Here is a 72,089-nt window from a genome sequence, read left to right as displayed (position 1 = left end):
GTGGCTCTAATGAAGAACAAATGGCATATTTCTACCCTTGTTTACATTTTACTGCAACCATAGGGATCATTGCATAAGAAATTATTGAAAAAACTGTTCTTACTATAGTGAAAATGGTTCCAATATCCAGCACGGTGCATTAGAACTATGATAACTCCAATAACCTGCGCAGTGGTTGCAAGGAAACTATACTAAATTGTAAATGTCTACATTTTCCTTAGCTTAGAACTAAAATGGCTCCAAGAACATGTGTCATGGTTCAGAAATTGTTGCACAAGGAGTAATACAACTAAAATTTCTCTAAAATAGCACTATTTTCCTTGGTTTAGAACTAAAATAGCTCCAACATCTAGCGCGGTGGTTGTGGATATGGACCTTGAGGGGTCCCATTAGAGATTGACATGCCATGGTGGTCTTCATGCCAATGTGGTGGTCTCTCCATGCCAACATCATTGTTTGAACCAGCACGGTGGTCAGCGCAGCACAGCAATAGACGGCTTCATGCCAATGTGGTGGTCTCTCCATGCCAACATCATTGTTTGAACCAACACGGTGGTCAGCGCAGCAAAAGATTATGTTGCTCAGCGATAGACAGCGAAGCTACGTAATGACAGGTGGCAAGGCAAAAGTTTTGTGCTATTGTCAGGCCAATGTGGTTGTGCTCGAACCAACATGGTGGTCAGCACAACAAAAGATTGTGTTGCACAGTGACAAATGGCGAAGCTGCGCAAGCAAACATGGCAAGGCAAAGGCTGTGTGATGTAGTTAGGTTAGAGGCAGAGCAACAGTCTCTATGCTCATGAGTAAATGCATATAGTGCCATGTGTCGAGCTCTGCGCTATTGACCATGATAAGATTGTGTCTCATTATTACGCCAGTCTGCATTCATGATGTCGTGAAAATTTCTAGCGAGAGCATGGATCCACACAAAATTCAAATATTCACCCAAAAGCGCATCGCGTCGTGGCCCCAAAAATAGTTCCGCGATTGGCTACACCCAAGCAAACGTTGACCCTATACCAATGTTTGCAGAGCCAAGTGGTTGCATTCCTGTACATATTTTTTTTTCAATAAGGCTCTTGCAACAAGTGCTACCTCTTTCAGTAGTACATGCTTTCATTGTAAATAAAACTCATGCTCCTTTGGATTATCTTTTAGTAGTACATGATTTCATTGTAAAGAAAACTCATGCTCCGTTAAGTTATCAAAAACATTACTCTTTCTAAAAGAACAATGGTGGATTTTCACGCATTTAATTTAGAACTAAATGTTGAGTTCATTGAAAAATATCCTAACAATACTGGCATCCTCATTCGCTTGTCGACAATATACCCAATGTACGAGTGCACCACCTTGCTAGACATGCTACAAGATCACATGAGCACCACTATCACCAACAATTTGTGTGAGGCAAACATTCAAAACTCCACATTAACAATAAGCGAAATTGAGAAAAAAAGAGAAGCCATTGCAACGCTTTTACAAAACTCTACAAGTTCGCAACAACTTATCTATGATTGCTTGCAAATATTCCATGCCAAGTTTGGTGATTTTTTTCAACTATTTGAGTCTAGAAATGGCAAAATCATGAAAGGCTTGAAAATTGGAAACCCAAAAAAAAACAATAAAACCCCTCTTCCTAGATCAATCAGTGCTCCCAAATACAATTGTTCCGCTCATCCCAACATGGAAAAAAGGGCTTACAAAAAATGGACTGTGGAAGACGAGATGAGTTTATTACAAACAATTTAAGAAAACATTGACAACTGCAGCAGCTGCCAATGCGCTTATCTTTGAGAACAAACAACAGCAAAAAAGCTACAGTGTTGCAAAAATTTAAAACTAAATCTATAGATTGTGGGCAATCAATTCTTCCAGACAACATTTGGAACTACTAGAACCTATTGTTGCTGAAGAACAAGCGAACACGTCCAATCTAAATGCACCCGTAGGAAATTCCATCCAACCAAGAAGCAAAAGAAAAGTAGCAAAAGCAAAAGCAATGTTAGGTGTGAACAAAGCACAAAAGAGGTACTACGATAAAATCAAAGACACACCAAGCTTAGAATGTCACTACTGTGGGTGTCTTACAACAATCAAGGCAAAAATGAAACCTGCAGCAAAATCACACGAAGAATTCATGCAAGCTAAAGCATTTATGGCTAGAAAACATGCCACTTGAGAAATTTCCTTTATGCTCCCTTTGTCATGGACACCTTGACAAGGCAACAATCCCTAAATTTTTAACTCACAAGATATGTTTTGTGGTGAAAACAAAACACACATCAACCTTAAACAAGTCGAGGAACGGTTAGTTTCCATAATAATACCATTTGCACAAATCCAAGAGATAACGTACGAAGGCCAACTAGGTTCGTGGAATGTGGAGTAAGCGAGATGTAGCACGAACATGACCTGCCATGTGGGGTTGAGTAATAGCAGCCACAGTAGCATGACAAGTTGCCAAGGCATCTGCAGTGTTTCTCTTCTAGATAGACACATAAGAATGACGAACACTACTAAGGACTGTTAAATTACACAGCACAGCGGAACAAAAACTGAACAAAGAATAGAGAGTACACAACAAACTGGAGATGAAAAAAATTTTCCTTCAATACTGATGTAGTACAGATAATGGCTCCATCTACCCGTGCGCTCCTACAGTGGAGCTTAGATGGCGATCTAGACAGATACTAGGTGAAGAGCTACTAGCTGGAAGATCTCTACTGGAAGATCTGATCTAGTGCAATGGACTGGGGAGGTCGCCTCTTTATAGCTATGAGGGTGGTAGTCGGATCAACGTAGTCGGTGGAACCGACCTAGTCGGTGAAGCTGACCAGTCAACCTAGTCAGTGGAACTGACTAGTCATCCATGGAATATTCAGGGAATATTTCCTATACCGTTGCCTCAGGGGCTCTCGCCCCCGAACCCCCACTAGGGAGGCCGCTGGCCCCCAGGCCCCAGCAAGAATAAGGGGCTCCCACACAATCACCTTTCTACCATCAACGATCTACCATCAGCAAGAATAAGGGGCTCCCACACAATCACCTTTCTACCATCAATAATATTTTTAGTTTCAAATCAATGCACTTCATGGATAATAGGTGATCACTCACACAAACACACAACTATTGATGATTGATGATAGGCATTGCAATATCTTAAACTGTGTATATCTCTAGAAACAATAGCAAATCGACCCAAGTGTAATTCTATTACTATGGAAACTGTGTTTTCCTCTGTGTGTGGTGATTATAATTTATAATGTCTTGTTTTCACTACAGCTTCCAAATGGACCTAAGGTCAATTTGCAATCTTGTGTGGCTGTGTTAATGTGTATATGTCCAAGAATATGTGATTGTGTGAATCTATGTATGTCTAGAAACAATATCAAATCGAACCAAGCTTGATTTGATACTATAGAATTTATCTTTTGTGTTTGTATGTGTGTGTGTTGTTATGTGTGTGGGTGTGGGTGTGGGTGTGTGTGTGTCACATCATAATGCTATAATGTCTGACGTTCACTGCAGCTTTTAAATCAACTAAAGGTTGATTTGCAATCTTGTGTGTGTGTGTGTGTGTGTGTGTGTTCATCCTACATTTCTACTTTCCTTTTACATAATTCAATAAAATTCCATTGAAAAATTCAAAATCGCATTACTTCATTAATTCCAGGAACCCTCGACCATTTCTTTAGTCAAACTATTTAATCACCTCAAATGATCCCTTCATAACTCCAATAATCACACTCATCTCATATGAAATATTCCTAAGTCACATAACTCCTAAGTCTTCTCAATTCCACACAAAGGAACTAAAGTGTATTATAAATATGTCTATTAGCATTGCAGAATATGAAGTTTTGATGGTATAAGCAATCATATATAAGCTGGAAAGGGGGTATAAGCTGTTCCAAATATGTCATCATCATTCCTCTTGTTCCAAATCCCTCATGTAGTCAATTGGGGTGAAAAAGTGAACAAGTGTATATATATGATCTTCCCAAAAAACTAGTTACTAACGGTTATAACCACGGATCATTAAGTTTTCTCAAAATATTCATGTGTATGGTATATCCACACATAGGAAGGTCTTCTCTCAAAATTCTCAGCTCTATCCAAAGGTTGTATGCAGAAGAACAACTAATATTATAAGTTATGTAGATGTATCTATCTATTCAGTAAATGGTCATAAACCTCTTCATTAAGTGGCAGTAAACATTCCTGATAACAAATACAAAAAAATAAGAGTGGTTCCTACATATTCTTTTTAACAAATCCCTCGATACGTGATCAAGGATAGAAACATTCATCTCCCAAGCTTCTTTTTTACTGTTACTCAATGAGAGGACAGCTATATGTCTAACTCGTATTTTCAGTATTATAATGCAACATACAAAAAGTTAACTTCAGTCTACATGGTCCATACAACCTTACTATGTCCTCAACACTTTTGTACTTCCATTACTGCAAAGCATTACTTCTCAAATAAAAAATAAGAAGACAAACTAGTTCTAGTCCTCCCCTGGTTACTTCTTAGGTAGTTTAAGGAAGTAGTCTACTCCACTTTGGCAAGTACTGGAGCTGCATATGCATGTCGATGATGGCTAATATATTCATCGTCATGCCAGTAGAATTATCGGGTCGATCTCCTTGCTAGAGTGAAAGGTGTTGTCATATACAAACCATATCCCATAGAAAAACTAAGCTATGTTGCGGGAGAAAGGCCGAGTCTCTTATTTACAACCAACGTATCATCTAATGGGATCTACAGACAGTACACCATTGTCATATATACCGCGGTATATCTTCTTGTAGATCAAATGTAATCTACCTCTTCTTTCATTTATGCATTTATACACTGCTCATAGTGTTGGCTCACTCATCCTCACAGGTCCGGGTGTCTCAGACCGCTTATGAAGTGGGTAGTACATAGAAACAATGTAGTTTCAACCACTGGGCTGGTCAACAACTAATGTTTGTTTAACCACACTAGTTCAAGACAATCACATAACTTGTGTTTGAGCTAAACCAACCATAGTTGCATGATGTTCCAACCACCATGATGGTTTAGTAAAATAATAATATATTATTTTTATGTTGTGAAATAGATTGTTGTTAATTTTTATTCAATCTTGTTGGTTCAAGACAATTACATAACTAGCGTTTAAGCTAAACAAGCCATGGTTGCATGATGTCCCAACCACCAGGCTGATTTAGGACAATAACAATATATTGCCGTTCTATTGTGAAATATATTATTGCTCATTTTTATTCAACCACGTTAGTTTAAGACAATCAGATAACTTGTGTTTGAGCTAAACCAACCATGGTTGCATGATGTCCTAACCACCGGGATGGTTTAGGACAATAATAATATATTACTATTCTAATGCAAAATATATTTCTCTTCATTTTTGTTCAACCACACTGGTTCAAGACAATCACATAACTGGTGCTTGAGCTGAACCAGCCACACTGTTGCATGATGTTCCAACCACTGGGCTAGAATAGGACAATCACATTAAGTCCAAGCAACCAATAGGCTGTTTTAGGCAACCACTGACTTGCATTGTATCAAGCATATATATGATGTCCTCGTCAAACACCTTGTGCCCCATCCTCTTTTTACAGATGGCCTTCTTATTTAGAGAAACTCTCATTTTTTCATGCCAAAACATCGTCATTCTAGCAATGACCCACACTTCAGTTGTCTCTCCTTTTCTTACGTTTTATTAAAGCCCATAGATGTCTCGGATCAAGATGATCGTGCATTGCTTTTGCTTTGTGTTCAACCATTGGAACCAATTTTGTCCTTTTGATTGACAACATCTTTGACATTGTGCGCCCAAGCCATTTCTCCTTTGTTTTAGGGGACACCAACATAGCTAATGTTGCCCTCTTTGTAGGTAGTTGATCTAAGCTATGCACCCCTTTCACTTTCTATAGGCCATTTCTCAAGTTAGAGAGCATTGCCTCTTGGGCATGCATCTCCCGAGGTTTTCGTAGGTTGTCACTCTACGAACTTTAGGAGGCAGGTTAAAGCTTATGAAGACTCCAGACTAGTATTCACCTGAATGGCCTAATGTTGCTACCTCAAATGCTCCCACCAACCCTGACACCATAGCTCGTGTTCTTTGCTCCAATGGTAATGATCAAATGCATGCATCTGCAAATGGTTCCTACTGTGCTGATCTACGATGAGTCTTCTTTCTTCTCATTGTTTCTCCCTTTGCAAACTTTGCAAAAATGTCTTCCATTGCCGTTTCGATACCATACCATTGCTTTCCTCAACCCGCAATCTAATCCTTGTGCCTTGACCAAGCTATCGGGTTTGATGCTGTGTATTAAGAAATGCAATGACCTTTGGCATGCTTATGATCCTATAGCAAGCAAGTGCATGGAAAAAGAAACAATTCAAAATTGTAAATAGAGTTGGATTTATTAAAAGATCTTTGCAGATGCACAAATTGCACATTTTCAACTTTTTCCATTCTAGGGTGAATCTAGAATAATACTATTATGGCAAAAACTATCTTTGGATGTAATTTGATTTATTGAACTTTTTCTCAATGAGGCTTTCAGCAATTGTTGAGTTGTTATCCTCACCCGATGTAATCTCGTTTCAACTTTAATGTAATGCTATTATCACAAAAACTATCTTTATATGTAATCTCTTTTGTTGAACTTTTTATATAATACTATTATCGCAAAAATGTTACCACATGAAAATGCTTCTAAAGAAGCATAAATGGCATACATTTGCCCTCGTTTAGGATTTACTACAGACATTGTGGTCATTACTGGTTCTAGTCATTGCACAAGGAAATACATTTTCCTTGGTTTAGGATTACAAGAAGAAGTAAAATAGCTCCAAGGACCAATGTGATGGTTGTAAGGAAATGCATTCTCCTTGGTTTAGGATTAACTACAACTAGCACTAAAATAGCTCCAAGAACCAACATGGTGGTTGCACAAGGATATACATTTTACTTGGTTTATGATTAACAATTAACCATTTGTTTAGGATTAACTGCTGTTAACTACTTGTTTTGAACTATTCATTGCACTCTCATTACAATATAACAACATGTTGTTCCAACTATCGGGTTGGTTTTAAACCTATGTCAGATGGCACACTAAGAACATAAATTAAGATATTCAAAAATGCAATTGCTGATATGCCCCTTGAGGGGTCCTCTTTAGGGGAAAGGGCCATATTAACATGCCATTGGAAATATATGGCATGTCGAGCAAATGATGCAAAATATATGAACAAAAAAACTACATAAATTAAGATATTCAAAAATGCAATTGCTGATATGCCCCTTGAGGGGTCCCCTTTAGGGGAAAGGGACATATTAACATGCCATTGGAAATATATGGCACGTCGAGCAAATGATGCAAAATATATGAACAAAAAAACTCTATTATTGTGGGACTCCAACACAGCTCTCATGTGGCAAATTCAATTAAGGTCTAGGTGGTTGCAAAAGGAAATACATTTTCCTTGGTTTAGGAGTAGCTACAACCAACACTAAAATAACTGCAAGAACCAACACAGTGGTCACTCCAAACCAATTACACCACCTTGTTAGTATAATGGTCATGAATTAGATCTGCATGGGCTTTCACAAGTCTAGATCAGTATGCTTGGATTTTCATGTGGAAAAGCTGCTTGTGGATGGCAAGTGGCAAGCTATGTCAAAAGTCTTGCGGATAGATAACAGGCAGTGACCTATGGCAGCGGGTAAATGATAGATGGTGAGTTGTGGGTGACAGGTGGCAGAGAGCTATTCTAGGTCAACCCGTCGACTATGCAATGAGGAAAAACTGTGAATAGTCTTACGCACAAAGATGCATCATAGAGACTACATAAAGGAGGTATAACTGCTCATGTAGTGATGTGTGTTGAGCTCTGCAGTGTTCATAACAACAAAGTCTGATAGATTGTGTCTCATTATTAAGCTAGTGCAGTAATCATTATGTCTAGAAAAAATTTGACAAGAGCACGAGTCACTCGCCCCAAATTCAAAATATCACCCACCAACGTGTGACATCGTAGCCCTTAAACTGACCCTAACATAGTTTTGTGGTTGGTTACACCCAATCTTGCATTGACCCTCTACCTTTCCCCTTCTTCTCATGAGGATTCACATTGCATTGCTCCCATAAGGAGTGGCATGGAGTAGGAGGCTCCATCAGCATTCCTCCAAGATCCCCATGACAGGTCAGTCATGTTAGAGACTACACAACAAGTGGATTCACATGGACTAGCTCTTAGTAATGGTAATGGTAAATACCTTCTCAAGGTTGCGAAGAAACTTTACAAAATAGTATGGCAAGTTTTCCTTGTCAAACTTAGGTAAATCCACGATCTTGGAATAAATGTCTTGTCATAGAGCCTTAATAGCCTTAACTAGCTCCTACGATATCTAATAGCAGGCCTATAATCGCCTTCTAACAAATGTTGATTGCTTGGGTTTTTTGGCATCTAGGTGTTTGAAGGTGTGAACATGGATCTGATTAACTTGTTTCCCAAAAGACAATAAGCTAAAGGTAAGGGATTGGAGATTGATTTCCATGTTGAATACATCTTATAAAATCATTGCAAAGGCCCTCTCTTGCAGAATCAAATTAATTTGTATGAAAGGCTAGTTAGTAAATAAGACTAGAGACACTTTTTAGAACATATTGAATGCTTTCTCAACATTGCATTATGCTACATCTATTGGCTAAATATTCATTTTGCTAGGCTTTGATTTTGTTGATATGGTGAGGCAAGATTTTATGCTAGCTACATTGGACACATTGGGACTTGGTGGGGTCTTTTATAGGATTATGGGTGCACCATTTAGTGCTCAAGTATGTCCTCAATTATTTGCAAATGACATGGTAGCTCCCTCTCTAGAGTCACAAGAGAGTTGTAGATTATTTGTGTAGTGCTATAGAAATTGTGTGTGGCATCAAGTTCTAAATGCAATTGGGCAAAGATATCGTGTCTCAAAACTAACAAAAATATTGGGGCTCAAATCTAACTCACAGGTTTGGCCTAGCTTGCTGGATGCCCTGCTAGTGAAATGGGTTGATAGGGGTATAGTGGTACATTAATTGGGTGCCCCTTTGGGTGTAGTTATTTCCTTTAGGCAACATTTAAATTGTTTAAGAAGAAGGTTGGGCAAAAGATAAGAGTATGGCATGGGACTATTTTGGGATGCAATGCTAGGGTCCTGATTGTTAAACATATATTGTTGGCCACCACAACATATCTTGCCATTACTTGTTGGCAGTTTAAGAAAGAATCATTAGTTGGAAATTATGAAAAATGGGGGGGCATTAATTTGGGCTAAGGACAGAGACAAACATAAGTGGCATTATATTCCTTAGGATGCTATGATAGTTTGGAAGTCCAAAGGTGGTTTGGGCATCTTGGATATTGACTTAAAAATATTGCCTTGATTGGTAAGTGGATTCCTCCATTATTGAAAGCCAAGTGTCATGGGTTGAGTCTTGTAAATGGTTTGCCTTCATGGTGATGCAAGCTTGTATGAAGGAATTTGCTAGAGTTGGGTGGTTACTTTATAGGGGAAGGCTTTGGGCTAGATTGATTTTGTTATCTCCTAGATCTAGGTTTATGAGGGATTCAAGGTTCGCCATCAGTTGTGGGAAGGTAAGAGGGATTGCTAGAGGTCTATCTTATCTTTGAGGAACTGGTATGCTTTGTTTGACAAAAAGGTGACTCTGATTTAAATGGTTTATTGAATAATATTTTCAAGGGATGGCCTACTTATTGTCTCTCTTCTAAATGTTGGAGGGTCAATCCATGTAGTTTAGGGTCAATCCATGTTGGAGGGTCAATCCATGTTGGAGGGTCAATCCATGTAGTTTAGGGGCTTCTAGACTTAGGAAGATTACTGCTAGAGAATTCTGTAGGAATTTGATGGAAGATCAATCTCTGATTGCCAAATTGAATGAAAAGTGGAAGTTTAGAAGGTCTTCTATATGGTAGAAGTGGTATTTAAAAGGGATGCCAAATGGGTAAGACCAATTTCTTTCTATAGAAGGTAATGCACAAATGGTTGCCATTAGGACTAAGAATGTTGAATTGGTCTAAAGTTGATCCATTTTGCCCACTATGTGGGAGTGTGTAGAGAATATTATTCAGTTGGTCTAGTTGTGTTGTGTCATGGAGAGTTTGGTGTCAAGTTCTAGGGGCTATCACGAAGATAGGTCTAATGAGACGGTTTTCTATCCATACTAATTAGAAGCTAATAGTTTTGGGAGATATTGGTGGGTTACCGTCAACCTTAGCGGCATGCTACCAATAATTCAAGCTACTATGTTGCTATCTCTATGGAGTATGTTCACTCTTTTTCCTCATGTTTACAAGAACTAGAATATTAAAGAATATATTTTTAAATTGAGTAATTGTGGTTGAACTCTCTTTTGTTGATAAGCCCTTTTCATTTGTATGTTTTGTAGTCCGAGTTGAACTAATAGAACTTTGAGGTAGCTTTTTCTTTGACATCATGGTATCTCACAAGAAGTGCCAAAATGGAGTAGGCATATATTTATACTTCTCATTGTTGCTAGTATGCCTACTCTATGCCTCTTCTTGTCATTGCTACTAATTCTCCTACTTTATTTACATGATATTGTACTACAGGTGCAATATAGGAGAAGGGAAATGTAGAGGTTCAGATTAAGAGTAGTAGAGGTTTAAATCGTGAGCAAAAAAGGATTAGGATAAAAGTAGGAGAGGTCTATACAAGAATTAGCAAAGGTTTAGAGAAAGAGTTGTAGACATTAAGAGGATGAGTAGCAGGCATTTAGAGTAGCATTACATAGGTTCAGAGCTAGAGTAGCAAAGATTCAAATCAAGATAGATGGATATCAGTTTGCAGAGTAGAAGCAATAGATGTGTACAGGTTAAAAGTAGAACAATAGGACAACAATGGAGAGAAAAGGAAATGGAAGTCTAGATTCTTAAAATTTGAGATCCTTGAGACCCTCTAAGGTTCAAGTTCTAGCATTGAAAATGTGTTTCACAATTGGTCCTCCCTAAAATTAATCCAATGTGCCACTCACTTTTGGCAATAGGTAGTGAGCCAAATCTTGGGTTTAGACCACTTACCAGGGGGTCTCGGGGGGGTTACTCATAAATATGTAAGCATAGGACATGGGTTCAAATAGAAGGAGTTGTTTAAATCCCCTTTTTGCATATTTTTCACATACATAAGGGTGTCATATAAAAGGGTTTTCCATAGATTGAATGGAAAAGGGTATGTTTTATTCATGATAAATTTACAGGGATTGTATAAATAAGCCTTGAATATATATGGTTTATACATAGAGACCCTCCCAAGTAGGGGGGTTAGGATTTCCTTGGACCCCACCATGACTCACCTAATATCCCTAATTAGATTACCTAGTGCTTTCTTACTAGACCCTCTGAAGACCCCAAATCTTTCCAAATGACTGGGATGGATGATCTTAAGGTGGGCAAACTTGAACTGAACTTGCTTCTTTTTGGATGCCCCTGGAGAAATGGGATCTCAAATGTCCTCGTAAGGAATGGATTAGGGGAAGATTATAAGACTTAATTTAAGCCTATGTTGAGGAGCCATAATGGAGGCTCCTGTGGGTTTGGTAAGCTCGAGGTGGTTTTGCAAGCAATAAAGAGCGAGGAGCCAAAAAAACGTCTAACAAAATGTGGATATATTCAAATTGTCAACTCAAAGATGGTGGGTTTGGTGGGCATCCAAGGTGATGGTTAGTGCAAGTGGGAGAGTTGCCGCTCCACGTGGCAAGCTTGCACAAGACAAGATGTAACCTTCTCTAGTCACATATACATGTACACAATCATGGGGACAGTGCCACTTGTTGCCCCCCATTTTTACGTTTTAAGTATGCCTTAAATGCACCCCCACATTTTGAATTTTACAGTGCTCCCTTCCTACTTCTGGTGGTTTTCTTTCCCAAATTTACGGTATTCCTTCCAAATTGAACCCACCATTTTCAAATTAAAACCACCTATGCCCTAAGCATAGTAAATGCCACATGTCACCTCAACATGGCATTGCCCCACACAAAAGAGCCCTCTCATTGGTACACCTTAAATCCCTCTCTAATCCCTTGAAATTAAGAAACACTAATTGGAAGCTCTCTTGAGACTTCATTTCTCCCCTAATGCAAGTCCACCTAAAATCCTTAAAGTCCTTGAACCCAAACGTAGGAATCTAGATGAAGCAAAACCAAAACTATCAATCTCAAAGCTCTAAGTTTGGATTAAATGAATTTGAGACTCCACAAAATTGTAACCCGAAACTCTGTAATGATAGAGCAAGTGAATATCAAATGAATCTAGAATCTAGGAGAATTGCTCTTAGATTCCAAATCCGATGCATCCAAAACCAATGCATCCAAGATTGGTCATACTGGCAAGGTTTTTGAAGCTTATTCAAACCTTAGTGAAACCATATTCAGACCAGAGTGAAACCAATCATCTAACCCTAGAATCTAGAATGTGGACTCCACAATTCTAAGACTAGAAGTGAAATTGGGAGGTACTATTCAAATGATAAAATGTGTAAATCTAGAACCCAAGACAAAAAACCTATAAGTGTAGAACTTGGAACCTGAGACCAGTGATCTTGAAGCCCGAAGCTCACCCGGAGTAAGTGCATCATGCAACCCTAGAATGTGGAACCTAAATTATGCAAACCTAGAACCAAAAGTGAAGTTGGACTATCTAGATTCAAAAAGTAGGACGTGGAAGCCATGGATTTGGATGCAGGGATCAAAAACCCAATGCTCCTGAAAGCTAGGATAAGTACACTCAAGACCAAGAACTAGTGAACCTAGATCTCAACACACCAAAAAAAAGAAAATCTGGAACCCTAGGTTAATAAGTAAGAAAGAGCAAATCAAATTTTATACCAACCTAAGTTAGCTTGTGTGTGTGTGTGTGTGCACGCACGCGTGCACATGCCTACGTAAATGCACGCGTGCCACGTGCGCATGTTAAAACTAACCTAGACAAACCTAACCATTAATAAATTGATCCCCATTTGTGACCTAAGACCAGTGATCTTGAAGCACGAAGCTCACTCGAAGTAAGTGCATCATGCAACCCGAGAATGTGGAACCTAAATTAGGAACCTAAATTACGCAAACCTAGAACCAAAAGTGAAGTTGGACTATGTAGATTCAAAAAGTAGGACGTGGAACCCATGGATTTGGATGCAGGGATCAAAAACCCAATGATCCTGAAAGCCTCTACCAAGAACTAGTGAGCCTAGATCTCGACACACCTAAAAAAAGAAAATCTGGAACCCTAGGTTAATAAGTAAGAAAGAACAAATCAAATTTTATACCAGCCTAAGTTAGCTTTTGAGTGTGTGTGTGTGTGTGTGTATGTGTGCACGCACGTGCGCACGCTTGCATGCGTGCACGCGTGCCACATGCACGTGTTAAAACTAACCTAGACAAACCTAACCATTAATAAATTGATCCCCATTTGTGACAACATACGAATCCTTGCATCGCAAAATATTTCTTGGTAGGAAACCTTGCACTTGAAAAAAATCATTTTTTCGAAGCATGACAAATCTTCAACATAAGGCATAAAATATTATATTATTTTCATCATAGTAGAAAGTGTCTCTGAATTCCTTGGAGATGGACTAAATCTATGTAAAAATATATGTATGTTATGTCAATGCTTTCCTATTTTCAATCAAGGATTTTGGGATTCAAATTTAGGGAATCTAAAGTTCAAATCCAAGGGTTTTGAGATCTTGAATCAAGGTACTAAGATTTGGATTCAAGGGTTTTAGGATTGAAGCTCAAAATTTTGAGACCCATGTTCAAGGGTTCTCAGACCGGGGTTCTAGAGGGTTTCGAATACATGATATTGAAATCGTAGCATTGCAAAGTTTTACCTTATGCACACAATTTGGCCTTTACTTGAGCAATCGTTCCTCCATTCTCACAGGGTGCCAAGTTTGTATTTGCAGCAATCTAACCATGCATTGCAAGACTGTTGTAGGTGAACCAACTCACCTACCACCATCCCAACAAGTTAGTACTTTTCATATTTGTTTGTAAAAGATAGAGTTCAAGTTTGTTAGGAATCCGATTTCTGGGTTCCAAAACACTGGTTTTCCCGGTTTCCAAGATCAGTGGTTTTGGGTTCCAAGGGTAGAGGTCCTAGGTATATCGGGAGTACAAGGATGTGATCCAAGACCTTGAATTTATATAACTAGGACATGAACCTGAAACTAGTACAAAATGTATCTGAGACTTGAAATGAGAAAGGGACCTGGTATCTAAAATTCACCCATCCAGTTGTGTGCACCTATGTGTACCTATGCACATGCATGCATGCCCACAATACCTCAAAAACCCAAATACATACACAAGGATGAGATAGTATGTCACGTGATTATCACACAAATGACTTATTAATGGAGGCCTTTTTCCGAACCCAGCTCAGTAAAGGGTTTTGCATTTCTGAATTTAATGTGTTTTTTTAAGGTTCTTTTCTTATGATAAAGCACTAAGACAAAACATTTATGAATTTGATGCATTTTTTAGCTTAATCGTTTTTTTAAGCACTAAGACAAAACATTTATGAATTTGATGCATTTTTTAGATTCTTTTCTTGCGATAAAGCACTAAGGCAAAACGTGCTTAAGTATGTTTTGTGCTCCAAAAATTGCTAAGGAGGTAATTACATGACTACATGTAATTGACCAAATATGACATTCATCCTTTGTAAGTAAGGCACCCGAGCGGATTGGTGATTGTATTAAGAGAATTATTGAGTTCTAGAACGTTACAGAACGTCTGCGAGTAGATCAGAAATAGGATAATTAAGTACAACAATTTTGAATTGTAGAGCATTTAGAACTAGCTTGAAGATTGATTCATTCTTGGAGACCATTAGGCTATCCTGGCAGTCTCTGAGAGCACATCAGGCTTGTTCTGCTGCTATCCCATATTGGGTCCTCTGAGATAACCACCAGCACAAGTACTGCAGTTTACAAAACTCCACGCGTATCTTCCTGAGCACAGCTTCAAAGCTGCTGATACTTGCTTTTGTATAATAACAAAACACCCTAACGATTTTGATGATAAGACAACCAAAACACTCACCAGTTATATCATTCGGATATAAAATTTTCATTTTTACTTTACTTGGCTTTATTGACAAGGCATCACTGTCGCTCCTACAGAAAAGTTGTTCACAATACTGCAGCAAGCATATGCCTTTCAAAGCTGGAAAAATTGAAACTGGGGAGCTGTCATCACAATCATAATTCATAATAATCATGTATGAATGCCTTGTTCCTGTATAAACATTATTCACATTGGTGTTCAATACCACATACAGTTTCTGAGTCTCCCTTTTCCTTATGAATGTAAAGGAAATCAATGAAATAATCAGCAATGATGAGCACACAAAAATGCCCTAACACCTATTTTGAGGTTGTTCTCGCACGAGTCCTAAATTTCGACCCAAACCCAGTATTTGAAGCCATTTCACAGACATTTACAGACAAAATGTACACAGTAAATATTACATCATCAGAGCCCATGGTAATCTCCATTGGCATTTCACATTATTTCACAAACTATGGAAACTCTCAAGGACCTTACTGGGATCTAGTTGGCCACTGTAATAGCTAGATGAAACAGCTGATATCTCATGGCGACCTTTCCACTCCTCTCCAGGCTTTAATGTGATGGGCTTCTCTATTGCTGCAGCTTCCACACAGATCATGTGCTTATAATCCTCGTCACCAAAATCTGCTATAGCTTTTGATTTCTTCTCCCAAGGATTCCAAACAACTGCATAAGAAGCATAAGGTTTGGAAAATTGGCCAGTCGTCATACAATTCAATTGCATTCGCAAATCAATGAGATATCAATATTAACAGCATTAATTTCAACCTTCAGAAATATCACAAATCCTGCAGCAAACTTGACTTTTCACCCCTTTCAAAAAGAGGAAAGCAAAGCCCACCTCCCTTATCCAGTGTGGTCTCTCCACACTGGAAGCCATAGGCGAATAAGATGAGATCATGTCCATGAGATTGTGTTATTTGATGTTTCCTTAGATTAAGGCATATGACACTCTGGAGTGAAGACAGATGAGAGGAGAGTGTCACCTGCATCAGGGAGCCCTTGTTTCTTCATTACAAATGTCCTTTTCTTTTCATGATCAATTATAGCAATCTTTGTAGGCGTGCTCAGGTACACTCTATCCACCTGCTCAAACAGGACCATTAAGACCCTGCTAGCTGTTTCTATGAAATGAATGGGGCAGAATTAAAAGGTATCGTACCTCAGTTTCAAAAGTTAAAGCATCGCCTTGCTCTGTGTAGCGTGTCCTATTCTGTAGATTGTCAAGGTAGTTCAAGGTTTCTAGTCCTTCTATCCGAACTTCACTGCAAAATTTCTAAAATTATTTCTGTATGGAGAAAAGAATACTCTTGCACTACCTATTCTGTGGAATGTTGAGAAAATGCAAGCTTTCCAAAGCATCATTCATGCGCCCGCTATTAGCATACCTGGTGTGAGCAAGAGACATTATCTACGTGCTGCGCGTGCTCTGAATACAGGGTGCAAACAAGGGTGAAGGAGGGAGAGACACCCACACCACAACAAGAAGCTGTCTTTTTACAATCTGTACAACATCATCCTTTTTTTTCCAGGCACACATCACACGTACATGTATGGAAATCCAAAATCTCCAACTCTCCAGACACTTCCCCAAGCCCCCTCTTCACACCTGGTCCTGAACTTAATTAACCACTCTATATCCCCCCCCCCCTATGGGAACACATGCCCGCACACTTGCATTTAATTACATATCTTGGCAACCAGTAACCTGATTGACGCGGGAACAGTCAAACCTTGAAGCTCACCCAACACTACACCTCCCTCTGGACTCCATAGCGCAGGTGGACTTACAAAACAACCCAACACATCTTCCTACACAATGTCAATAAAACCCACTAACCACCCCTAGAAGCAACAAAAATAAATTTTCACATAACATTTCTCCCCCAGCTGCAGAGTACGCAAAGGCACAAAGGCAAGACAAATCCGCAAATAAGCATGCCTCAAAGACACCAGCAAATTGCACATCCAACTCACAATCCTCAAGCAAGAAACACCTATCAACATCAACCTCATGAACTCCAGCTTGCGCATTTATCAGCATATCCTCATCACATAAAGGCATATCCAAATGCATTCCAAAATTTACTGCTAACTGATACAATTCATGGCTTGTAACTACAGTGGAACTACTCAACACCGCATCATGGTTATCCAATTCAAAGGGCATCCCTACCTGCAGGTATCCACAAGGCTCCTCTAGCCTCTCATCTGCAGTGCATCTCTGACTCATGGACTCAACAATGCAAGCATCATCCTCACCATCAAACAAGCCATTCAATTCACCATCATAAACATCCTCATACTGAATACATGCATCTGAATATTTGCTCCCAGAAATGTCCTCTATTTCCTGGATATCCCTAGGTATTGGGTAAGTGGAGGATCTTTTGCTATCCTCCTTGGTTTTTTATGATATCTTGATCATTCTTCTTCGCATCCTCAGCAGTTTCTCTTGTTCCAACCAACCTTCACCACTGCCAACTGTCACATGTGACATTTCCTCATGTTCCTCATGCTGCTTAACACTCCCAGTCTACCACAAAATAGTTGAAGAAGACTCTTGTACCTTGAACTGCTCAACCAAAGCATTTGAGAAGGCAACCCAACTGCTCGTGACTCTCCTACGCAAGGACCTGTACCACATAAGTGCACTACCCTCAAGAAAATCACCCAAGATATCGGCCCATTTTTCCTTGGGCCAGTTGTACGAATCCCATGAATGTCAAAAAACCCATAAATACACCTCAGGGTCCTCCCCCCTGGCTCCACAATACACTGGCAAATCCATCAAAGGTAAAACACGAATTGTCTCCCAGCAAACACCAACCAGACCTCCAACCTATCCCAAAAGCATGTCCACTCTATAGTATCTCACCACCTTACACGTGCATCAGTTCACCATGTGCATCTACCCCTGCAAACAATCAGGTATACTGACCATATAATGCACCTCATGCTATCACTTGGATGCCTACATCAGCTTAGCCAAATCTCTAATACCAGCCTTAGTGGCTGGTCTAACTCTTGCAGCAGCGTACAGCTTCTTGTCTTCAACCCCAGCACACGTATGCGCTAAGCCACCCACATCGTGCTTAAGGAAGGTTCGAGAGCCACCCACACAACAGCTTGTTATTCCAGATGCTCTCTCAGCATAGCTCTATGTTCCAGCCAAAGCTTTCCAACCCAGCATCCTCAACATATCGATGTGATGCCCCATTTCTTCGTCCAAAGACCCACAGCGTGCTCACGATCCCGTCTGCTCGTCGACCAGCTAGCCTCCAGATCTGTCAGCTGCTATGCTCTAGCCGAGATAGCATGACCTCGGAAAGATCGCGGGCATTTTCTCTTAGATGACCGACTTTTGTAATATTTTATGTGCGTAAATAAAATGGTCAAGGGAAGTAACTGCCAAGGTCCTAGGTGAGGGTGTATTGGCATCGACTAGGTGGTTCTGAGTGCTAAGGCCTAGGTGCACCTAAATGTGTAATAATGCCAAGGGGCAAATGTTTTAATTGTGCCCCAAGAGAGGGGTAAATGGTGTACCAAGCTAAAGGTCTAAAATGATGACATGTGGCAGAGGGAACCATCTAGGGAGTTGTGGGCTTGTGGATATGCATGAGGAAAGAAAATTACGTATCTTTGGTGTACATGCAATCCACAAGGAGGCTGGGAGGATGTTCGAGATGCCAGCGCCTGTGATTTTGGATAAGCTAGTGAATCAACGAGAAGAATGAAGGATTAGAAAGTGTTTGTTTCATTTGGTATCAGAGTGGGTGAGCGTTCATGTTGGACGAGGAGTGCGTATGAAGGGAGCGCAAACGCGGGATATGTGACGACGACACAGCCAAGCTCTAGGCTTATCAGCTGTCGCAGGAGCGGAGGGTTCTCGTAAGGCAGGTGACGGAGGATTACTTTGTGGAGAGAGGCTGGCGACGGGCTCTGACGGACTCTTAGCGACAACTGGATAGAAAGAGAGCGTTTCATTTGCTATCGCCTCATCCTATCGCGCTCTTTCAATTTGTCACCTTTGCCCTCTGCTGCATCAGTTTTCTCTGGACGCATCCCGGTTGTTAGGCCTGTCAGATTTCCTTCGGAAGAGATCAGGTTGTTAGGCCTTTCAGAGGTGTTGGCGGTGTCAAGCGTATCAGTGGCCTCATCGACGAAGGAATATAGCCTATCATTTCGTTGTGATTGACTCTGATACGAATGAAGGAATAGATAGTAGAATTAGCCCGTGAATTGACGAGAGAACCAGACAGCCAGCAAAAGTCAGGCTTGACGAAAGGAACTGAAAGCGAAATAGGAGCGTGTCATTTGGTATCACCCTGATAGTGATACCGGCACGAGCGGCTGATCAATCCGAAACAGAGAGCGGGCTTCGGGATATCTACGTTATGTGGAGCTTCCAGGGAGCATCATTTATTTCTTCTATATAAATTTTAATTTTCAATTTCTGAAAAGGGGAATCTGAACTGAAAAAAAAAAAAACTATTTTCCCTTTTGAAAGAATGGAGATAGAGGGACAAGATTCCAAGGTAAATCCTGGTGAATCTAGAGCGCAGTCTACATAAGAAATGTCCCATCACACAACACCTACTCTAGTGGGTAGAATTTCTGTATTAGAAGATGCTTTACAACAGATCATGAACCAGCTGCTTCAAGTGAACGCTGGTCAAAATGAAATTAGAGAAATGGTGCAAGCCTTGTCGGCTAAACCATCTAGAAATGAAAAGGGCAAAGCTCTAGCAGAGCCAGAGCCCAGTATACACTCATCAGAACGTGCGAAGGTCAAAGTACCTATTATTACCAACTATAGACCGAAAAAGTACGCTGGTCGGATGACCGAGCGCAGCTCTGATGTAATCGAGGTTTGGTTACACAAGTGGGAAGAAGCCTTCGCCATTTGTGAAATCAGATCTGATCTAAAGAAAATCCGCGAGACCACTCACCTGTTTATTGAGGCAACGGATAGGTGGTGGATTAAGCAACAGAAAGATCAAGTTGCCCCTACCACCTGAAAAGGGTTTAAGGATGAATTTAAGAAACACTTTCTTCCACTTGACGAAGAGTCCCCAGCTTGGGATGCTTACAGAAACCTTCGCCAGAGGAATTTGTCAGTGGCAGAGTACACTGACAAATTCAGAGAATGTGTTATGAAGATAACAGACTCTCTTCCTATGTCGCTTCAGTTGAAAGACTATATCTATGGACTGAACGACAAGATTAAAATGGAAGTTCGGGCTAAATATGTGACTACATTAGATGAATCTATTGCAATAGCCCTGAACTATGAGGATGCTTGAGGCAAGGCTAGTGGGTTTGTGCAGGCAGGGACTCAGCATGAGTACCCGAGAAAAGGGGGATTTCAAAGGAAATGTACTTCAAAGACAAGTGTCTCGCAGCCAAGTGGCCAAACCAAGCAGGTGAAGCCGGTTGAGGGACCAGCAAAGACAAGTACCACCGTTGGGGTGAAAAGGAAAGTAACTCCAATGGCAGCTCGAGCTTGCTCAAAGTCCTCGTTGACCCCTGAGCAAAAAGAGAAAGCTAGAAAAGAAGGATTGTGCTTCAGCTGCCTTCAGCGACATCAGTGGAAAGATTGTCTACTAAACAAAGACCGTCGCACGGCCAATATGATAATATCTGAATGCGACACGGAAATGCAGGAGAGTCCCAATGTGGAACATATGCAGATGCAATTGGCGGGACCTTCTCAGAGATTAGTACCTGTGTTGTTAAGTGTGTCTGTTACTAAGTTAGTAAGAGGTGCACCTAATAACATCCTTTCAAAGCCCGCAGCAACGGGGTATACGTTTTTCGATGAGCCCAAGTTGATTACAATGAAAGGGCAAGTAGCCAATCATGATGTGATTGTGTTGTTTGACTCAGCGTCAACGCACAATGTAATTAACTCGAAGCTTATTGAGAGGCTCAAGTTGAAAACTAGTCCGTCTGACTATGCTTATACGGTCAGGATGGCGGACGAAAGTTCAACTGAAGTATGGGACTAGAGGGTTACCCAGTTGGAACTTCGAATACAAGACTATGTTGAGAAGCTGGACTTTGAGTTGACCAGGCTTGCTCACGCAGATATAGCCCTAGGTATGGCTTGGCATTTTTGAAAAAATCCAGCCATTGATTGGAAAAAGCATATTTACCAGTTCAAGATGAACGGGGTAGAATATGTTTTGCGAGGTGAAAAGGATTTACCTCGAGGACCATTGATTTCAGCCATGGAAATTCGGAAGACTCCGAAAGAATTTCTATGTTTGTGTATAGCATCGGTAGAGTTGGATTGATGATGCGTCGACTAGCACTGAGGCTACCCAAGATGGGAAAATGGCCGAGTTGGCTAAAGAGATATCGGAGAAGTTCTCTGATTGTTTTAGGGATAAGTTACCTTATGGGTTACCTCCAGAGCGGAATGTTCAACATAAAATTGAGCTTATCCCGGGGGCAGAACCTGTAAATAGACCTCCCTATAGATTAAGTTTTACAGAAGAAACGTATAGGTCATCTCTGTCAGAGGTAGACTTCTGCGTACTGCTCCTGCGAGCTTCCCCTCCCCCCCTCGCCGTTAGCTCTACCTCCCCCTAGCTCCTCCCCTCGCCGCGACCACCCCCATCCCTCCCCCTCCGCCCTCGACCCCCGTCCCCCCTCCCCCTCACCCGCCGCCCACCTCGCTGCCCCCTCGCCTCGCCTCCGCTCCAACCCGCCCCCTCGCTCCAACCCGCCCCCTCGCCTCCGCTCCAACCCGCCCCCTCGCCCCCGCCCCCTCCGCTCCAACCCGCCCTCGCCCTCGCCTCGCCTCCGCTCCAACCCGCCCCCTCGCTGCTCCCTCGCCATCTGCCCCGCTCCAACCGCCCCCTCGCTGCTCTCTCGCCCCGCCCCTCCCTCGCCTCCACTCCCCCCCCCTCTCCCTCGTCTCAGCCGCCCTCACCCCCCCCTCCGCTCTCTTCCACCCCGCCCCTCCGCCTCACCTCGCTTCACCCAACCCCCCCCCTCGCTTCACCTCACCCCCCCCCCTCGCCGCTCCGCCTCACCCGCCGACCCCCCTCGCTTCACCCGCCCCCCCCGCCTCCATTCCGCTCTCCCCGCCCCCCGCTTCACCTCTCCACCCCCGCCACTCCAACCCCGCCCCCCCCGCCCTTCCGCGCCCTTCCGTATTCCCCGCACCCCGCAGCCTTCACCCCGCCCTCCGTTCCGACCCCCCCGCCCCCTCACTTCGCCTCGCCCGCCTCACCCCCAGGCTCCACCTCCCGCTTCGTCCCCCTTCTTGGGTGGCAGCCTGTTTTTCCTCATCGGAAGCTTGCAGTTAGTCTTGGCGGTATGGCGGCCCCCTGCCCAGATCCGGAGGCCCAGTCGGACCCTCCCTCTCCAGATGCCTACCGCGTTATCCTGACAGAGCAACAATCATCTCGTGTTAAGGAGGTTGCCATTGACTTTGCTCGTACCTCTGTTTACGGTAGAGTCATTGGACACTCCCCCTCCAGGTCTACCATTAGGGACTGGCTCCAGTCCACTCTCCTGCTAGAGGATGGCCATATTGAGGAGGTGGCCCTTATGGGAAGGGGCATCTTCTGGCTCAAACTCTCCAATGAGAAAGCTGCGAGCAACCTGATTGCCGGTTCCCCCACATCGGTGGATGGGAAGATTATCATGATAGTCCCGTGGTACCGTGGATTCAGCGCAGCGGATTTCAATGTTCGGTTCCGTATACCTCGCCACCCAGTGACACTAGTTTTTCCAAGGCTTGCTACTGAGTTGCGGCCGATTGTCAGGGACTTGGGCTCCCATTTTGGCTGGGTTATGCACGACACCTTTGCCGACGCGGTGACCACGGCAGGAGCTCCCCGAGTCCGTGTGGCTGTGGCGGATCCTGCGACTCTCCCTGCAGTGATCGAGATTGTGACAGGTGCCGGCAGCATCACCCAGAGCATGATAGTCACCGGACAGCCAGGTCAGTGCCTGCGGTGCCACGGCTTTGGGCACTTGGCGGCTGCTTGTCCACGCTTCGCCAGCTGTCTCGACCCCCCCCGCCCCCGTCCCCTCCGCCCCCACCCCCCCAGACAGCCACGTCAGGAGGAGCCGAGGCAGTCGGAGTCTGGTCCAGAGGTAGTGGGCGGTTGGACCGAGGTTCGAAGGAAAAGAGGAAAGAACAAGAAGATTTCGGATAAAGGCAAGGAGGCAGAGGTTACCCTTCCTGCAGCAGCACTCCAGAGACCTGACAGGCAGACGCCCCAGGGACCTGGGAGAGCTTCTTCTTCGACGGCAGCCCGCCCTCCACAGCCTCAGATCCCCCTCTCTCCCGCTCCCCCGCCTTCTCCCCAATTTCCCCCCCCTTCGCCCGACCCGCAGTTTCAGCCCCCGCCTCCTCTTCCTCAGTCTCCTCCTCCTCCCCCTCAGCCCCAGTTCCAGATGCATCCCCATCCCCCCCCCTGTCCCCCTCGCCTCTCCTACAGAGTTAGCTGCACCGTCGGCTTTCCAGCCGAGTGCAGCCCCCGCTCCACCTCCTCCACCTTCTCCGCCAGTCGCCTCCGTGGAGTCCGAGTCGCCTATCCCGCAGCCTCCTCCCCCTCCCCCCCGCTGGCAGGACACCCGGAGTCTATACCACCAGTGGAGCAGGCTCCCCTTCCCGCTAGCCCCTCAGTGGCAGACTCAGCTGGGTCTCAGCTCCAGGAGAGAGAGCTTCCTCGAGACTTTTACAGATCTGGCCCCTGGGACTACCTGGATGTGGCCGACCTTGGGACCTTCCCGGCTTGTCTCGACATTAGTATCTTCCTGCTCCGCAAAGGGGCGGATGGGAAGATTGCTGCCTTGGCTCCCAGGGATGGCCCTAGCTTCGCTTTCACGTTCCTCAGCGATGGCACCGAGACCTGGACAGACGACTCGGTTTGGGAGGCTCTCAGAGAGCAGACACACGCCCAGGTTTGCTCCTGGATAGGCCCGTCCGGTGGGTAGCTTCTCGAGACTCAGTGGTCCGAGGGCGATGTGCGCCTGCGGTGGCGTTGCACCGCCAAACGCTTCCGACTGATTGTGATCCTCAGACCCCCCCTGTCATGGCCTCTCCCCCAGGATGTCAGAGCTTGGTCCCAACAGAAACTCCGAACCTTCTACGGGATGACCACTTCAGAGATCTCGAGCTGGCTCGAGAAAGCATTTGCTCATGGCACCAGAGGCCTCTCGCCATTGCTGAAGGTGTTGAAGAACGGGCAGGACGACCCCGTCTCCCCCGCCAAACCTTCTCATAAGCGGCAACACCTCCATTCCGATATGTCTGATTCTTCTTCAACTTCGACCGCGAGCAGACAGTTGTTCGCAGCCCCCCGTCCCTCTCCATGAGCCTACACCTCGTACCCTAGAATGTGAACGGGTTTCACTCTTCGGGCACCCGTGGTCCCAGGAAGCTCATTTTGCGACAGGAACTTCAGCCTGCAGTGATTGGTCGATTGGATGTACTTTTGCTCCAGGAGCACAAGCTTTCTGCGGCTCATTCCCGTAGCTGCGGGAAGGTTCTCCCTGGACGTTCCTACACTTATTGGGAGCCTTCGATCGGCGCACAGGGGAGGAGTGGGGGTGTCTGTACCTCCGTGTGCGAGCAGTTAGCCCAGGAAGTTTTCGGTCACGGCACGTTGATCCCAGGCCGAGCCCTTTGGGTAGGCCTGAATTTGGAGGGATCCAAAATAGGAATCCTCAACATTTATGCTCCCACAGACCTCCGATGCAGAGCCACCTTCTGGAGGACACTTACAGGGATTCTTCCAGACATGGATTCCTGGATTGTTGGAGGAGACTTCAACAACCTGGAGTCCTTGGAGGACCAGCAGGGCAGAGATCCGGAGTTCACAGGTATGGCTCAGGCAGAGCAGTCAGCTTGGGACTCTTTCATCTTCGCGACAAGAGGGAGGGACAGTTGGAGAGACCCGTCCTTCCGGCGTTGGCACGGGAGCCTGGACTTCTCTTGGGGCTTCCGCAGGGAAGGAGGCAGACTCCTGGAGAGGCTTGATAGATTCTATGTCAGTGATTGGGCCATCAGTAGAGGCGGCCAGGCGGGTATAGTTCCAGGGACGACACTCTCCGCCGACCATGCGCCTGTGCTCCTATCATTAGATTCGGCAACCCAGACTCTCCCCCCCCGATCATGCAGGATTCCCGACTCCATCTTCTCGAGGGTGGACGTGCGCAGCAGCATTTGCAGTCTTTGGGACAGAGACTGGGGGGAGGGCGTGGATCTGGTAGACTCGGTCGCGCAGGCTCTGCAGGAGTCCAGCCAGATCTGCCAGCTCGCAGCCCTACAGGTTCGACAGGATTGGTGGGGCAGAGAGAGAGCTCTTCGGAGGGACCTCGCCTCCATTCAGCGACTCCAGCAGGCTTCCCCGGGCTCAGAGGAGCTTCGGATCCAGGCCCTTCGAGCCAGAGCCCTCCTGGAGGAGACCCTCCAGCGTCGCTCCGAGTTTTCCTATCACGCCTCTCTCTCCTTCTGGGCCCGGAAGGGTGACCGGATGTGCAGGGAGTTCTTCAGGACGCATGGCCAGAGAGCTGCAGGTGATCAGCTTCGGAGTCTCAGGACAGCGGATGGTCACATCGTTACGGATCCGGGGGAGGTCCTGGGGTTGGCCACTGACTTCTACAGGACCCTCTTCCAGCAAGAGCCGCTTGCCCCTCGTGCTAGTCGTGCCCGTGAGGAGGTGTGGAGGCACATTCCACCCCTGGTCCAGCCTAGCATGCAGGCGACGTTGTTGGCACCGTTCACCTCGGATGAGATGTTGGAGGCCTTGATGGCTATCGACGGACAGAAATGCCCAGGTGAGGATGGGCTATCCCGAGCATTTTTCACCTCCTTCTGGGACCAGATCCATCAGCCCCTCCTTGCAGCTCTGCAGGGGATTTTCAGCAGCGGTCAGATGCCAGAGAGCCTTTCCTCAGGACTGATTTGCCTCATCCCGAAGGGAGGAGATAGACAGGAGATCCGCCAGTGGCGTCCGATCACTCTCCTTACCACTGCCTACAAAATCCTCGCCAAGATGATCAGTGCTAGAGTTCGGCCTCTACTCCCAGACCTCGTCCATGACACTCAGACAGGCTTTGTCCAGGATCGCAGTATCCTAAATAATGTCTTCACCTTTTCAGAGGCGGCGGAGTAGGCTCAGTACAGCGGATCACACCTTGCCATTTTACTTCTCGACTTCGAGAAGGCCTACGATCGCGTGGACTGGTCCTTTTTGGAGGGGACTCTGGAGCGGCTAGGTTTCCCGGCAGGTTGGATTCAGGGTATCTCAGCTTTGTACAGGACAGCGTCTAGCAGAGTCATCATTGGAGGCAGGATGGGTGAGCGCTTTAGCTTGGAGAGATCAGTACGTCAGGGCTGCCCCCTGGCTCCTTACCCGTTTCTCTTCTTCGCCGAGGCCATGACTTACTACCTTCGGGCGAGGTCCACAGGGCGCAGGGGTGTTCGCCTTCCACTCCGGGAGGACACGGAGCTTTTGGACTCGGAGTACGCAGATGATACAGCCCTTTATGTCCAGGACGATGAGAGGATGCTAGAGAGGGTGCGGATGGCCCTGGAGGTTTTCTGCTCGGCCGCTGGTGCGAAAATCAACTGGAACAAATCAGTTGGTTTTCTCACAGACCCGGGGGCGTGTTCTCAGTGGGGGCGATTTTTGGGTTTCAGATGGATTCCACGTGGACAGACAGCTAGATACCTTGGCTTCCAGGTTGGCCTAGACATCACGCCAGCTCAGCAGTTTCTCCCGGTGCTAGACTCCATCCGACGGAAGCTGGCTTTCTGGAGCACTGCTAAGCTCTCCCTTGCAGGTCGTGCCTTGGTAGTTAACCAGGTCCTCCTAGCCACGGCTTGGTATGTGGCTTCCTGCTGGTGCTTCTCGAGATCCAGCGTGGCACAGCTCAGGAGGTTGGTTCGGAACTTCCTTTGGTCTGGGGAGGATGGGCATAGAGATACCAGAGCAAGGGTTGCTTGGCAGACAGTCATTCTTCCGCAGGCTGAGGGTGGCCTGGGGGTCATTGATCCAGAGCTTCAGAGTCAAGCCTTGTTAGGCAAGCTTATCATTCGCGGTTTGACCCCAGGGGGACAGACGTGGAAGATGTTACTTCAGCAGGGAGTCGGCTCTTGTGTCCCGCGCCGAGGTGGAGAGTGGCTACCGTCCCTCAGGTGGATCTTCACCTCCGCCCCGCTCACTCAGCCCCGCTCCCCACTCGTTCGTAGCCTCCTCATGGTTTGGAGGCGGCTCCGCCTCAGTCTCATTCAGTCCCCTCCCAGCTGTCAGGAGGAGATCGATCGCCAGCCGCTTATCTGGAACGGTCAGGTCAGAGATGCCGAGGGCCTTCAGTTGGGGGAGAGATCACATATCAGGTGGGACGGCTGAATGAGGGGGCCAGCCCGATCCCTTCGTGTTTGGAGGGATACGTACAGACATCTGGAGATGACTGATCTTGCAGACGCAGCTGGAGGTGCACGTGGAGCCCAGGCGAGACGCACGGAGATCGACGGTGCGATCCCAGCTGCTTGGTTGGTTCCACCTGAGCATCAGATCCTCATGCCTGGTGACACCCGTTGGCTGGGACAGTTCACCCCCCGTGGCATTCCACTGGTGATCGCAGGACGTTTGGACGACTCCTCTATCTCCTTCTTCGCGGTTTCTGGGGATGGATGACTCAGGAGAGAGGGTGCGCTCATCGACCCCCTACTCTCGTGGCAGAGGGTTCGGGTCGTAGGCCTCTTGGGGAAGGTCTGGCGTACCGACCCTAGCATCGAGCAGGACCAGGTGCAGCTTTGGCGTCTTTGGCTCTGGGAGGGGCGGGCCTTGTCAGAGCTTGAGTGGGACCCAGGAGAGTGGTGGTGGCCAGAGATTGTGACAGGACAGGGGCCGACCTCCTTCTTCGCCTACAGTACGACTCTGGGCAGGCGAGTTCTCGGGAGGATGCAGAGCCGCCCCCCCACCCAGCGACCCAGCTGGTACGCACAGGGTATTTCTAGGTTCTTTTTGCAGGCATTCTGGAAGGCCTTGTGGGAGAGCTGGCGGCCGCGAAAGATCTCATACTTCCTGTGGCTTCTTGCCCACAAAGGTCTTCCAGTGGGGAGCTGGTTGAGGCAGATAGGCCAGGACGGTTGCTGCCAGATTTGCCATGCGGATGAGGAGACACCAAAACACTGCCTATGGAGCTGCACTCGCGCCCAGGAAGTGTGGAGGTGGACTTTTGGGATTCTTACTCGTGCAGCACCAGAGCTAGGATTGATCACTTGGGGCGCGTTCTGTTGGTGCAGCACCGCACCTGGTCTTCATCACTTATTCGAGGCATGCCAGCAGGACCCCACTTTCCTTATTACACAGGGGACGTGGGGACCGCTCGAGGGTATCCCACAGCACCTAGCAGAGGCTGATACAGGAGTCCGGGAGAGGCAGCCAGTCTGGGAGATTATTAGCAGCATCACAGGGTGGCACATCTGGACCTCGCGCCGCGCGCAGATCCTAGGTGGCACCTCCTTATCGACTGCCCAGATCATGGCGGAGATTTGGAGTGAGATTATTCATACTCTCAGAGGCCAATGGGACCAGATTCACGGAGACTCCCGGGCCGGTCAGGAGAAGCGGAGACGCTTCCTCCGGGCTTGGGACACACAGGGCCTCTTCTTCGCGCAGACTACGCAAGGCCTTCGGTGGCATTACTCACCACCCCGATGGCTGTTCATTCACACTCGTCTTATCCCTCCGTGAGAGGATGGTTTATTTTGCTACCTTTTAGGGCTGCGTCCGATTTGTGAACGCAGCCCGTCAGCTATAAGCTGACCTCTTGTATCTTGTTCTCGAAGTAATATAATTAGCACTGTTTTTTCGGCAAAAAAAAGTTTTACAGAAGAAGCTGAGGTGCGAAGACAACTGAAAGAATACCTCAACCTGGGGCAAATTCAACCCAATTTTCCACCTTTTGCTTCCCCAGTGATATTAAAGAGGAAGAAAGATGATACTTTTCGCCTCTATATAGATTACAGAGCATTAAATAATATCATTGTTAAGCACAGGTATCCGATGGCTCGGATCGATGATTTGCTAGATGCATTACATGGGGCCGTAATTTTCAGTAAGATAGATCTTAAGTGTGGCTACCATCAGATCCGTATTAGAGCCGAGGATGTGCATAAAACCGCTTTTAGAAGCAGGTTTGGTCATTATGAGTTTTTGGTAATGCCCTTTGGACTTACTAATGCTCCAACTACATTCATCATGCTTATGAACGATTTACTACGTCCGTATATCGGAAAGTTTGTAGTACATTTTATTAACGATATTCTGGTATTCAGTAAAAGTATTACTGAGCATCATAAACACTTAAGAATAGTGTTGTGGTTCAGATGCGGGAGATGCTAGCACTTGCGAGAGCTAACATCCGCCAAGCTATGGATAGAGCTAAGGCGTATGCGGATGAAAACTGATCCGTTAGGGAATTTAAGGAAGGAGAAAAAGTTTTTCTCAGAGTTCCTTCGCTCTCTAAGTCTTTGACTGTAGGAGAGTGTGCTAAGTTATCACCTCGATACTGTGGGCCATGGTTAATTCTAAAAAGAATAGGCAAGGTAGCCTATAAATTAGAATTGCCACCGGGGTGTAAGGTGCACCCAGTGTTTCATGTTTCTCGTTTAAAGAAATTTTTGCATACTGGTGACTCACTAATCGAAGGTGTGGTTTTGTTTCAGGAGATAGAGGATAATGCAAGACGCAAACCAACAAGAATCCTGGACCGAGGAACAATGCAAGTGCGCAATCGGAAGATACCCACGGTGTTGGTTGCATGGCATGGTCTGCCTCTATCGGAAGCTACCTGGGAATATTGGAAGCTACCTGGGAATCCGTATACCAGTTACGGAGAGTGTTCCCAGATTTCATCATCGAGGACGCTGATGCTTGAAGAGGGAAGGAATGTTATGCTCTAGCCGAGATAGCATGACCTCGGAAAGATCAGTGGGCATTTTCTCTTAGATGACCGACTTTTGTAATATTTTATGTGCGTAAATAAAATGGTCAAGGAAAGTAACTGCCAAGGTCCTAGGTGAGGGTGTATTGGCATCGACTAGGTGGTTCTGAGTACTAAGGACTAGGTGCACCTAAATGTGTAATAATGCCAAGGGGCAAATGTTTTAATTGTGCCCCAAGAGAGGGGTAAATGGTGTACCAAGCTAAAGGTCTAAAATGATGACATGTGGCAGAGGGAACCATCTAGGGAGTCGTGGGCTTGTGGATATGCATGAGGAAAGAAAATTACGTATCTTTGGTGTACATGCAATCCACAAGGAGGCTGGGAGGATATTCGAGATGCCAGCGCCTGTGATTTTGGATTAGCTAGTGAATCAACGAGAAGAATGAAGGATTAGAAAGTGTTTGTTTCATCAGCCCGTTCAGTCACGCCAACCAGGTGCACCGTGAGTTCAAGCTCCATGGTACGGAAAGATGGGACCAAACCAGAGTCTGTAAAAAATATCACTCTTTGATTTCGCCCTGCTTATCTCCGTGGGCAGTTATCTACTTCAACACGGTTTTTTCTATAATCGTTCCAGCTACAAGCTCCCTCCGTACCAAAAGCTTGCTGTGAACTTCAGCTCTCGCTCTATGACCTTGAGACTCCACGCTTTTGTCTTCCTACCTAACACTCACCACGCTATACAATTCCCTTCGTCACAATTCCATCCTCACTTTTCTAGGCGTTCTTCGATCTCTCCCTTTGTGATCTCATGCCTACCCGGCATCTCCACCAAAAATGTGAGCAAGAGAAATTATCTACGTGCTGCGCGTGCTCTGAATACCGGATACAAGCAAGGGAGAAGGAGGGAGATAGATAGATAGATAGATATATATTAACATCTCTAAAAGGCCAAACGGCCTATGAGACTAAAACAGTTGATACATCTGCTAGTGTTGTCTCATCAAAGAGAACAAAATAAATAAGCTGAAGGCTGAGAGCTACTAAAGGTACTTACAGTCAGAGGGACTGCAAGTGACCCAAAACTAATGAAATACCAAGCAAGTATTTACTAAAAGCACCAATTGATCAGCATAGGCAGAAAGCTAATCAATAAAAAGGTTGCACTCTTCTTATGTCAAAAATTCCAATCATGGGCAGCTCTAGGATCTCATAACTCGGTGCCACACGTTTCCGGTGTTTGGCAATGTGGCACGGATCCGATGAAGATATGGGTGCCGGGCACGGGGTCTTGGGGGCCTGGGCCTCGGTGACCTGGATATGGCGATGGCTCGGTCCAAAATCACACCACTAGAGTGGCAATCTGCCTGTGGAGAGAGACCCACACCACAACAAGAAGCTATCTTTTTACAATCTGTACAACATGATCTTCTTTTTTTCCAGACACACATCACACGTACATGTATGGAAATCCAAAATCTCCAACTCTCCAAACACTTCCCCAAGCCCCCTCTTCACACCTAGTCCTAAACTTAACCACTCTATATGCCCCCCTATGGGAACACGTGCCCACACACTTGCATTTAATTACGTATCTTGACAACCGGTGACCCGATTGACACGGGAACAGTCAAATCTTGAAGCTCACCCAACACCACACCTCCCTTTGGACTCCATAGCGCAGGTGGACTTACAAAACAACCCAACACATCTTCCTACAAAATGTCACTAAAACCCACTAACCACCCCTAGTAGCAACAAAAATAAATTTTCACATAACACTGGTCAAACCATTTTCCCATAACACATCTGTCTATGTAGATGCTACTTTTGGCTTGAAAATGAACAGAAATGCCGTTGTAAGGACTATGGGCTCTCACAAATGAAATTCACCTGATGTCTGATACTGAGAAATAGGTGTGGAAAGCAACTGTAAATGAGAATGGCTTGCTGTCTGTATTTCGTACACGTGAAGTCAGTGTCAGATCTCCACCTGATGATAAGGCAACACGAAGTCGGAATTCAAAGCTGCAGCAAACCCAACTTTTTATAAGTATATAGACAATAATTTTAGCCTGTCCAAACCAATACCTGTATTTACAACGTGACCAACAGATAAAATCAAAGCCAAAATAAGTACTAGTAACTTAAACCCTGAAACTGGGTGGAATTGCAAGCAGAGAGAATCTTGTCACTCATAAAGATAAAAGCTAAGCATGGAGAGACTTTTGATGCCAAAGGGAATTGATAGGAGGAACATAATGCAACTTCTGTTAATAGCTGCACATTTATGCTACCTAAGATTAAACGATACAGATGGACACCTCAAAATCTGCTGAGTGGTACCAGTAAGGCCAAATCTTTGTATCTTCATCAGTCGGCTTTAGGATAAGGTCAACTATGACCTTGTTGTTGCTTGTAGATAAAGGCATGGGATCAGGATCTAAACTCCAAAATCTATTCCGAGCAAAGCCATGCTGCTCCGTCAAGCCAAGGTTGCTGAACTGCAGGGTATGTTGTAAAGGATGAGACATCCAAGGAAGCCATTTGAAATCCAATGTGGATCAAGGAACGAGGATACCTGAGGGAAACAAATAGGAATTCCTCCTCTGATAGCTTTAGGTGGCTTAAACACAGCCTGTTCAATACGCATAATAATATCAAGCTGTGAGTTTGCTCACAGCAGATTCCAACAACAAATTTTATGGAAACTAGAAAGTCTATGAAACATAATCGGTGTGCATAATATTGAATTGTGGTTTTGGCATATCTACAAAGTGGAAAAGGTGGCTACACTTGTGAAATGTGTGTACGTGCGCTCTTGCTCTTAATTGTATGCATGTGTGCGCCTGTCCACGTGTGTGGCCATGTGCATACATGTCAGGTACACCCACGCAAGGTTGTAGTGGGGTCTGGTACCTAGGGGTGCACGTGTGTGCGCGTGCATGCTATAAGGCAGGGATACACTGTTAACAAGGCACCTTACTGCTGACAAAGAGTAGCTCCTCCCCACGGTCATTCTTCCAAGATGTAACTTGACCACCAAACAGATGCACCTGCATATTTTCATTCCATAAGATTAATACTTTCATTGCATTGTTAAAAAAATAGAGCACTCAGTAAATGGGAACAAAACCGGAGCTCTAATTCAATCATTCAACACAGCTCTGGAAAGAGAGAGAGAGAGAGAGAGAGAGAGAGAGAGAGACTTGGACATGTCATGTTAAGGCTATGTCAAATGCTGCACATGATGGTGATGTGTGATGCTTGTGAATGAACTGTGTGCCAAGAGAAGTCATTTGAGGCTTGCACTCGCCCACTAAGCTGTACTCTTCTGTCTTTCTCAAGGATGCTTGCACTTGCCCACTAAGCTGTATTCTTCTGTCTTCCTCAAGGATGCTATTCAAGAAATGGTACTGACATGCAAGCTGTCACATCTCTTCACAAAATGTAACCACTTGTTTGGTAATTCTTTGTTTCCAATTTTTTTATTTTGGAATTCTCAATTCTTGGATTCAGCAAGACTACCAAAATATATAAACATGCTTTTCTTATTGTTCAGAAAGGTACTAGTTTGCTAGGATGTAGCATTTGACCAGCATGGGGGTTATGGGTGTTAGTGCCCCCCGAGTTGAGAAGCATCCCTATGAGAAGAAAGACTGCGACTCATCCAAGTACCTGAATCGGGGTATAGAGAATGTTTATAGTACCTGAGCGGTGAGCCTGTGAGATGAAAGAGACAAGGAGATACAAGACAAGACAAAAGACTCAATAGGCCTACACAATATGAGAGTCTACAACTGATCCTGGACTGGGACCATTGGATTGGTTTAATTATCAGAAAAAGTCAAAAAACAAATCGGTTTTTTGACAAATTAGAGGCCACCGCCTGGGCCTATGGCAGCACTCCTAGACTAGCATGTGGCAGGTCCATTCTTGGCACATGGCATCCGGGCTACAATCCTTGGACAGGGATAAGGGAAAGTTTCCTCATAGCCCACCAAACTCAGTCTACTTACAATCTTGAAGCCAGCCCAGCCCTTAGATTCCTTCTAGGGAAGAACTCGTCCTCTTCCTGAGGGGGAAATCAGTCACCTCCTAGGTCTATATAGGTAGAGGACCCTATGCATTTGCAGCTCTCCTCCGATTTTTCATGGAGCCTTGAAGCTCCCTTGCATTGAGCCTCCTCCCCCCCTCTCCCTTGGAGCCTCTAATGCCCTCACACCCACTCATTGGAGTTGCTACTACTACTGCACCTCTCTTCCCCTCTTGGAACAGCAGCCACCCGCTCTTTTCGGCAGCATCTCTCCCTTGCAACCAGCCCTCTGCTCAGTTCATCCAATTCCCTGCTCAGTTTACAGCCATTTATCTGCTCAATTGCACCCAAATCCTGCTCAGTTTGCAGTCATTTATCTGCTTCGTTTGCAGCCAGCTCCCTGCTCATTTTGCAGTTATTTATCTGCTCAATTTCCAGCCCCCTCCACAGCTATCCATCTGCTCAGTTTGCAGCCAGCTGTCTGCTCAATTTGCAACCAGCTCAAGTCTTTTCTAAGCCTCCTTAGCTGTAACTTTTCAAGTATTTCCAGGGAGAATTTTGCCTTGCATACAGGTTTTGACTAGGATGTACTCTCTGAGTTGTTCACTGCAAGAATGGTTGTGAAGTATAAGAATTTACTGTTACTGATGCTTTGAAACATTCATTTTGCAGGCACCATCCCTCAGGATTGGAGACGCCATGTAGAGGAAAAACAAAGAGATTAGTCCTTCTTGGTTTTGTTGTAGATAGAATGACCTGTTGATGTACAGTCTGAGTTCTAATCACAGTTTCTGTCTAGTTCTGCAGTCAATCTAGGTTAAACAAAATCCCCAAGTTTAGTCTCAAAATTCATCAAACATTGAGAAGAGTTCTACCTTAATACTTCAGTCGTATACCTACTTTACTGTATGAAGAGTGACTAGATAAGAAGGTACACGCACGCATGGACGGAAAAAAAAAGAAGGGGAGGGGGGGAACTTGACTTGGCCCTTTTTTTATTTTCCCTGAGAAAAGAATCTTCTATTAGTAAACTTGAGAAACGACACAGATCAGCAACCAATGGGATGCTTGACCAATTACCAAAAAAAGGGGGGGGGGGGGATGGGGGCTGCCTGCTTCTCAATGTCCCAGATCACTGCCTGAAGTACCACGAAAACAGGTGCCAACCTCAAAGATGAAGGACTACACAACCAGCGGAGCCCTTGATCCATATGCCTGCAGGCCAAGCCTTGCACAAAGGCACCCACCTTTCAGCGAACTTGACTTGCGAAACCATCCCTGCCTTGCTCCAGAGTGGCTCGCAAGATGTGGATGATATCATGCCAGATGTTGATGAGGGTGGCTATAGGCGGAGTCCGCTGGCCTCCAATCAATAAACTGCAATAAGCTACCCAAATATTCCAGGCCATGATGCTGGCAATTGTCTCCCGGACACTTCTCTAGAGAGAATTGGGGTCTCCGCCGACTAGAGGGGGAGACCGAATCCTTAATATCCAAACGAGTGACACCCAATCCATTCTATCATGTCGGCTAGAGAGACCATCTCAATGAGAAAAGCATTGTCTCTGTCAGCCAAGCTTCCATGCCCCAGGTGAAGTCCCATCAAGTGCATTGCATCCTAGCCAATACCCCAAGAGAGCACTACCAAAGACATTGGGGAACTCCATAGGCAGTGAGCTCTCGTCTCAAGGTGCCTAGCATCACAACACTGACAAGACCCATCTACCATCATCTTGCTCCAACCAAGGTCCTATTGGCAGACCTCCATGAGCTATCAGCCAAAACTGGGGTGGAAGCTAGTCCAAAGGCCGGACCAAAACTTGGTAAGGAGCTCGTGGCACTTGCTGCTCGACTCTGGAGCCAATGATGCTCTCATAAGGGGGTCCAAGCCAACACATCCTACTGAAGCCATCTACCAATGTGGGTGGTGTAAAGAAGAAGAGTACCTCTGCCACTAGATCTAAGTACACTACTCTACATCACCAGAACCACTACCCAAATCCCATTGCACCTCTTGTAAGGGTCTGCCCTCCAATAACCACATACACCACCTCGAATGATCCTGCCCTTATTTGAAGGGTTTGGTGTAGAGGTCAAGCGCATGATATTCATAGTGCTATGGAGGGAGAAAACACAAATACAACACCGTAGCCATTAGTGTGTATTGATAGAGATGGTGTGTGTGTGATAGGCAAGCACTTAGCACACCATGATAGGGCTAAGAACGTGGTATTCTTGCATTACATTTGGGATATCTTTATAGATAAGATTACATTGAGATGTAGTCTCTCATTGGCCCATTTCATTGACTTGCCCAATGCCAAATCATCCTTATCTTTTAGATCTTTCTCAACTCTTTAGACTTACCAACTCATCCTTATATGCTAGATCTTTCTCACCTCTCTAGAGCTTGTTCACGTGCTCTTGTAGGCATCATTCTCTCAACATTTGGGATCAATGATCCACCTCTGTCACAGATGGCAAACTACTTTGATCCTCTGCTACTCTATTGAGTCTATGACACCATCATCCCCCAAGTCTATCTCACCACAATCGAACTCCATCTGTAGTAACCCAATCGAGCCGATAGTGAAGTTGACCAAGGAGCGCTTGTCATGATCCTACTGCAAGAAGGAGACCCTTAACCCAAAACCCTATCCCAGAGGACTGCCACATATATGTGGCATCTAGAGTCATGCCAAGCCTCTCCTACCATGCCTCTACAAGAATGGTGGTTTGGACTTGTGTAGTCCCCTACATCCTTCTACTAGCTCCTCTCAGTTAAGCATGCACGCTCAACTTCTCCTCAAGCTATTGTGGGAGCCAGCTCCAAGCCCCCTGAGATCTCGTTGGGCCACTGACCCACTAAGCCAACCTAATGTGGGCTTTGCCCCAACATATTACCCTCTTGGTCTCTCACATACAGATGCATATCAAGGGTTGATGCTTGAGCTCGTGTAGGCCATATTTCTTAGACTCGAATCCTCTCTTTAAACTTCCACGAAAAATGCCCAACCCTCGCCAACAACTTGTGAGAGAATTATGGCGCTTGGGGGCCCGGAAGTACACAAAAGTCTCAAAGGAGTACTCTGTCTCCCTAGAGATCTCGATTTTCATTCTGTAGCTTTTGAAAGGAGGCACCATTGTAGTGGGCAACTCCACTTATACTTATGGGGCTTCAACTTCGCAGCCACATCTTCAATGCCCAAATGATAGAGATGTTGGAAGTGTGGTCAGCATAGACGGGTCAGATACTATGGCTATCACACTGTCACAATGCCACATTCCAAATTGCTTTCCCTAGATACACGTGTGGTTGTAGGTGTAGAATGGCAATGATTCGTTTAAAGAGGAGCGAGAAGCTCAACCAAGTGATGCATTGGCCTCTAAACCAATGTCTAGTTAGGCTAGAATCTCAACCTCGTTCTTGATGTCTTAGGTCAATCTGGACTACTACACCTTTAAGCCTCAGCAAAATCCAAACGTTCAAAAGTAGCCATGCACGTTTCTCAAACTTGAGAGCCTTGTTCATCACCCCCTCATCTTCTCCATGAGTTGGAACCAAGTGATTTGGAATGTGCATGGTTTCCACGATCATACACGCCAATAGTTGTAGCACCAATTTTATGACAGGAGTTGCAGAGAAGCCCTCGTTGGGTGATCATGTGATATTCTCATCCTTCAAGGGCGCATTTTTTCAGCCTTGCATGCCTACAGATGAAGATGCCATCTTCCAAAAACGGGACAGATATCTAGTCCCTAACAAGGGATGGAGCAAGGTTGTTTGCATCGGCCCTAGGTGTTTAAGCAAGGTGAGCTCATAGCGAGAAGAGTAGCATGGATTGGTTTGAGGATGAGATATGGAGTAGGGATCATCAATGTATATGCAACTACATGCCATTGATAAAGAGCACCCTTTTGGAGCTCAATTATAAAGTGTCTACCAACCATGGATTCTTGGATTTTTGGAGGTGACTTCAACAATCTGGAATTCCATGACAAGTTTCGTCTTGGATAGCATTGGCACGATGGGCTTTTAGAGAGATTGGAGAAATTTACATCGGCGATTGGGCCATGCACCATCAAATGCATCTCCCTCAACATCGCCATTGTGAGTCTTGAACCAAATAAATTTCATCCCAAAATCACACCAAGCTATTATGCAATTTAATCCAAGTTGAGCCTAATAGGAGGGTCCTAGAAGCCTGAAAATATGGCTGCTGCCCTCAAATAGAAAGTGGAGACAACCAAGGCTACATTCCTAACAAGGCATCCGCAACCTCATTTTCTTTTCCCTTCCTGCATTCAATGTCAAAGCCATATGCTGCACTTTAGCTAACCACCTCTGTTGCTTGGCTAACAAGCTAGGGTGCATAAGAAAGTATGTAAGTGTCTGGTGATTGGTCTTGACTTTGATCTTGCTGCCATATAGGTAGTGATCCCACTTTTTGAAGTCATATAGGATTGCCAACAATCTTCAAAACTGCATGTGCTTTCGTGGACCACGAGAAAGCGTCCTTCACAAGATCCATGAAATGGGCTGCCCTTTTGGGCAAATGTAGAAAAGGCAAATTAGAGAAAGGGGGATAGAAGAGCGGAAGGGAGAGAGAGGAACGGGGAGGAGAGAGATAGGGTAGGAGAGAGAGAAAGGAAAGGTAGAGAGAGAGAGAGAGAGAGAGAGAGAGTAGCCAACAAGTGGAGGAAGGAAAGAGAGCAGATAGGATTAGATGTCACATCAAAAGTGGTACAAGAGTGGAAAGCTTGGGCTTATATAGTCCCCTCCATTATCCCCTCTAACCCTCACTAAAGCACCCCTAAATTAACCCCCCTTTCCCCTTCATTACAACTATCCCTACCCATAGACTTTTGCTTCTCAAAATTACATGTATTGGCTATCACACAAGGGTGCTGAGATAGCAAAGTGATGATCGGCCTGATAAAAGATAGGGTAACTCTTGCACAATGCTCTCTAGCTGGCGATTGTTCAACCTCTGGAAGTCCTTTCCATTTGATGAGGTATTCAATGTATAGCCTGTTATTACAGAGTACTCCATCTCTGAAACCCACAAAGCGCTCGGGAACATAAAGGATATGACCTTCCTCATCCATAGGCGGCAGCTCTAGATGTATACCCACATGCTGGCCTACATTCATTTCAGCAGACACATGAAACACATTGCGAATCTTGGAGGTACTCAGTAGCTCCAAATTCATATGCTACCTCCCAATCTTGCGGACTATCATATAAGGGCCATAATACCGATGACCCCTCAATGAAGCATAGTGATTTCTATGCAGACGTAAATGCACATAATCCCCTTCCTTGGAAACCAAGTATCTCCTTCATTCATCCACACATTTCATATGCTTGGCTTGGGCATCTTGCATATTCTTTTTAGCCAATTGTAGAAAAGCTTCCATCCTCTCTAAGTCATTTCGTGCTTCGCAACCAAGTCTGGCATTCCCACTTTGCACCCATGACATTGAGTGTTGTTGTAGCAAAATTCAGCAAGTGCAAGACACTTATCCCATGACCTCTAGGTATTATGACATAGATACCTCAAGTATTCCTCTACCCATTCATTCACCCTTTCAGACTGACCATCAGTCTCAGGACAGTATGCAGTGCTAGGAGTAAAGTACCCACTACTCTAAAAAATTCTTGCCATAAGTGATCCATAAATCTTCCATCTCTATCACTTACAAATTTTTGAGGGAATCCACGACGCTTAAAACACTTGATCAATGAGCTACCAAACAACTTGTGAAGCTAAATATTGGGTCTTAGTGGGTATGAAATGGGCTTGTTTTGTCAGCCTATCCACTAAAACATAGATGTTGTCCCATCCCCGAGGCAATCTTGTGATAAAATCCATCGCTATGTGTGCCGATTTGCCCTGTGGAATGGGTAATGGCTTGCAACAAACCAGCTGGCAACTTGCTGTCCACTTTGTTTTGCTTGCATGGCAAACATTCAACACATGTTTGACTACAACTCTCCATAGATCTTCCTTGAACTTTGCCTTACTCTGTCATACGTCTTCGTGACACCTGTATGCCCACCATAGGATTATTTCCCTCAACACTAGTGTCTATATTGTGAGTCTAGAGCCAAGGAGATTTTGTTCTAGAACAATATCAGCTCGTAATCCAACGTAAAGCCAAGATGATCCTGGCATGAGGGCTCTTGCAATTCTGAAAATATGGCTGCTGTCTTTGCATTCTGCGTGTACTCTTCTTGAATGCCATGTATCCAATCCTGGTAAATGTTAGAGACTACAGACAACGTGCAATCCCATATCCTGGACAAGGCATCTACAACCACATTTTCTTTCCCCTTCCTGTACTCAGTGTCAAAATCATAGAATTGCACTGAAGCCAACCAACTTTTGCTTGGTTGGGCTGCACGAGGAAAAATATGAGTGTCCTATGGTCAATTTTGACCTTGGATTTGCTCCCATATTAGTAATGCCACTTTTTGAAGGCATGTAGGATGGCCAATATTCCCTAATCATAACTTGCTAGTTGAGCTCTTTGCCTCAAATTTTCTGCTTCATAAGCTATTATACCATGCTCTTGTCGTAAAAAAACCCCCAAGCCTTTGCCACTAGCATCTGCCTCCACAATGAATGGCTGTGAGAAGTCAGGGATACAAGGCAAATTTTAGGTCTTCAAAATTGAGCTGCGCCTCCTTTGACCACAAAAAGGCATCCTTCTTCAAGAGGTCGTTAAGAAGGGTTTAGTGGCCATGGCCATTCCCTCACGCATTTCACCTTTGCGGGGTTCGCTTGGATCCCATCTTTGCTCACAGTGTGTACCAAATATTCAACCTCTTCTACTACAAAGGTACATTTGCTGGATTTTGCATAAAGTGATGCAACTCAAAATTTCCAGCACTTGTTCGACATGTTCAATGTGCTCCTACTCGCTCTTGCTGTAAATGAAGATGTCATCAAAGAAAGCCAGCGCATATCAGAAGAGAAGCGGCTGCAATATTTTGTTCATGAGTGCCTAAAAGGTGGCCGGTGCATTTAGCTTCCAAATGGCATCACCTTGAACTCATACAAACCCCTTGCCATACGGAAGGCTGGTTTGTGCTCATCACACTCTAATCCGATGATAACCCGATCGTAGATCTATCTTTGTGAAAAACTGAGCATCCTTTAGATCCAACAAATCATCAGTCTTGGGAATTGGAGATCTGTTTTTTATGGTATCCTTGTTCAGATCCCTGTAATCAATGCACATACGGTATGATGACCCATCTTTCTTTTTCACAAGGAGCACTAGAGAGGCAAAGCGAGAAGTGCTATGAGAAATGAAATTCTTCTCAAGCAACTCCCGTACTTGTCTTGCCACTTTCCCCTGTTCCACTTTAGAAAGACATGTGAAGCTTTGTTTGTGGGCTTACTTCCAAGCTCCAAAACTATGGCATGATCAAGGCCCCTCAACTAACATGGCATATCAGCAAATATAACAGCAAAATATAAGAGCAACTGCTACATTTCCATATCCTTCACCTCAAGCATGCTGCCCGTATGAACCACTGACACATGTAATGCATAAATGGCGCTTTCTTTCTTGAGCTCCCGGGCAAACTGCCTTGCTGAAACGATCTGTATTTTTGGGCCTGTCAAACCCTATAATACCATTGTTTTTCCCTTATATGCAAAGTGGAGAGTCATGGCATAACCATTGACACATGTCATGCATAAATGGCTATGTCTTTCTTGAAGCTCCCGAGCCAACTGCCTTGCTGAAATGATGTTCATTTTTGGGCTTGTCAAATCCTGTAATACCACTGTTTTGCGCTAAGGACATGTGCCAAGAGCGTGGTTTTGATATCAATGCAATGAAGGAGACATGCAGAAGTAGAATAGCATGATAAAATAGCAAAATGGGAGTGAGAGGGAGGGATGAGGAAAAAAGGGGGTTTGGGGGGAGAGAGAGAGAGAGAGAGAGAGAGAGAGAGAGAGAGAGAGAGAGAGAGAGACTGGGGGCGAGTAGGAGATAAGAAAAGGGAGCTAGGGACTGCACAAAGTTGATGTTATGTACCCTCAAACTAAAAGCGGGATAAGATAGCAAAATGGGAAGAGAGGGAGGGATGGAGGAAAGAAGAGGGTTTTGGGAGGGGGTGGTGGAGAGAGAGAGAGAGAGCAAGGAAAGGGAGCTAGGGACTGCACAAAGTTGATGTTATGTACCTAGATGCTATTCCTCAAGTTAGTTAAGCTAATGTGGGGCTAGAGGACTTTAATAATAGCGAAGGGCCAGTTGGCTGATTTTATTTTTTTTCCCAAGAAAATTACTTCATTAAGTATGAATAAAAACTGCGAGAGCAAGCTCAAATGCGGGAATACATCATGCTACGCATGAGGGAAAAAAACAGCTCAAAAGGAGCTAATAAAAAACCAAGGCGGAGGCTGAAAATGCCACCTCTACCCTGAGGGAGACTCAGAGAAGAAAGGAGATCCTCTCCAAACTCTGAAAAAAGTAACTCTTCTGGCAGTCGCTGCTCTGGAGGATCCCTACATGCTCGGCCAAATGGCCATCAGAGTGTGTACTGTGTCGGTCCAAATACTGGCCATAACCTGAGAGGGGTGAACCTGGGTACCCTCCATCGTTTCTGTACACCTGGCTCTCCAAATATGCCAAGCTGCAATGCTAGCCAGAATCTCCCATGATGTGTCTACTGAGGCATGAGCAGCTCTGAAAGGAGTGAAGTGAACATCCTGGAGGGAACAAAACTCCACTGAGTGTCGCCGTACAATGAGAGCTGGATCTAGATCATGTCCCTCGAAGAACACCTGAGGGCTAGTAAGAGAGAACCTCGAAGAACCCTAGGTCATATAGAAAGATGCTGTATAAAAGATGCTGAAAATGTAAAGGAATGCTTGTCCCTAAGAACACTCCCCACCAAGTGGACTCTGTAATCGGCATGTCATCTGTCTATACACTTTACCGGAATGGCTGCTTCTATCTGTTGTATCCTGCCTGCACTCCCTCTGAGGTGGCCAACTGCTAAGAGTCTAGAAGTCTCCTAAAGGCCTGCCAGGTGCCTACTGTAGCAATAGGTCCCCTCTCCCATCTAGACCACTGCATATAGTATGACACTCCAAGTGGCCTACCATGGTCATCCAATATCGAGTCATTCCACATAACTGGCTGCTTGTGGATTTCTTCACGAGAGGTGGGTCGAACTCTGCGAAGAGTGTTTCTGAAGCTGCCCCAAGCTTTCAGAATAGCAACCATGAGAGGGGACAGATGGACTGAAGTAAGGATCCATCTAGTGCTGTCCATCCAATCTCCCTCATGAGATGGAGTACAAGATTGAATGATGTGTGAATAAATCTTTTCAAGGCTCCTGTCCAGGCATCAATCCACGTACTACGAACTTGCAAAGCAAGGCCATACACTGCAAGTTCGGGTCAATAATATTGAGACCTCCTCCTCCTATGGGGGGAGAATGAGGGTCTCCCAAGCCACCCTGGCTACAACATATGAGGTGCCATATAAACCAATCCATAGGAAGTTCCTGACAGGTCTCATGAGCTGAGCCATACAACCTGTAGACCTGCACCAAGTGTGCCCTCCAGAAAGCCCTAGTCTACCTTGTCATAAGCTTTCTCAAAGTCCAGAAGTAGAATGGCCAGCCTGTGGCCATTATACATGGCCTAGTCAGAAGCCTCCCAAAATGAGAAGATGTTGTCAAAGATGCTCCTGCCATGCACAAAGCCTGTTTGCGTATCATGGATAAGATCTGGCAGAAAGAGCTGCAGATGAAGGCTAATAGCTTTTGCTAAGATTTTATACAAAGCACCCAGCAAAGTAATCGGTCTCCACTGAGACACTAAATTCCTGCAACCCCCTTTTGGAATCAAATGAATGAGCCCCTCCATAAGTGAGTCTGGCATCTCACCCAAGTCCCAAACACCCTGCAAGGCTGTAGAAAAGTGATCCCCAATCTGATACCAAAAAGTAATAAAAAATAAGGGGATAAGTCCATCTAAACCAGGACACTTGCCCTTGTGAAGGGCAGAGAGAGCAGTCCTGAACTCTGTCTTGGTGAAGGGTGCATCAAGTGAGACAGTCATATCCCTAGTCACCAACCAAGCACTGCAAAATAACCACTCTAGCATCATATGTCGCCTGAGTGTCATGATCTATTGTAAGAAGGGAGAAATAGAAATCGGTGGCAACGTGCAAGACGACATCCGGATTTGTCTGAAGAACTCCACATGAGTCAACAAGATGTGAGACGCCCTCCTTACTATGTCTGGGGCCAAGAGTAGAGAAGAACTGCTTGTTGACCCTACCTCGTGTCTGAGTCCAAAATGACTCTCTGGCATGAAAGGCATACTCTGCTCTCTAATCTAAAGACTGCTGCTACAGCAAGACACTCCTGAATCCAAGCATCTGTAGGCTCTTCTGCTCCTCCCTCTAGAGGGCAGCCAATTGCTGACTGATACCTATCTCATGCTTGAAGATCTCACCCCTCCTGATACGAGCAACTGAAAGATAAAAGTTGCTAATACCAGAGAGGACTGCAGCTAAGTCTGACGAAGAAAGCTACCCATCATGCATATGAGATACCCAAGTCCTCAACACTATCGCTGTAAGGCCCTCCTCTCTATAAAAGGCATCTGGAATCCTAACACTGGCAGAGCGCCCCCTCACATGAGGATCTGAAACCATCAGAATCACTGAAAAATGATCCGAAGTGGACACCCCAACCGCAATGCTAACTGTACCACCTCTGTCAAGAGCCCAATCATCCACATAAAATCTGTCAATCCATGCATGGATAGGCATCTGCAATCTCCTGTTCGACCAAGAAAACAGAGAGAATGTGGCTGAGTGTGAAAAGCATCATCGTGCCAAGAATCCCTACCACTGTACTGAAAAAGGAAGGCATCCCAAGCTGCTCTCTCTAGGGAGTGGATACCACCTTCCCTACCACCTCTGTTGTCTGAGGGCATTTCAACTATGTTGAAATCGCCCCTTATAATCCAAGCCTCTGCAATATGTGACCAAGAGAGCAGTTCCTTTCATAGAAGGGCCCAATCCCCTCTAGAATTGAAAAAATTAAGGTTTAAAAGACCAACCTTATGCCCATCAATCAAAAGTATAATCCACTGAGCTCTAGAAGGGACTATGATCCCATGTCCAATCACCAAGGGGAGTATAGAAGAAGAAACAGAGATCCAAGTACCTCCCCAACAGAGATGATGTACCTCCCCTGATGCCCAAGGCGGGTGACCAAAAAGTATGGCCTGAGAGAAGCTTACCCGACTTGGCACAATCCCTAACATCCAATTTGTGTTCCTGAATCATAAGAATATCAATGGGTCCCCCAGTAACACCTGGATGAAGTTGGTTACGAATCAGCTGCCTACGGCGGCGGTAAGATACCCCCAAGGCCCTAAATGTTCCAACTGACAATCCTCATCTGTGAGGGAACGAGGCCGGATGGAAGATCCCACCCGACCTGGTAGCGGAGAAAAGTCCTCTCTTGAGAAAAGTTCCTCCTATCGAGAGGAGGGAAGTCAACTGGGGATAGCACACCTACACCTCCTAAAGGAAAAACTATGTCCATGGATGTCTGAAAGATGTGCTCCACAAGTGTAGAGGGTACAAACTCCTTCTCTGCCTCAAACTCAGCCAAGTATGCCATAACTGAAAAATGAATTCCTGTGAGGTACCTCTGACGCAGGAGTGCGAAGGAGCCTTGCGGATGGAGGAGTGGAACCAATAACCCCCTTACCTCTGTTAGGTGTAGAAAGAAGTGCAAGAGAAGGAGGTTGGTACTGCATGACCTCGTGGTAGTGCTGCATGACCTCCGCCATGACTTTGGCATTACACTCAAGTAAGGCACGGGTCTCTACCATAAGGATCTTCCTAGGTAAGCACTCCCGTGAACACCTAAAGAGACAGGAGCAGTCTCAACACCTGAAGGAACAAGAGCAATCTCAACAGCACATGGAATCAGGATAGGAATGTCTATTGCCTGAAGAGACGGGTCCGCGGCGCCATCAATGGTAGCCTGAGGTGGGATTGGCTCACCAACTCTAACAGACACCCAACAGGGGACGACAAAAACAGGACATGCTAACTGTCTTGTCCGCACTGAAGAAGTATCAGGATGAGAGGCTGATGGTCCTAGCTACACTAAAGAAGTACCAGGACGAGAGGCTGACGGCCCTGGCTGTGAAGTCGAAGATCCAGCAGTGCAGGAAGATGTAGGATAAGGAGCAAGTCGTGAGAGAGGTCCCAAAAGGGTGGAGCTATGAGACGCACACGTGGACCTTTTAGGTCTTTTCTTCTTTCTTTTCCTTAGGCAATCTCTGGCAAAGTGCCCAAGGGTCCTGCAAATCCTACACTGATCCTGTCTCCCTACAATCTTAACTCTCTGTCTGAAGAAGGAGCCATCTGGACGCTAAAGCATAATGTGGTCATGTGAGATGTTAAGGTCAGAGACAATGACCCTAACACGCAGTACCCCATCCAACCTGACTACCTTCGCTGTTGAGGAAGCATCCCAGGAGAGGGGGGGATCTCGGTAACCATCCCAAAGGTGACTCCAATGGAATGCAAAAGTCGATGGTACACCTAAGAAAGGCCGAAAAATCTCATGAAGAGTGACGTCGTTCGGCTATAGTCCTCGACAGGATCAAACCCCAATGAGAAACGGGTCAAAAAAATCCTCCTGGAGCTCAGTGCTAACGGACTAGCCTGAAGCACTATACCTGCTACCTCCAAGGAGTCAAAAACAACCTAGAAGAATCCTCACCCAAACAGATGAACATTTGTGAGGTACCCTAAGAGGTCTCCAGGTAGAGCGGAGAGCATCCAATCCCTATCCTGTAATCTGGAAGGGTGGGACCAATGGATGCAAGCAAAGAGTGATGTCGAACTCTCTTGCTCTGCGTCTTTCTTAAGCTACTGCAACTCGTCTTTTGAAAAAATCACTATTTTCACGACCGGTGGGAGTGGATGAAGATTGGCTGAAGACAGAGCCGGACCCATGGATGCAAGCAAAGAGTGATGTATGTCGAACTCTCTTGCTCTGCATCTTTCTTAAGCTGCTGCAACTCGTCTTTTGAAAAAATCACTGTTTTCACGACCGGTGGGATGGACGGAGATTTTGGCTGAAGACAGAGCCATCGCCAATCGAGGTGAGTGAGGCCGACTCGAACACGAAGAAGTTCCTTCCACACTAACCTGCCCGGGAAGGAGAAAGGAGGAGGGGGGCTGAGGAGGAGGAGGAGGGGGGGCTCAGAAGGAGAGGGAGGAGGGGACTGAGGAGAGGAGGAGGAGGAGGAGGAAGAGAGGAAGGATGAGGAGGAGGATGGGAGAGAAGGCTGCCGAGAATAGGAGGCAGCCGGGAGGAGGCGGGGAGGGAGAAGACAAGGGAGGCTGCCAGGAGGGAGGAGGCAGAAGAGGGAGAGTAGGCAGGGCAGTAGGAGGAGAAGAGGGGGTAGGCGCAGAGGGGGGAGGGACAGAGAGGGAGAGGGAGAGGGAGAGGGGGAGAAGGGAAGCGGGTAGAGGGTGTTAGATATCAATGCTCCACTCTCGTGGAACTACACGGAAACCAGCTAACTCTACTTGTAAGTCCCCCATATGAGGAGAAGGTATTTGAGTAGCTCGGTTATCCGTTAGGTCCTGGTTTGGACACCAGATGGAGGCCATGTGTGGCCTGATGGCTAGACGGCTTTAGATAGAGTTGACACACCGCCAACTAGGCTACATGCAAGTGCGGGAAGGTATCCCATGACTGACCGCACTGAAGGTAGACGGAGCATTTCCCAGGGCAGGCCACTCTCGGGTTACGAGGCCCGTTTGGAGCCTCAGATGATCCCGGATGGCTCTGGGCCGAACGGTAACCATAGGTTAGTTGCTCTATTTTGCGCACTGGTTCTATCGTGTGGTCGGTGGCCTATTTCGGGACCAACCCCCAGTCGATCGTTTTGGGCAGACTGGGTCGGTCACCCAATTGGCTCTAACCGACTACTTGTGGTGGCTATATAAGAGCAAGCCCGTGAAGCCCATTTCATCACTGGCTACAGCAACCATGATTCCTTAGCATCCAACCTCCACCTTCTACTATTTCTAGCACGCCATTGAAGCTTCTTTCACAGGAGCGCACGACTGGGAAGCAGCGCGATCTATTGTATCAGTTCTACAGTAATCAAATTTTTGATTCTCCATACTATCTGTTTTTCTCTCTTGCGTACGAGATCCTCTTATCTGTTGAGCACAGACGACGTGTTGTTTTCTTACATAGTATTAGAGCCTGGACTCTAGCAAGAAGATTTGATAGTGTGTATCTGTTTGCGAGCAAATTCTGAGAGATGGCCCAGCCCGCAAGACTGCGAATCCCACCGTTCGGTGAAAGCGAAAAGTTGGACGGCACTAACTATCCACTCTAGAAGTTCAAGATGAAGACCATCCTAAGCACATACAAGCTTTGGGATACTGCTACTGAGATGGACATGAAGCCGGCCGAATCCGACCAATGCAACACAACAAATAGTGCCAACTGCAGATGAGATTCTCGCGTGGACAAGAAGAAATGCAGATGCGCTGTGTTCTATTGTCTGCAGTGTAAGTACTTCTGTCATGGCGTTAATTCAACATGTCACCCAAACGGAGGAGACATGGACGGTCTTGAAAAATCAATACGAGACCACGAATCAGACGCGGATTCAAAATCTAGAGACTCAACTCGCGAACGAGAAACTGTCTGAGTCTGAAGCGACAAAGAAGTTCATCACCAGGGTGAGAGATTTGTGCGATCAGATGACTACGATTGGCATCATCATCACCAGCGAGAATCTTGCACGAAGGTGCATACGAATTCTTCCACCAAAGTACGATGGTCTTGTTATGGCGTTGAATACGCAGAACAAAAATCCGCCCCTCAACTTTGAGGATTTCAGCGCAATGCTTCTAGAGGAGATTCGTCAAAACACGAGGACTGGAGAAGATTCGGCTTTCTACGCTGGATCAAAGAAAGGTAAGGGTAAGGACTCTGGTAACCCATCTTCTTCTGATGATAAAAAGAGAAAAAAGAAGATCAAGTGCTTCTCTTGCAACAAGACAAGGCACAAGCAGAATGAGTGCCGGAAGAAGATTGCAGATGAGAAGAACGGAGTAAAGAAAGAGTCCAGCAACAGCGCGCAGGCAGTACCAGTAGAGCTGTTCGTAGCAATTGAGGAGATTTGCACGGAGGCAGTTCATGTACCTGCGGATGAACCGTGGATCATTGACAGTGGTGCATCGCACCACATGACCAATCGGAAGGATTGGTATACCTCTCTACAGCCAGTAGGGAATGACATCCTGATAGCAGTCGGCAATGATGCAAAATGTCTAGCAAAAGGAAAAGGTACAATTACTCTCAAGTCAGATGGAGTTGTAAAACAGTTCTTCGATGTTCTTTATGTGCCAGATATCAAGAGAAACTTGTTGTCCGTTTCTGCGATCACGGATCGGGACCTCAAAGTTCACTTCGATAAGAATGGCGCACAAATTTTGGATCTTCAAGGAAAGGTCGTTGGTAAAGGTATACGGTGCAACATCTACAAACTCTCAGCTTTCAGTGCTCGAGCAGATGTGAAGAGCACTAAGCTGTGACATGAGAGGTTTGGTCATCTAAACCTTAGTTCTTTGAAGGAGATGCATAAAAGTAGAATGATTGCAGACCTACCAGAAATTGCAGATCTGCCCAATGTATGTAAAGCTTGCATGATGGACAAGCAGCATCGGCATTCCTTTCCTAAAGAGACCAGCAGGACAAAGACTCCTCTAGAGCTCGTTCACACGGACCTCTGCAGAAAGATGGAGACGGAAGCTTTGGGTGGTTCCTACTACTTCATGACGCTGATAGACGACTACAGTAGAAGGATATGGATATACTTCCTGAAGACTAAAGACGAGGCTTTTAGTAAGTTCAAGGAATGGCATGTAATGGTCGAGAAAGAAACGGGAAAGAAGGTAAAGAAGTTGAGATCAGACAGAGGTGGAGAGTTCACATCAACTGAATTCGAAACGGGATCAAGAGGCAGAAACCCCCGTCACATATATCACAGCAAAATGGAGTAGCAGAGCGCAAGATACGCGTCATCTACGAAATGGACATGAGTATGATGAAAGGAAAAGATTTGCGAAAGACTTTCTGGGCTGAAGCATTAACACTGTAGTTTACATTCTAAATCGTAGCTACACAAAGGCTGTGAACGAGATGACTCCACTGCAGGCCTTTTCTTGTAAGAAACCTTCAGCTCCACATTTCAGAGTTTTTGGATGTGACTGTTTTGTGCATGTCCCTGATGCTAACAGGACCAAATGGGAACCGAAGTGCCGGAAGTGTATTTTCTTGGGCTACAGTGAAGAGGCGAAGGATTACCGTCTCTATAACCCTGTTACCAAGAAGGTAATTGTAAGTCGCAATGTGATCTTCTCAGAACAACCGCATCAATTGGAGGAGAATGCTTCCTTCCCAAACAACCAGGACCAAGATATCCATCCAGTACAACCACCAACAACAGACCGAGCTTTCCCAACGGTGCTTAAGAGGATTCAAGATAAAGAAGATGAAGAAGAGCCTACAGAACCACAACGGCAACAGCCATTCTCGAAGTGGATAAAGCAGCTTTTGGATGGCAGAGAACCTCCAGCCATTGAGGAGGAACCATTCGAACACCGTCGGTCCAAGAGATTAGAGGAGCAAAGAAGGGCACAGAAACACTTGGTCAACTACCCTTTGATGACAAAAGTGATCCGTGCCGAAGAACCCAAGTGTCTTGAAGAGGCACATGGTGATGATAGGTGAATGGAGACTATGCAATCGGAGTATGGCTCCATAATGAAGAACAACACTAGGGACCTTGTGGATCGACCACCAAAACGCAAGATAATCGGTACCAAGTGGGTATACAAGACCAAGTACAAGTCCAACGGCACGTTGGATAAGTATAAGGCTCGGCTCGTGACAAAAGGATTCACACAGGTACATGGTTTTGATTATCAGGATACTTTTGCTCCCACAGCTCGACTAACCACAATTCGCAGTGTTTTGACTTTAGCTGCCCAGGGAAGTTGGCCCGTTTTTCAGATGGATGTAAAATCCACCTTTCTGAATGGACATCACAAGGAGGTATACGTGGAACAACCACCAGGTTTTGAGATCCCCGGTTCAAAAGGTAAAGTCTGTAAACTGAAGAAGGTACTTTACGGACTGAAACAGGTCCCACGAGCGTGGCACCAGTGAATTGATGCCTACTTTATGCAAAACAGGTTCAGGAGGAGCCCATCTGATGCAAACTTGTATATCTTTAGAGAAGGAGGCAGGTGTATGATCGTGGTCCTTTATGTGGATGACCTTGTCATAACGGGGAACCATGAAGAGAAGATCTCGTAGACAAAGCATTTGCTAGGAAGAGAGTTTGGAATGACAGACCTCGGACTGATGCATTTCTGTTTGAGGATTGAAATTCGACAAGAGCCGAAACAGATCTTTATTTCCCAGATGAAGTATGCTGGAGAGATACTAAAGGCATTTGGCATGACTGAGTGCAAGACAATTGATACCCTTATGGAGGTTGACGTGAAGCTCTCAAACGAGGATTCATCACCACTGGTGGATGAAGCAAAGTAAAGAAGTCTTGTGGACAGCTTGATTTACTTATGCAACACGCGGTCGGACATCAGTTTTGCGACTGATGTACTAAGCAAGTTTTTCAATAAGCCCCGGGAGAACCATTGGAGGGCAAGAATGCGGGTGCTGAAATACATCAAAGGCACACTTGATTATGGCATCACCTATACCAAGGACAACATCTTGACCGGATTCTGTGACTCGGATTGGGTAGGAGACGTGAACAGCAAGAGATCAGTGGCAGGTTACTGTTTCTCACTTGGATCTGGAGCTATGTCATGGGTCAGCAAGAAGCAACCCACAGTTGCTCTTTCTTCTACCGAGGCTGAGTACAAATCAGCATGCTTTGCTTCTTGCGAGATAGTGTGGTTGAGGAGGATTTTAGGGAACATGGGTGTAGTGCAGAACAAGCCTACGCAGTTATCATGTGACAATCAGAGTTGCATGGCGATCGCAAAGAACCCTGTGTTCCACGCTCACACAAAACACATTCAGATTCAATCACTTTGTACACGAGCTCATCATGGATGGAGAGGTCGACTTGGTGTACTGTCCGACTACAGAGAATGCTGCGGACATCTTCACGAAGGCTCTTGGAAGAGACTTGTTGGAGAGGCATCTTCATCGACTTAGCATTGGACCAAAAAAGTAAGTTCACTTGCGGGTGGACATTGAGGAGAGGTGTTAGATATCAATGCTCCACTCTCGTGTAACTACGTGGGAACCAGCTAACTCTACTTGTAAGCCTCCCATATGAGGAGAAGGTATTTGAGTAGCTCGGTTATCCGGTAGGTTCTGGTTTGGACACCAGATGGGAGCCATGTGTGGCCTGATGGCTGGACGGCTTCAGATAGAGTTGGCACACTATTAACTAGGCTATATGCAAGTGCGGGAAGGCATCCCATGACTGACCGCACTGAGGGTAGATGGAGCATTTCTCGGAGCAACCCACTCTCGAGTAACGGAGCCCGTTTGGAGCCTCAAATGATCTCGGATGGCTCTAGGCTGAACGGAGACCGTAGGCTACTTGCTCTATTTTACGCACTGGTTCTATCGTGTGGTCGGTGACCTATTTCGAGACCGACCCCCAGTCGACCGTTTTGGGCAGACTGGGTCGGTCACCCAATTGGCTCTAACCGACTACTTATGGTGGCTATATAAGAGCAAGCCCGTGAAGCCCATTTCATCACTGGCTACAGCAACCCTGACTCCTTAGCATCCAGCCTCCGTCTTCTACTGTTTCCAGCACGCCATCGAAGCTTCTTTCACAAGAGCGCACGGCTGGGAGGCAGCGCCATCTATTGTATCAGTTCTACATTATCAAAATTTGGTTCTCCATACTATCTGTTTTTCTCTCTTGCATACGAGATCCTGTTATCTGTTGAGCACAGTCATTGTATTGTTTTCTTACAGAGGGGAGGAGAGGCGGGGAAGGGAGAGGCCGGGAGGGAGAGGCCGGGGAGGAGACAGGGAAGGGAGGCAGGGGAAGGGGAGGGCTGAGAGAGGTAGGGGCTGAGGAGAGAGGTAGGCTAGAGGAAGTAGCCAGGAGGAGGAGGCGTGGAGGGAGAAGGCAAGGGAGGGCTGCCGGGAGGGAGGAGGCAGAAGGGGGCGAGTAGGCGGGACAGGAGGAAGAGGAGAGGGGGTAGGCGGAGAGGGGGGAGGGGCAGAGAGGAGGGAGAGGGGAGGGGGAGGGGGGAGGCAGAGAGGGGGAGGAGGGAAGCGGGTAGAGGGGAGGGAGAGGCCGGGAGAGGAGGTGGGGAAGGGAGGGCTGAGAGGGGGAAGGGAGGCAGGGGGAAGGGGAGGGCTGAGAGAGGTAGGGGCTGTGGGGGAGGGACTGAGGGGAGAGGGCAGCTAGAGGGCAAGGAGCAGCAGCTTGCTCAGGTCCTTACACACTTCTAATGTCAGATATGGTTTTGTTGGCTGATTTTAGCCAGGTCGCTTTCCATAAAACGGGATGCTCTTCTATATAAGAGTGGCCAATGCTATTGTGAGTTGGTATGGGTTGCCAGAGCTATATGCATGGGCTCGTGGGAATCTGATCTCTAGCCGATGTGCTCGAGGGTGGCTGGGAGGTGAGTCGCGTACTGTTTATCCTTTTGTTTTGCTGATTGCTGTTTTGGATTGTGTTTAGGATAAGATCCTAGAGGGGGCTCTAGAGCTGGTAGCCCTCAAAGACACAGAAGACATTGCAAGACATGCACACGCAGGATGCCAGGTATGTATGTATTTCATCTGTGGGAAAGTGCTTCTACAAGTTGCTGTCGTGTGTTGAGGTAGGAACTGTTTTGATTCATGGAGTAAGGTGTAGAGGTTTGATTTAACAGAGGCAACCTCGAAAATTTATCAGAACAACCAGCTACAAAGCTAGGAAGCTATCTAAAAGAAGTTTTGGAACACTACTTGGGCTAGCACACAAACTAGCCCAACAAGTACTAACTACGTAGCAGTCTATAGTATTCTATTTCACCAGTGTAGAAGATCACTATTAGGTCATATTGATCACCAGTCCCATATATCATGACGGGTCTCAAGAGGACTTTAATTCTATCATATCATCTCTCTCTCTCTCTCTCTCTCTCTCTCTCTCTCTCTCTCTCTCTCTCTCTCTCTCTCTCTCTCTCTCTCTCGCTGCCCCTCGACGCCCCCCCCGCTGCCCCTCGCTGCGCTCCCCCTCGCGTTGCGGCTACCTCGCTGCGCTCCCCCTCGCGTAGCCTCGCTCCCCCTCGCGTAGCTCCGCTCCCCCTCGCGTAGCCTCTCCGCCCCCTCTCTCTCTCGCTGCCCCTCGACGCCCCCGCCCCCCCGCTGCCCTCTCGCTGCCCCCCGACGCCCCCCGGCTGCCCCTCTCGCTGCCCTCGACGCCCCCCGCTGCCCCTCGCCCCCCCCCACTGCCCTCTCGCCGCCCCTCGATGCCCCCCCGCTGCCCTCTCGACGCCCCCCGCTACCCCTCTCGCCCCCCCTGCTGCCCTCGATGCCCCCTCGACGCCCCTCTCGCTGCCCTCGACGCCCCCCCCGCTGCCCTCGATGCCCCCCCGCTGCCCTCTCGCTGCCCCTCGACGCCCCCCGCTGCCCCTCGACGCCCCCCCGCTGCCCCTCAACACCCCCCCCGCTGCCCTCGACGCCCCCCGCTGCCCCTCTCACTGCCCCTTCGATGCCCCCCCGCTGCCCTCGACGCCCCCTCGCTGCCCTCTCGCTGCCCCTCGACGCCCCCCTGCTGCCCTCGGCACCTGCTCTCGACGCCCCCTTGCTGACGCCCCCTCGCTGCCCTCCCTCGACGCCCCCTCGCTGCCCCCCTCGACGCCCCCTGCTACACCTCCTGCTACCCCCCCTCGACGCCCCCTCGCTGCCCCCTCGACGCCCCCTCGCCGCCCCTCGACGCCCCCTCCCACAGCCTCTGCACCACCCCCCCTCCCGTAGCCTCTGCCCCACACCCTCCCGCAGCCTTCCCGTGGTCGGAGGGCCCTTGTCTGCTGCAAGCCTTGGCTTGCCACTGGCCTTGCGCAGGCCTGCGCACCCCTACAGCAATGCTGCACAAGATCTGCCTCCCCTGGAAATCGTGCACTTGAACAAGTCCTACAATGGCCCACAAACCCAAACAGTCTCCGAAGCCAATTGTGGGAGAGATCACAAAGCGCATCTCCAGGAGTGGATTAGCAATTGACAGCCAACCAGCCCTGAAAACATCGGGTGCAGTGGACACCAATGCAGTTCTTTCTCCCGTAGCCATCATCTCTACTCCAATCACTGCCCCCCCCACAACTGTACCACTCAGCCTGCCCCCCACAGGAGAGGGTCACAGTCCCTCACCCCCCACACAGCTTCCTTCTGTCTCCACCACTCTTATGTCCCCCCTTCCCCTCACCCAGCAGCCTTTCTCCACTCCTCTGCCATATACAGCTAGCCTATCGCCCACGCCTCCACAGCCATACGCCATGTCCCAGTTCGCACCCCCCCCGGGTCCCACCTGAGACGATAGATTACATCTTTGCGGAGCTACATCGACTACGGGATCACACCGTAGCACAAGACCAGCTTATTCAGAGCATGCGCCAAGAGATCACTCACCTCCGTCAGGAGGTTGTCTCTCTCACTGCTACAGTCACAGTGGCCCCGTGCACTACACCAGAGGTAGAGGAGCGGATCGCTACTATCCAGACTGCTATTGCGGAGACTACCAGATGGGTGGACGTTGCGAGACGGGCACCCAAAGCAGCAGTCTCAGCCACCATCGCCGAGCAGGAACAGAGGGCCAGTAAGGCTCTCAACATCCGAGTACGAGGTATCCCCCGCGCAGATTCACTCACCCCCTTAGCGGACGCGACTGCTTTTGTGACTTCTACCCTCGGCCTCGTCGAGCATGGGATCGAGCATGCATGGCGCATAGGACGGGATCCCACGTGCCCACAGCCACTCATCATCCGATTCAAGGATACTCAGGCTCGACTTGCAGCACTCAGGCAGCGTGCTACACTACGAGACCACCCTACTATCTTCATGGATGAGGATCTCACACCTATGCAGATGGAAGAGCGGTGCACCCTGCTTCAGCAGCGAGATGTAGCCCGTCAGGAGGGGAAGTGGGCTGTCGTCCGAGATGGCCGCCTGTTAGTTGGCCCCCGCCGCCGAGCCCCACCAGGTACTCCAGAAATGGTAGCAGACTCCCCCCCCAAATAGGGAGACATGGTCTATGAGACTCAGACTCAGCACACAGTACCCTTGGCATGCACCGTATGGAACTGTAATGGTACCCTCTGGTCTGACCCTGGGAACTTCTCAGAGTCATACACTGGACGCGACATCGCTTTCTATACAGAGACACATGAGAGCCCCGAGCGCCCTCTCCCCTTGGTCAGTGGCTATACCTGGGAGTCAGTATTCCATGAGGAGACCAGATATACTGGGGGGGGCCGAGGGTCAGGTGGAGTTGCACTACTCCTTCGCTCAGCGCTCACGAGCTTGACATCCGTGGTTAGACGGGATGCCCATGCCCGTTACCTATGGCTCCGATTCCGACGCCCCTCCACACGCGACCTCTTTATTGCAGTCTACTATTTTCCTCCTGAGACGTCACATTTCGCACGGATGCTTCGCGAGGACACGGGGGTATCCCCCTATCTAGATCTCTACTCAGACATTGTGGAGTTCTCCAGACGCGGAGAGGTCCTCCTAGTTGGGGATTTCAACGCAAGGACAGGTGCACCTCAGACATCACTCCTGGATTTCCACTCAGATCCAGTCCTATTACCTGAGATGGACACAGAGGACTCGGGCTTCCCTCGCTCCTCGGCTGACAATCGCACTCCCGTTACTGGGTATGGGCAGGCTCTTTTGGACCTTGGACGTATACATGATCTGGTCATCTACAATGGACTAGATCGGTGGCCTGCCTCCTCTGGTTTCACATGTTTCCCACATGGCGGAGGAGCCAGTGTCGTCGACTATATTCTGGGATCTCCTGCTTTAGCCCCACTGATCACTGACTTCCGCACTGCACCCTTACCCCCAGGAGCCGATCACACTTACCTTTTCTTTCATATACTTGCGTCCCGAGCCCCTCGCAGCCACACCCCGCACTATACTACCTATCATGATATACACTTCGATCATAACCTCTCACCTGATTACTCAGCCCATCTAGCCTCCCTCCTCAGACACATAGGCACCATACCCTCTCTAGATCACCGAGCCACCCTTATCACCCACTCCCTTCACAATGCAGCCCGCCACATCTTTCCTTCCACTGCCCGGTCCACCCGCCCTCCACCCGCTGGCTCTACCCCTTGCAACAGATGGTATGATGATGAGTGCAAAGCATTACGCCGCACACTCCGACTCACAACCCAGCGAAACGCTAGGGCCAACCCACGTCTCACCAGGGATTATCGTCAACTAGTCCATCGCAAGAAGCTAGCCTTCCTGTGCCAGAACGAGGATACGCTACTGAACATTCTGTTTAGTAGCAACTCCAAGGATTTCTGGAGGAAATTCCTAGAACGCCGATCCCCCTTCCCCTTCACGGACACTTCCCTCTGGCACACCTACGCACGCACACTTGTTGGCTATAGCCTGCTCCTCCGCCCCAACGGCTTGCATCACTTGCACCTTCATCGCAGCAACAGGAACATTCATCCCTGATCAGCCCCCCCGACCTCTCAGTTACCCCCCGCCCCATTTCTTGTATCCTCTTCACAACCCAGGGAGTCACCCACGCAGCACATAAGCTTCATAACAGTCGAGCTAAGGATCATGAGGGCCTATGCACAGAGTTTGTTGCCTACAGCATCAAAACTCTAGCCCCCATCCTGGCAACGCTGTTCAATGAAGCTGTCTGTCACGGGTTCCCCAGAGCCTGGACCCTGAACACTATCACACCCATCCACAAAGCAAGAGATCCCATGGATCCAGGGATTACAGGACCATCATGGTTGGACATGTTATGTCCAAGATCTATGCATCAGTGTTAGATGGCGAGGTCAGTGCTCACGCAGAGATACAAGGGCTCAAGGCATCCGGACAGGCCGGCTTCAGGATGGATCACTCGACTTACGATCACATTTTTACACTTAGAGGGATCATTGAGGAGGCCAGACACAGGAGACAGAGAGTATATTGTTGCTTTGTGGATTTCCGCAAGGCATTCGACACCGTTCCCCGCGCCCGACTCATCAGACATCTGCAGGAGTTAGGCTACGACTCGGCGATTATCTGGGCAGTAGTAGCTCTCTATGAGCGGGTGACGGGTCAGGTCAGGATTGGCACCAGCAGGACCCCAGAGATCACGAGCACTATCGGAGTCAAACAAGGATGTCCCTTGTCACCGACTCTATTTAGCCTCTACATCGACGAGCTCGAGACCACCATCAGGACACTCGGAGGTGCAGGCTGCTCTCTTGCGGGGACTGCCATCCAGATTCTCCTATACGCAGACGATGTAGTACTACTATCCTCTTCTGCTACTGGTCTTCAGCGACACTTGGATGGACTTCAGGCCTTCTGTGATACACATGACTTGAAGGTCAACCTTGGGAAAACCAAGGTGATGATCTTCAACACTTCCAGACCCACTATGCACCGAGAGCAGTTTCTCTTCGGTGGCGACCCTGTTGAGATAGTTGACTCCTACACATACTTGGGCGTTGTCTTCTCAGGCCCGATCTTCACGATGCACCCGGCCATGCAGGCCAGGATCAACCGGGGGATACGCCGCTCTTGCCAGGCTAGAGCGACAATGCTACCACTCCCACTTCCAGGACCCGCGGACCAAGTCTCTCCTTTTTGATTCTTTGGTCCGCCCAGCAGGCATGTATGGTAGCCCTTGATGGGGAGTCGACCTTTCAGACACAGAGTGGGCTCGAGTTGAGCGCCTGCAGATACTGATGTTTGCTCGGATGATCCGTAGCAAACCATCGGTACCACACGAGATCATTCTAGTAGAGTTCGGCGCCTCACCCCTACAGCTTGATGCGGCTTTTCAGGCTATCACCTACCTCCACAGAGTCAGGGATTTTGGCTCCTCCGCTGACGGTCGCCTCCGCCTACCTTGGTTAGCCCTATCCTCCTCTATGGCCTTATCCGTTGATGGGGACCAGCGATGCTGGTATAGTCGTCTTTCCAATTGGTTCACCCGACTGGGCCTCGACTTAGACCGGTTGCCTCCTTTTCAGTACAGCCTCGATGCTCCACCATCTCCTCTCTCCCCCACTGACCAGGAGGTCAACCGGCTCATTCGGGCAGATCTGCTCCAGCTCCACACTTGGCGGACATGGTTTCTTCACTCCGAGCTTCCTGTGAAGCTCGACTTCTACCGCCGACACTGCCTCCAGATCTCACAGGAGGGCTTCATCACACCTCCGGGTTACACACAACTTCATCTACCACATGCGCTCCGGATCTCCCTCGGTCAGTTTAGGGTCTCGTCACACCGATTACGGATCGAGAGTGGACGCGCAGAGGGTATCCCACAAGAGGACCGCCTTTGCCCACTTTGCGACTTACAGGAGATCAAGTCGGAGGAGCATTTTACTTTCAGATGTCCTATCTATTATGCCATTCGAGGCCGATACCATTGCCTCTTCCGCAACAGATTCGGCTCCCTCTCACACATGCTACAATTCCCGGATCAGCGGTGCCTTGCCGCTTTCTTACATGAGATGACCCGCCACCGAGATACTTCTCTCCGAGCACGGCGACACAAGCAGCACACACAGCGTGAGGATATCCAGCGGCCTATTACTGACTTCTTTCAGCCACAGGATACCTCTTCTCAGTCTAGCCGACGACGCGGACGTGAGCGAGAGCCAGAGTTACGACAGCTGCATCAGCGGACAAATTCACACATCCAGGTCCATGACATCTCGTCTCTGCTCTCGGCCCGCCCCACTCGGGTTACAGTTGCCCTCATCCACAGGGCCACCCGCCACCCCCGACGACCGAGCTCGACTAGGCCGCGTGACGTCAGAGGCCAATCATCTATCGCAGGGTTTTTTCCGACTTCCCATTTGACGGCCCCTCTATGATTGGTCTCTGACGATCACCACTGCACATGTATACTGTATCTCCCCCCTCTGCCCCACTTTTTTATGCCCCCCCCTTCTTCTTCTTTGTATCACCTGGAGGTAGACACATATTTTTTGTATCAGGACTAGACACATAGTCCTTCATAACCTCTTTTTTTGTAGAAACGGTTGGTTGGCCCGTTTTGAGACCACCACCGTTATGCTCATTGTATCAGTTATCTTTAGTCTCATAGACCTTCACGGTCTCCCGAAGACTTTAATAAACTTTCTTTCTTTCTTTCTCTCTCTCTTGACCAATGGGTCTCTAGTGGAGCCTGCAAAAAAGTTCAGATAACTCATGGGAGACATAGCAGGAATTACCCCCTGGACACTCATGGAGTGTATTCCTACAACTACTTCTAATTTTGACGTTACATTGTTACGGATGTGCTAGACACTCTAGATCCCCTATTATGGGTGGTTTTTCTGATGATGTCTCTCTCTCCACTTATTATATCTCTATTGCCATCCCACTCACTCTCTTTTATCCTACTCATTCTTCCTCCATTAAACCCTCATATTTGCTAGTTTTCCCTTCCTTGTCCATTCTTACCCGTTCTTATCTCTCTTCATCTCTTTCCCACCTTTTTTGCTCTTTCCTACCTTAATCTTTTTCACTTGATCGCACAATGACACTCATAGGGCATTTAAATCTCTGTGTGTGTGTGTGTGTGTGAGAGAGAGAGAGAGAGAGAAATGCGCACGATGAAGAATGGATGAAAATACACAGCAAGGAGGGTGTGCAAATTGCATGATGCGCTTTGGTAATGCTTACATACACAGACAATGTGGATATTCTTCGCAAACAGCAAGGAGAACTTGCAAGCACATTTTGGATGCATTAGAGAATTCTACAAACACTCGAGAATGCAGGTCAATATAGATAAGATAAAAATAATGGTGGTTGGGATACGTAATAAGCAGGTGGATGTCACCTTCCAAGGAGAACCCTTGGAAACAGTCAACACATAAATATCTAGGACTGGGTTTCACAACAATTGTAAATGGAATGCTTATGTGGAAATGAGAAAACTGGGAGGATTGAGAGCATTATATGGCTTCCAAAATAAATGCAGAAACCCACATCTGTGGAATTGGGAAATGAGAAAAATCCTATTCACTATGCTTGTGCAAACAGTAATCCTTTACGGATGTCCAGCTTGGGCACCAGGGCTCTCTAAGATCTACCAAAAAAGAATAGAAACTTTACAGAAGTGTTTCCTAATTGGGAATTCGGGATTAAGGCACAGACACCCTATTGGCTGAAGCACAATGATACCTCTAGAAGGGGAGCATTGTATCAATTCATGGCTTACCTCAACAAAGTTGAGAAGATGGATGCCAGTAGGATACCACACAAGGCAATGGAAGCTACACAAAGCCCGGGAGGGCACAGGGAGGGTATGAAGTGGATGGAATCATGGGTAATAACAGCTGCTGGTATACTAGAAGATTCATGTGAAATCAGGGAGATAGTGACGCAGAAAATCGTATAGAAATTGAAAACCTAGGGAAATGCAGTTCTACAAACAAGAAATTAACTCAATGGACAGCTATGGGATGCCGAAGTACCTCGGGGAAGACATCAATATTTGAAAGGCATCTAATCAGTGAAATCAGAACCAATTCACATGATCTAGAGGTGGAGAGGGGCAGTGGGCAAGACCCAAAGTCCCCCAGAGAAGAAAGGACCTGTAAAATTTTCCCCACAAGGGAGGTAGAAAATGAGCAGCATGTACCCCTAATATGTAGAGCTTATGCACACATCAGAGAAGATTATAGGACACCAGAAATAGCTTGAAAAATCTACTGGAGCAGCCAGCATGAAAACTAGGGAGCTACTTAAAAGAAGTTTTGGAAACTTGCGACAAAGTACTAGGGCTAGCACACAAGCTGGCTCAACAAGTACTCACTACACAGCAAGTTTTGTAATATTCACTTTCAATGGATGCAAGTGATCACAATTAGTTTATAGTGTTCCACAGTCCCATAGATCCTGAAGGGCTTGCACGGACTTCAATAGAATCATATCGTATAATCTCTCTCTCTCTCTCTCTCTCTCTCTCTCTCATAATAATAGAAGCTCAAGGGAGAATCAATTCTCTCTTTAGTTGTTTCATAGACTATTAAAGGGCTTCTGATAAGACGCCTAGTAAGCAGCAGCAGTCAGAATGACTGATTTGCAAAACCTACGAGAGATAAAAGAGGTAACCTTTATGTTATCTTGGAACATCAGTCAAGCTTGCAAAGAGTATTGTGAATAAAAGGGCGTTTGGGGGAGACAGAGTACTTTAGCTAGCAACATCAGGCTGAAACAAGTATTTTCACTCCCCTATTTTGTTTGGTGTTTATATGTGAACTTGAGGAGATAGCCTCTTCAAATAAAGGGCTTGGTCTAGACGTCACAAACAAAATGGAACGCATATGTGGAGAAAACAACTTTGACAAGGGCACGCTTTGAAATCGAAACAAATGCAAAACAACCATATATTGTGCATTAGAATGAAAACCTCATCGTTGCGAACCCCATGCGACTAGTCAATTTGTATACATGTCAAGTATGGGGGCAGCTATGGCAAAGAAAGCATAAAAGTAGTACCTCAACGAGGAACTAGTCTAGAAAAAGCATATACCCATTGAAGTACGCCAAAGCTACCGGTAAACTTCTACAAGCAACCCATTGTTTTGTATAGTTGTCAGGTTGGAGGCCAAGTTGGCAAAGGAAATGAGGAAAAGGCTTGCAGCAATCCAAAAGGGGTTCTTGAGGAGCACAATGAGATATACCAAAGCACAAAGCCAATTTATTCACTAGTTGCCAACGCTTAAAACTAGGTTACCAAAAAAGTATCTTGAGATAACAAGAATATGGCATAAAGGAAAACCAGTTCAAGAAATTGGTGATGAACAAAGAAGATAATCCAAAGAAGAGATAACCGTAAAGAAGCTACAACAACAAAATATATAACTTTGTAAGACTAGAATATATCCAATCGTACAAATTCAGATTTTTGTTGATAATTTTTCAGCTGTTGGGGCTTCTGCACCTGCATAAGATATTTCGATAAAGTTGAACAGCTGATCACCACTTGGACAAAAATTCAAAGAATTTGCATGTCCGCTAAGGTGATAGAAAAATATACCAGAGTATATCCAGTCGTACAAATTCAGATTTTTGTTAGGAACCAAAAGAAGGTATATATGATCTGAGCTGAACCACAAAAGAAAATGGACTTCTACTTATATTCTGGGCACAGACCACGTTCAAGGGAAAACATGAGCCCCGGAAAGAGGACTTACAAAAGTATTGTAAAAAGCCGATAAGGAACATAATTATCTCAGTTGTTTGGTGAAAGTTTACTGCATTTAAAGCAATACGTTGTGCATGCAGGTATTCTCCATAACAATATTGGCAGCTACATTCAAAGCATAGGAAAAAGGATGGAAAGGGAACTAAAGAAACAAACATTGTGAGACTTGAGTCGGTCTTCAGATATTACATGGCGCAGTGGGTTTCATCATAAAGGACATCGACTCTCTCTCTCTCTCTCTCTCTCTCTCTCTCTCTCTCGATATATATATATATATATATCGAGAGAGAGCCTATTGGGTCTCTAGAGAACATCGATTAACAGACTCTCTCTCTCTCTCTCTCTCTCTCGTTTACAATGCCAATCTAGAGGCGATTGCATCATCTATGCGCTTTAGAGATCAATCCCTTCACCTTGCGCTGTTAATACCATATTTACGATCGTTGTATTTCGAGTAAGAATGGATGGGCACAATGATTGTAGATCGGGGCACCGGCATAACTAGGACACACAGATCGCCAATATCCGGCTATGGCTTTACTTATAGATTCGAGTATAAAATCGTGCGTACACCGATACGCCACCGTAAAGCGTCTGGTCATGTACGATAAAGCGTACCTGAGCAGAAGAACCTTGAGGCTCCTTCAAGAAAACGACATCAAGGCCATTGCTATCCTTCCGGACCTCCACGAAAGAAGTGGTGTCGTCGCCATGTTTCTGATCTGCCATAGCCAGCTAGCTCCTCTATACGAACGCAAGGAGAGACTAAGAACGTGGAAAGAAGGGTGCCCAAAAGAGGAGAAGCGCAAAGAAAGGCAAGAGGTGTATGATTGCAGTGATAAGTGGGAGGGACAATACGAGAGAGGTGAGGTGAGGAATGGAAGCAAGAGATGGGTAGATGATTAGATGAGGAATGGAAGCGGTAGATGATGAGGAGAGGCTGCAGCGACGCAGGAAGTGATGGAGGACGTGGGGAGTAGCTCGTAGCTGTAGCTGCTAGTTGGCTATGGTGTGTCTGGCTGGTCTTGGCGGCGGGATGACAGGGGCGTATTTGCCACCTGTACACTACGCACCTGTACTTATCCGTATATTCTTCAATTTCGTCTATTGAACTTTCCAACGACCAACTTCCCTCCTAACCACCCTTTACAAGGGGTCAGCTTATCTACCTAAATGCAGGGCCTTGATATTCTCTGTCTCTCTCTCTCGCTCTCCACGTCTGATGAGTCATATGTGGCTCTTAGCTCATGTCCTGACATAAAAAATCCATCAAGGTTGTGGGTTGGCCCAGATTTAATCTCGGCCGATGGATTGATAGCCTTTAAAACACAGAATCTGTCCCTCTCTCAGTCTGAAAAAAAATCTGGCGAAATTGCTCACCACGTGTCAAGTGCGTAGCCTCCCCACCTCCCTTGACGGCCAGGAAAGGCCACATGTCGGCCTTTCCCAGTCGAAATTCAACCAGATTTTGGCTCCCTGTCATCGGAATTCGATCGGCTTCCTCCCCGAAAGGGCCCCATGGCCCTTCCCTACTTCAAACCCTCTCTCTCTCTCTCTCTCTCTCTCTCTCTCTCACACACACACACACACACACCACATGCACCATTTCCACCAAAACACATCCACTCTCTCCATCTCACGTCCTTTCTCCTTGTGATTCCTAGGTCCTTGCTCTTCTTTTGTCTTCCTTGTACCCCCAAACTGCTTTTTCCTCCGTCCCTATTACATTATCCATCCCCCACCACTCCTCCCTTCAACCACCCTGCCACCATTTGTTAACGGATCCCGGCCCCCTTTCACATGAAGCCTCCGGGCATCTAAAGCATCAATAGGATGTGGATGTGCAACCAAGAGTTGTTTTGTGAATGGGGCAAGGGACAACTATGAAGACAGCGCACAAATGAGTTGATATAGGCCTTTAAAGTACCACCTAAGTCAAGTTGGAAGGGAAAAATTGCTACTAATAAGTGGATGGCTAAGCTAAGGTGTGGGCCCACCTCAATAAGTGCAAAGATATATAGCAAGGTCTTTTCAGGATCTTTTCATATTCTTTAAGACAATATCCTCAATAGGTGCCACCTAATGGGAGTGGCCCAAAATGACAAACAAAGAGTATCATATATATCAAGATGATATGGACAAGCAATGCTAAAAAAATGTATGTTCAACCATGGATTGCTAGCACACTTATACTCCACCTTGAAATTGTGTACTTCATTTGAATGAACTCTAAATAATTAATACAAGAGTGCACATCTTAAGATTGTTTACATAAGTTTAAAGAAGGCCAAATAAGTAATAAAGGAACGCACACTTGTATGATGATTGTCTCTTTGAAATGTATGGCCAAGGTAAGGAGAGGTCAGAACATGAATTTGCACATTATTGAATGCCTCTTGTACATGCATAGTAATAGATTGGTTGCCAACTATTAAAGAATATCCCTTGCATTGCATAGCAATAAGTTGTCTATCAACCATTAAAAATGCCAACTTTGAAGCGTGTCAATTCTTAATGTGTATGGTATCACGCAAGGATAATAATATCCTTTAAAGCAATTTGTGCATGACATTGATACATAAATGCAGACATCATAGGTAAGGAGTGTTTTCGTGTACTCTTTGGAGTTTAGGACTTGCCAAGATCATAACGCATGATCTTGCATCAAACATAAGCAAATTTATTGATCATGAGTCCTGGAGTATTGATTTTAGTTAGAAGGGAAATGGCATTGCACTTGCCTCTAATCCACTAGGAGAACTAGAAGAAAAGTATATGGCTTTAATTAGACTATTCCAAATTTCTTGGAACAAGAGTCACACTCTCTCTTGTAGGCTTCCTCTCATACTCATGGCCTTTCTTAGATACCCTCCTCCATTTTGTGAATATTTTGAAAAGAGTTTGCACTTTTGAATAGCCTACGTTTTTGAATACCCTCCTCCTCTCCACCAAGTTTCCCCTCCACCTTGCCCCCTCTCAACCAAGCTCCCAAGTCTCCTCTCAACCTTGCTCCTTCTCCACCTTGCTTCCTCTTTACCAAGCACAACCCACGATTTCTTGGATTGAATTTCTTTACGTTTCTTCAAGGTAAGTTATTCTTTAATCCTATTTCATTTTCTAAGTGTTTGATTTCGTTTTTTAAGGTAAATTCCATGCAATATCTATAAAATAAATAAGCATATTTGGATTGTACTATAAGATAATTGAAAATATGGGCAATGATAACTTAGGGTTTTAAACCTAAATTTCCATAGATTGTTGGTAATATGAAGTACCTCGTGGTCTTACTTACCTAAATATGTACTCATGAATGTAGTAATAAAAGTTTGAGGTTGATGCCATGTGGTTTAAGAAAAACATGTTTCAAAATTCCTCTTTTTTGGGACCAAAATTTTGAGTCCTAAAAAAAGTGGAGATTCATATATTTTCACTTTTCCTAATATGGCCTACAAGCAAGAAACTGTTCTGTTATCACCTTGATTGCCACCCTCAACACTAGTTCACAAACCATTGGCACCCTCAACACTAATAACAAATCAAGAAAGTTGCACGAGCTACCTTTACTTCTCTAAGAGGCCTCCATAAGTCCTAGACTTGCTAATATCTTCAACTTCCTTGGTTGGTGCTTGCAAGCCAAAGCTAGTTTGAAGTAGATATAAATTGTTTCCATGTGGCAATATGCTCTTGGATAGTTTGTCCCTATCCTTTTATAGAGAAATATCATACATAAGGGAGGGCAATATGCTATTGGATAGTTTGTCCCTATCCTTTTATAGAGAAATATCATACATAAGGGAGTTGATTACAAAAGTTAGAAGGATTTCTTTAAACCTAAGGTAGCCTAGAGGAATCAAAGGATCCTTGGCCTCTCATGAAGTGATGTCACTATCCAAGATAGGCTAAGGCTACGTACAACATCTCTATCTTCTATAAATAGACATCCACCTTCTCTACTTCCTTCTCCTCCACCCTTACCAATCTTCCAAAATCCATGACCTTGCTTTCAACCTTCTCTACTTGCTCCTCCTCCACCCTTACAATGTGGGTCAATGTTTGCTTGGGTGTAGCCAATTGCATAACTATTTTTGGGGCCATTTTAGAGCCGCGACGTGCTCTTGGGTGAGATTTTGAATTTGGAGCGGACTTGCGCTCTCGTCGAAAATTTTCCCGATGTCATGATGCCACATTGTCGTAATAATGAGATGCAATCTATTTATTCTAAATACCACAGAGCTTGACACACGGCAACCCTTCTCTACTTCACGCAGGGCATGACTACATCATGCATCTCTACACTACTTCATGCAGCGCAGGACCACCTGCCATCACGCAGCCTTTTGTCGTAGCTTTGCCACCTGTCATCAGGAAATGTGCCCATGCAGATCATGAAAATTCAAGATTGGCTTGGAGCGACCACTGCGTTGTTTCTTGGTGTAATAATGAGATGCAATTTATCATTATGAACACTGCAAAGATCAACACACGGCAACTCTGCCTTGCTTTGCATAGCATAGTCTCTGGCCTAACCACCTATCATCTTGGCACCTTTTGCGGTAGCTTTGCTAACTTTCACTGAGCAGTGCGCCCATGTAGATCAAAAAAATTCAACGTTGGCGTGCTAGAGCAACCACCATGCTAGTTCTTGGAGTTATGGAGTTACCTATTTTTACTTATTATAGAAGGAGATCTATGACAACCACCACCGCATTGTAAAATAGAAGGAGATCTATGACAACCATCGTGCTGGTTCTTGGGGTTATCTACTATTAGTGCACCAATGAAAATGTATTTCCTTGTGCACGGGGACCCTCAAGGGCCATATCAACAATTGCATTTTCCTTGGTCACACAAGGAAATACATTTTCATTGGTGCACTAATAGTAGATAACCCCATGACGGTCCCCTCTAAAAGACCCTCAAGGGCCATATCGACATGCCATATCTATGCAACAACATCCTGAATATTGTATAGTGCATCTTGATATGGCCCTTACCCCTAGAGGGGACCCCTCAATCATCAATTGCATTTTAAAAAAGTTTAGTTGTATTTTTCTAGAAGCATTTTCTAAGGCCATAATGTGAATTGCGGTGGGTTGTTAGAGCTATTTTGGTCCTAAACCAAGGGAAATGTAGTCTTGCTTTACTAGTATTTTAGTCCTTATTGCAATAAATCCTAAATGAGGGTAAGGTGATTGGAGGCCCGGTAGTGCCATCCAGATAATCAACCACAATATTTATACTGAGAGCAAAAAATGAACAAAAGATCTTACATTTATTAAAACTCAGCAATTGTTGAGAGCCTTAGAGGCCAAAAGATTACATCTAGCGAGCATAACCACTCAATCATTACTGAGTGATTTATATAAAAATTAACAACAGTTTATACTAATTGTTGAGAACCTTAGAGACCAAAAGATTACATCCAGCTTGCCAAAAGATCATCGAGAACCTTAGAGGCCAAAAGATTACATCCAGCCATTGCTGAGTGGTTATGAGTCTCGTTGAGCAAGAGGATATTTGTACAACTAAGTATTGTTAGAGTTAGCTCAAATGTCCACCTCTCATGTAACCCACCAATATTCTGTGTACCCAATGTTGTAAGGCCCCCATATGAGGAGAAGCCATGATGGGTATCGGATATTGGGAGGGATCCCCAGTTTAGACACTGGAAGGGGTCTTAGAGTAGACCAGATGGTTATGAGACGGCTTAGGAGCCAAGAGTAGATACCCGTCTGCACAAAGGGGGGGTTCGGGGGGGCGATAGCCCCCCCGATAGCAGGGGGTCCGGGGGGCGCAGGCCCCCGGTGGGGGTCTGGGGGCAAAGCCCCCAGCGGCAGGGTATGACCTATGTGCGATCCTTCATCTGCCCGACGGCATGTTTTCTGAAGGGTCGGTGGTCTTCCAGGCCGACTGTCTATTAGGCCGACTGCCTATTACAGGGCCGACCGTCAACCACTTACACTATATAAGTGGCCACCCCCTATCATCAGATCACCAGTTCTTCACGCTCATAGTCCTCCGTCCAGCATCTGTCTAGATCACCATCGAAGCTCTGTCTGTAGAGCGCACGGGTGGACAGCCAACCATCAGTTGTATCAGCAGTTTGGTATATCAGAATTTTTTGTATTCTCTCCAGCTTTCCATCGTGTACTTGCGTTTTGTTGTTATCTTCCGTTGCGTACTATTTTCTTACATGGTATCAGAGCTCAGGCTATCTAAGTAACGACTTTATTGCAAGTTCAACGAGCTTTGTTAGCAAAGGCTACTAGGAGTGATGGCTGCACCAACCCCGTTGCGAATTCGTCCACCTGCCTTCAATGAAGGCAAGCTCGATGGGACGAATTATACTTTGTGGAAATTCAAGATCAGCGCGATCTTGGATTCATATGAGGTTCTGGATACTGTTCTGGGATTGGATCCAGAACCGGTTGGATCACCGAATCCAGACAACCCCAACGTCATAACGCCACCGAATGCAGATCTTCTTCGGGCATGGAAACGAAGGAACGCAGATGCACTCTGTGCTCTTGTTACCAGTTCAAGTGATTCTGTTTTGACTCTGATTCAGCATACAGACAAGGCAAGTGAGGCTTGGAACATACTGAAAGGTCAGTATGAAACGCGGAATCAGACCAGAATTCAAAATCTGGAGAATATGCTTGCTGCAGAGAGGTGCTCTGATGGAGAATCAGCTGAGACATTCATCACACGGATCAAGAATCTACGTGATCAGATGGCGGCGGTTGGGATTACAAAGACCAGCGAAGAGTTGGCCAGAAGGTGCATTCGGATCCTTCCACAAAAGTACGATGTGTTGGTCACGACACTCAACACGCAGGTAAGAAATCCACCCCTCACTTTTGAAGAGTTCAGCGCGATGCTTCTAGAGGAGGAGATGCGAATGAAGACCCGCGATGGCGGAAGTGATGCAGCATTCTCAACCACATCCAAAGGGAAGGGTGGAGAGAAGAAGAATGGTAAGAAGAAGAAGTTTTCAGGTAAGTGCCACTACTGCAACAAAAGCGGTCACATGATCAAGGATTGCAGAAAGAAGCAGCAGGACGAAAAGAATGGCACTACACAGTCTTCTTCGAAAGGCAAGGAATCTGCCAACACAGTTGAAACTGAGTTGGAGCTATGGGTTGCAATTGAAGAAATATGCTCCTCAACAGAAGTTTCAACAACGAATGATTCGTGGCTCCTTGATAGTGGAGCGTCCCGTCACATGACCAGAAAGAAGGACTGGTATAGCTCTTTCAAGCCTCTACAAGAGCCCATGAACGTGACGGTTGGTAATAATGCAAAATGCCCTGTGGAAGGTACAGGTACTATCTCTCTTTCCATTCAAGAGGGTGAAACTAAAGAGCTTTCTGATGTATTACTAGTTCCTCAGCTAAAGAAGAACTTGCTTTCGGTTGCTGCGATAACTGATCGCAACTTGGAGGTGCGTTTCAAGAGGACCGGAGCAGAAATCCTTAATGCAGCGGGCAAGGTGGTCGGCAAGGCAGTAAGGAAGAACAATCTCTACGAGCTGACGGCACTAACAGTCTCTTCAGGAGTGGGCATCAGTAAGGTATGGCATGAAAGATTTGGTCATCTTAGTTATCCTATTCTTTTGGAAATGCAGAAAACAGGGATGGTTGCACACTTGCCTGCACTCTCAAAGGTGCAGGAACCTTGTGAAGCTTGTATGATGGGCAAGCAACAAAGGAAGGCTTTTCCACATGAGAGCGGCTATCGGGCAAAGGCTCCTCTACAATTGGTTCATGCTGATCTCAGTGGGAAAGCTCCAACTCAAGCTTTGGGGGGATGTAACTACTATATGCTTATCGTCGACGACTACAGTAGATACATGTGGGTGTATTTTTTACGAGATAAGGCTGAAGCTCTTGGAAAATTCAAACAGTGGCAAAAGATGGTGGAAAACGAAAGCGGGCTGAAGGTAAAGAAGCTTCGCACGGATCGAGGAGGAGAGTTCCTGTCAAAAGAGTTCGACACATACTTGCACGAGAATGGCATTAAGCGCCAACTCACGACTGCACATACTCCGCAACAAAATGGTGTTGTAGAGCGTCGCAATCGTACTACCATGGAGATGGCACGATGCATGGCACTAGGTAAAGGATTGCCTAAGTCTTTTTGGGCTGAGGCAGTTAATACAGCAGTCTACATCCTCAATCGAAGCTTCACAAAGGCCTTGACGGGCAAAACACCTTTGGAGGCTTACTCAGGTAAAAAGCCTTCCGCTTCTCATTTCAGAACATTTGGATGTGAGTGTTTTGTTCATGTTCCAGATAGCACCAGAAAGAAATTAGATCCAAAGAGCAGAAAGTGTATCTTCATGGGCTATAGCCAGGAGTCAAAGGCGTACCGGCTATATGATCCAGAGGCAAAGAAGATCGTGGTCAGTCGTGATGTGG

At 46.3% G+C, this 72,089-nt stretch overlaps 1 protein-coding gene across 2 annotated transcripts; it reads right to left on the bottom strand.

Moving 5' to 3' along the window:
- Positions 1 to 15,358: 15,358 nt before the first annotated feature.
- LOC147895445 (putative glucose-6-phosphate 1-epimerase) lies at positions 15,359 to 64,672 on the bottom strand. 2 transcript variants are annotated; one of them, XM_087383516.1, is made up of 8 exons: positions 64,288 to 64,672; positions 33,099 to 33,173; positions 32,699 to 32,755; positions 32,464 to 32,621; positions 32,011 to 32,145; positions 16,352 to 16,454; positions 16,176 to 16,275; positions 15,359 to 15,855 (listed from the first exon to the last, which is right to left on the bottom strand). In XM_087383516.1, the coding sequence occupies exons 1-8, from the start codon at positions 64,396 to 64,398 to the stop codon at positions 15,632 to 15,634; spliced, it is 963 nt and encodes a 320-aa protein (XP_087239642.1). In that variant the 5' UTR covers positions 64,399 to 64,672; the 3' UTR covers positions 15,359 to 15,631. The 2 variants fall into 2 exon arrangements, with proteins under 2 accessions (XP_087239642.1, XP_087239643.1); XM_087383517.1 differs by lacking the exon at positions 32,011 to 32,145 and having other exon boundaries at positions 16,352 to 16,402; positions 32,442 to 32,621.
- Positions 64,673 to 72,089: the final 7,417 nt, after the last annotated feature.

Source organism: Dipteris shenzhenensis, chromosome 13, assembly GCF_047967505.1.
Source record: "Dipteris shenzhenensis isolate YYH24624 ecotype China chromosome 13, Dip_SZ_1.0, whole genome shotgun sequence".
NCBI classification, from domain to species: domain Eukaryota; kingdom Viridiplantae; phylum Streptophyta; class Polypodiopsida; order Gleicheniales; family Dipteridaceae; genus Dipteris; species Dipteris shenzhenensis.
This window is presented reverse-complemented; position numbering and strand designations above follow the sequence as displayed.

Excerpts from the sequence above, each read along its gene's own strand:
- LOC147895445 (XM_087383516.1), bottom strand. The coding sequence starts at position 64,398 with ATGGCAGATCAGAAACATGGCGACGACACCACTTCTTTCGTGGAGGTC. Across the intron at positions 32,756-33,098 it reads TACTCTTTGTCAGCAGTAAG|GCTGTGTTTAAGCCACCTAA; the intron begins GTGCCTTGTTAA and ends CGTATTGAACAG. Across the intron at positions 16,276-16,351 it reads CTTTAACTTTTGAAACTGAG|GTGGATAGAGTGTACCTGAG; the intron begins GTACGATACCTT and ends CTGTTTGAGCAG.